Source organism: Idiotropiscis lumnitzeri, unplaced genomic scaffold (assembly GCF_059441095.1).
Source record: "Idiotropiscis lumnitzeri isolate Australia: NSW breed Sydney's pygmy pipehorse unplaced genomic scaffold, RoL_Ilum_1.0 HiC_scaffold_23, whole genome shotgun sequence".
NCBI lineage: Eukaryota > Metazoa > Chordata > Actinopteri > Syngnathiformes > Syngnathidae > Idiotropiscis > Idiotropiscis lumnitzeri.
Window position 1 is genome coordinate 4979430 of NW_028283561.1, and position 72089 is coordinate 5051518.

Genomic DNA, 72089 nt, shown 5'->3' on the forward strand with positions numbered 1-72089 from the left:
CAAATGTGTACAGCGCGAGCTGAAAATGCATTTACAGCACTAAAAAAACAAACTTTTATAACAGCTAAACCAAACGTTTCCAATGTAAATTTCCACCTTTATATAGTGTAGAAAGGCATCCTGAAGCCTGGAAAGTCATTAATTTGATTGTCCAGTATTTCCTTCATGAGATATTGCAACACTTAGAAAAAGTGTACAGCGCCAGCAGACAATGAATTTTCAGCACTAAAAAAACGAAACTTCATTAACAGCTAAACCAAACGTTTCCAATGTAAATTTCCACATTTATATAGTGTAAAAAGACATCCTGAAGCCTGGGCAGCCATTAATTTGATTGTCCAATATTTCCCTTATGAGATAAGGCCTCTCATAGCAAATGTGTACAGCGCGAGCTGAAAATGCATTTACAGCACTAAAAAACCAAACTTTTATAACAGCTAAACCAAACGTTTCCAATGTAAATTTCCACCTTTATATAGTGTAAAAAGACATCCTGAAGCCTGGGCAGTCATTAATTTGATTGTCCAATATTTCCCTTATGAGATAATGCCTCTCATAGCAAATGTGTACAGCGCGAGCTGAAAATGCATTTACAGCACTAAAAAACCAAACTTTTATAACAGCTAAACCAAACGTTTCCAATGTAAATTTCTACCTTTATATAGTGCAGAAAGGCATCCTGAAGCCTGGAAAGTCATTAATTTGATTGTCCAGTATTTCCTTCATGAGATATTGCAACACTTAGAAAAAGTGTACAGCGCCAGCAGACAATGAATTTTCAGCACTAAAAAAACGAAACTTCATTAACAGCTAAACTAAACGTTTCCAATGTAAATTTCCACCTTTATATAGTGTAAAAAGACATCCTGAAGTCTGGGCAGTCATTAATTTGATTGTCCAATATTTCCCTTATGATATAATGCCTCTCATAGCAAATGTGTACAGCGCGAGCTGAAAATGCATTTACAGCACTAAAAAACCAAACTTTTATAACAGCTAAACCAAACGTTTCCAATGTAAATTTCCACCTTTATATAGTGTAGAAAGGCATCCTGAAGCCTGGAAAGTCATTAATTCGATTGTCCAGTATTTCCTTCATGAGATATTGCAACACTTAGAAAAAGTGTACAGCGCCAGCAGACAATGAATTTTCAGCACTAAAAAAACGAAACTTCATTAACAGCTAAACCAAACGTTTCCAATGTAAATTTCCACATTTATAGAGTGTAAAAAGGCATCCTGAAGCCTGGGAAGTCATTAATTTGATTGTCCAGTATTTCCCTTATGAGATAATGCCTCACATAGCAAATGTGTACAGTGCGAGCTGAAAATGCATTTTCAGCACTAAAAAACCAAACTTTTATAACAGCTAAACCAAACGTTTCCAATGTAAATTTCCACCTTTATATAGTGTAAAAAGACATCCTGAAGCCTGGGCAGTCATTAATTTGATTGTCCAGTATTTCCCTTATGAGAATAATGCCTCACATAGCAAATGTGTACAGCGCGAGCTGAAAATGCATTTACAGCACTAAAAAAACAAACTTTTATAACAGCTAAACTAAACGTTTCCAATGTAAATTTCCACCTTTATATAGTGTAAAAAGACATCCTGAAGCCTGGGCAGTCATTAATTTGATTGTCCAATATTTCCCTTATGAGATAATGCCTCTCATAGCAAATGTGTACAGCGCGAGCTGAAAATGCATTTACAGGACTAAAAACCCAAACTTTTATAACAGCTATACCAAACGTTTCCAATGTAAATTTCCACCTTTATATAGTGTAGAAAGGCATCTTGAAGCCTGGAAAGTCATTAATTTGATTGTCCAGTATTTCCTTCATGAGATATTGTAACACTTAGAAAAGGTGTACAGCGCCAGCAGACAATGAATTTTCAGCACTAAAAAAACGAAACTTCATTAACAGCTAAACCAAACGTTTCCAATGTAAATTTCCACATTTATAGAGTGTAAAAAGGCATCCTGAAGCCTGGGAAGTCATTAATTTGATTGTCCAGTATTTCCCTTATGAGATAATGCCTCACATAGCAAATGTGTACAGTGCGAGCTGAAAATGCATTTTCAGCACTAAAAAACCAAACTTTTATAACAGCTAAACCAAACGTTTCCAATGTAAATTTCCACCTTTATATAGTGTAAAAAGACATCCTGAAGCCTGGGCAGTCATTAATTCGATTGTCCAATATTTCCTTTATGAGATAATGCCTCTCATAGCAAATGTGTACAGCGCGAGCTGAAAATGCATTTACAGCACTAAAAAACCAAACTTTTATAACAGCTAAACCAAACGTTTCCAATGTAAATTTCCACCTTTATATAGTGTAAAAAGGCATCCTGAAGCCTGGAAAGTCATTAATTTGATTGTCCAGTATTTCCTTCATGAGATAATGCCTCACATAGCAAATGTGTACAGTGCGAGCTGAAAATGCATTTTCAGCACTAAAAAACCAAACTTTTATAACAGCTAAACCAAACGTTTCCAATGTAAATTCCACCTTTATATAGTGTAAAAAGACATCCTGAAGCCTGGGCAGTCATTAATTTGATTGTCCAATATTTCCCTTATGTGATAATGCCTCTCATAGCAAATGTGTACAGCGCGAGCTGAAAATGCATTTACAGCACTAAAAAACCAAACTTTTATAACAGCTAAACCAAACGTTTCCAATGTAAATTTCCACCTTTATATAGTGTAAAAAGACATCCTGAAGCCTGGGCAGTCATTAATTTGATTGTCCAATATTTCCCTTATGAGATAATGCCTCTCATAGCAAATGTGTACAGCGCGAGCTGAAAATGCATTTACAGCACTAAAAAACCAAACTTTTATAACAGCTAAACCAAACGTTTCCAATGTAAATTTCCACATTTATAGAGTGTAAAAAGGCATCCTGAAGCCTGGGAAGTCATTAATTTGATTGTCCAGTATTTCCCTTATGAGATAATGCCTCACATAGCAAATGTGTACAGTGCGAGCTGAAAATGCATTTTCAGCACTAAAAAAACAAACTTTTATAACAGCTAAACCAAACGTTTCCAATGTAAATTTCCACCTTTATATAGTGTAAAAAGACATCCTGAAGCCTGGGCAGTCATTAATTCGATTGTCCAATATTTCCTTTATGAGATAATGCCTCTCATAGCAAATGTGTACAGCGCGAGCTGAAAATGCATTTACAGCACTAAAAAACCAAACTTTTATAACAGCTAAACCAAACGTTTCCAATGTAAATTTCCACCTTTATATAGTGTAAAAAGGCATCCTGAAGCCTGGAAAGTCATTAATTTGATTGTCCAGTATTTCTTTCATGAGATAATGCCTCACATAGCAAATGTGTACAGTGCGAGCTGAAAATGCATTTTCAGCACTAAAAAACCAAACTTTTATAACAGCTAAACCAAACGTTTCCAATGTAAATTCCACCTTTATATAGTGTAAAAAGACATCCTGAAGCCTGGGCAGTCATTAATTTGATTGTCCAATATTTCCCTTATGAGATAATGCCTCTCATAGCAAATGTGTACAGCGCGAGCTGAAAATGCATTTACAGCACTAAAAAACCAAACTTTTATAACAGCTAAACCAAACGTTTCCAATGTAAATTTCCACCTTTATATAGTGTAGAAAGGCATCCTGAAGCCTGGAAAGTCATTAATTTGATTGTCCAGTATTTCCTTCATGAGATATTGCAACACTTAGAAAAAGTGTACAGCGCCAGGAGACAATGAATTTTCAGCACTAAAAAACCGAAACTTCATTAACAGCTAAACTAAACGTTTCCAATGTAAATTTCCACCTTTATATAGTGTAAAAAGACATCCTGAAGCCTGGGCAGCCATTAATTTGATTGTCCAATATTTCCCTCATGAGATAATGCCTCTCATAGCAAATGTGTACAGCGCGAGCTGAAAATGCATTTACAGCACTAAAAAACCAAACTTTTATAACAGCTAAACCAAACGTTTCCAATGTAAATTTCCACCTTTATATAGTGTAAAAAGACATCCTGAAGCCTGGGCAGTCATTAATTTGATTGTCCAATATTTCCCTTATGAGATAATGCCTCTCATAGCAAATGTGTACAGCGCGAGCTGAAAATGCATTTACAGCACTAAAAAACCAAACTTTTATAACAGCTAAACCAAACGTTTCCAATGTAAATTTCTACCTTTATATAGTGTAGAAAGGCATCCTGAAGCCTGGAAAGTCATTAATTTGATTGTCCAGTATTTCCTTCATGAGATATTGCAACACTTAGAAAAAGTGTACAGCGCCAGCAGACAATGAATTTTCAGCACTAAAAAAACGAAACTTCATTAACAGCTAAACTAAACGTTTCCAATGTAAATTTCCACCTTTATATAGTGTAAAAAGACATCCTGAAGCCTGGGCAGTCATTAATTTGATTGTCCAATATTTCCCTTATGAGATAATGCCTCTCATAGCAAATGTGTACAGCGCGAGCTGAAAATGCATTTACAGCACTAAAAAACCAAACTTTTATAACAGCTAAACCAAACGTTTCCAATGTAAATTTCCACATTTATATAGTGTAGAAAGGCATCCTGAAGCCTGGAAAGTCATTAATTTGATTGTCCAGTATTTCCTTCATGAGATATTGCAACACTTAGAAAAAGTGTACAGCGCCAGCAGACAATGAATATTCAGCACTAAAAAAACGAAACTTCATTAACAGCTAAACCAAACGTTTCCAATGTAAATTTCCACATTTATAGAGTGTAAAAGGGCATCCTGAAGCCTGGGAAGTCATTAATTTGATTGTCCAGTATTTCCCTTATGAGATAATGCCTCACATAGCAAATGTGTACAGTGCGAGCTGAAAATGCATTTTCAGCACTAAAAAACCAAACTTTTATAACAGCTAAACCAAACGTTTCCAATGTAAATTTCCACCTTTAGATAGTGTAAAAAGACATCCTGAAGCCTGGGCAGCCATTAATTTGATTGTCCAATATTTCCCTTATGAGATAATGCCTCTCATTGCAAATGTGTACAGCGCGAGCTGAAAATGCATTTACAGCACGAAAAAAACAAACTTTTATAACAGCTTAACCAAACGTTTCCAATGTAAATTTCCACCTTTATAGAGTGTAAAAAGGCATCCTGAAGCCCGGGAAGTCATTAATTTGATTGTCCAGTATTTCCCTTATGAGATAATGCCTCACATAGCAAATGTGTACAGTGCGAGCTGAAAATGCATTTTAAGCACTAAAAAACCAAACTTTTATAACAGCTAAACCAAACGTTTCCAATGTAAATTTCCACCTTTATATAGTGTAAAAAGACATCCTGAAGCCTGGGCAGTCATTAATTTAATTGTCCAATATTTCCCTTATGAGATAATGCCTCTCATAGCAAATGTGTACAGCGCGAGCTGAAAATGCATTTACAGCACTAAAAAAACAAACTTTTATAACAGCTAAACCAAACGTTTCCAATGTAAATTTCCACCTTTATATAGTGTAGAAAGGCATCCTGAAGCCTGGAAACTCATTAATTTGATTGTCCAGTATTTCCTTCATGAGATATTGCAACACTTAGAAAAAGTGTACAGCGCCAGCAGACAATGAATTTTCAGCACTAAAAAAACGAAACTTCATTAACAGCTAAACCAAACGTTTCCAATGTAAATTTCCACATTTATATAGTGTAAAAAGACATCCTGAAGCCTGGGCAGCCATTAATTTGATTGTCCAATATTTCCCTTATGAGATAATGCCTCTCATAGCAAATGTGTACAGCGCGAGCTGAAAATGCATTTACAGCACTAAAAAACCAAACTTTTATAACAGCTAAACCAAACGTTTCCAATGTAAATTTCCACCTTTATATAGTGTAAAAAGACATCCTGAAGCCTGGGCAGTCATTAATTTGATTGTCCAATATTTCCCTTATGAGATAATGCCTCTCATAGCAAATGTGTACAGCGCGAGCTGAAAATGCATTTACAGCACTAAAAAACCAAACTTTTATAACAGCTAAACCAAACGTTTCCAATGTAAATTTCTACCTTTATATAGTGTAGAAAGGCATCCTGAAGCCTGGAAAGTCATTAATTTGATTGTCCAGTATTTCCTTCATGAGTTATTGCAACACTTAGAAAAAGTGTACAGCGCCAGCAGACAATGAATTTTCAGCACTAAAAAAACGAAACTTCATTACAGCTAAACTAAACGTTTCCAATGTAAATTTCCACCTTTATATAGTGTAAAAAGACATCCTGAAGCCTGGGCAGTCATTAATTTGATTGTCCAATATTTCCCTTATGATATAATGCCTCTCATAGCAAATGTGTAAAGCGCGAGCTGAAAATGCATTTACAGCACTAAAAAAACAAACTTTTATAACAGCTAAACCAAACGTTTCCAATGTAAATTTCCACCTTTATATAGTGTAGAAAGGCATCCTGAAGCCTGGAAAGTCATTAATTTGATTGTCCAGTATTTCCTTCATGAGATATTGCAACACTTAGAAAAAGTGTACAGCGCCAGCAGACAATGAATTTTCAGCACTAAAAAAACGAAACTTCATTAACAGCTAAACCAAACGTTTCCAATGTAAATTTCCACATTTATAGAGTGTAAAAAGGCATCCTGAAGCCTGGGCAGTCATTAATTTGATTGTCCAGTATTTCCCTTATGAGAATAATGCCTCACATAGCAAATGTGTACAGCGCGAGCTGAAAATGCATTTACAGCACTAAAAAAACAAACTTTTATAACAGCTAAACTAAACGTTTCCAATGTAAATTTCCACCTTTATATAGTGTAAAAAGACATCCTGAAGCCTGGGCAGTCATTAATTTGATTGTCCAATATTTCCCTTATGAGATAATGCCTCTCATAGCAAATGTGTACAGCGCGAGCTGAAAATGCATTTACAGGACTAAAAACCCAAACTTTTATAACAGCTAAACCAAACGTTTCCAATGTAAATTTCCACCTTTATATAGTGTAGAAAGGCATCTTGAAGCCTGGAAAGTCATTAATTTGATTGTCCAGTATTTCCTTCATGAGATATTGTAACACTTAGAAAAGGTGTACAGCGCCAGCAGACAATGAATTTTCAGCACTAAAAAAACGAAACTTCATTAACAGCTAAACCAAACGTTTCCAATGTAAATTTCCACATTTATAGAGTGTAAAAAGGCATACTGAAGCCTGGGAAGTCATTAATTTGATTGTCCAGTATTTCCCTTATGAGATAATGCCTCACATAGCAAATGTGTACAGTGCGAGCTGAAAATGCATTTTCAGCACTAAAAAACCAAACTTTTATAACAGCTAAACCAAACGTTTCCAATGTAAATTTCCACCTTTATATAGTGTAAAAAGACATCCTGAAGCCTGGGCAGTCATTAATTCGATTGTCCAATATTTCCTTTATGAGATAATGCCTCTCATAGCAAATGTGTACAGCGCGAGCTGAAAATGCATTTACAGCACTAAAAAAACAAACTTTTATAACAGCTAAACCAAACGTTTCCAATGTAAATTTCCACCTTTATATAGTGTAAAAAGGCATCCTGAAGCCTGGAAAGTCATTAATTTGATTGTCCAGTATTTCCTTCATGAGATAATGCCTCACATAGCAAATGTGTACAGTGCGAGCTGAAAATGCATTTTCAGCACTAAAAAACCAAACTTTTATAACAGCTAAACCAAACGTTTCCAATGTAAATTCCACCTTTATATAGTGTAAAAAGACATCCTGAAGCCTGGGCAGTCATTAATTTGATTGTCCAATATTTCCCTTATGAGATAATGCCTCTCATAGCAAATGTGTACAGCGCGAGCTGAAAATGCATTTACAGCACTAAAAAACCAAACTTTTATAACAGCTAAACCAAACGTTTCCAATGTAAATTTCCACCTTTATATAGTGTAAAAAGACATCCTGAAGCCTGGGCAGTCATTAATTTGATTGTCCAATATTTCCCTTATGAGATAATGCCTCTCATAGCAAATGTGTACAGCGCGAGCTGAAAATGCATTTACAGCACTAAAAAACCAAACTTTTATAACAGCTAAACCAAACGTTTCCAATGTAAATTTCCACATTTGTAGAGTGTAAAAAGGCATCCTGAAGCCTGGGAAGTCATTAATTTGATTGTCCAGTATTTCCCTTATGAGATAATGCCTCACATAGCAAATGTGTACAGTGCGAGCTGAAAATGCATTTTCAGCACTAAAAAAACAAACTTTTATAACAGCTAAACCAAACGTTTCCAATGTAAATTTCCACCTTTATATAGTGTAAAAAGACATCCTGAAGCCTGGGCAGTCATTAATTCGATTGTCCAATATTTCCTTTATGAGATAATGCCTCTCATAGCAAATGTGTACAGCGCGAGCTGAAAATGCATTTACAGCACTAAAAAACCAAACTTTTATAACAGCTAAACCAAACGTTTCCAATGTAAATTTCCACCTTTATATAGTGTAAAAAGGCATCCTAAAGCCTGGAAAGTCATTAATTTGATTGTCCAGTATTTCCTTCATGAGATAATGCCTCACATAGCAAATGTGTACAGTGCGAGCTGAAAATGCATTTTCAGCACTAAAAAACCAAACTTTTATAACAGCTAAACCAAACGTTTCCAATGTAAATTCCACCTTTATATAGTGTAAAAAGACATCCTGAAGCCTGGGCAGTCATTAATTTGATTGTCCAATATTTCCCTTATGAGATAATGCCTCTCATAGCAAATGTGTACAGCGCGAGCTGAAAATGCATTTACAGCACTAAAAAACCAAACTTTTATAACAGCTAAACCAAACGTTTCCAATGTAAATTTCCACCTTTATATAGTGTAGAAAGGCATCCCGAAGCCTGGAAAGTCATTAATTTGATTGTCCAGTATTTCCTTCATGAGATATTGCAACACTTAGAAAAAGTGTACAGCGCCAGGAGACAATGAATTTTCAGCACTAAAAAACCGAAACTTCATTAACAGCTAAACTAAACGTTTCCAATGTAAATTTCCACCTTTATATAGTGTAAAAAGACATCCTGAAGCCTGGGCAGCCATTAATTTGATTGTCCAATATTTCCCTCATGAGATAATGCCTCTCATAGCAAATGTGTACAGCGCGAGCTGAAAATGCATTTACAGCACTAAAAAACCAAACTTTTATAACAGCTAAACCAAACGTTTCCAATGTAAATTTCCACCTTTATATAGTGTAAAAAGACATCCTGAAGCCTGGGCAGTCATTAATTTGATTGTCCAATATTTCCCTTATGAGATAATGCCTCTCATAGCAAATGTGTACAGCGCGAGCTGAAAATGCATTTACAGCACTAAAAAACCAAACTTTTATAACAGCTAAACCAAACGTTTCCAATGTAAATTTCTACCTTTATATAGTGTAGAAAGGCATCCTGAAGCCTGGAAAGTCATTAATTTGATTGTCCAGTATTTCCTTCATGAGATATTGCAACACTTAGAAAAAGTGTACAGCGCCAGCAGACAATGAATTTTCAGCACTAAAAAAACGAAACTTCATTAACAGCTAAACTAAACGTTTCCAATGTAAATTTCCACCTTTATATAGTGTAAAAAGACATCCTGAAGCCTGGGCAGTCATTAATTTGATTGTCCAATATTTCCCTTATGAGATAATGCCTCTCATAGCAAATGTGTACAGCGCGAGCTGAAAATGCATTTACAGCACTAAAAAACCAAACTTTTATAACAGCTAAACCAAACGTTTCCAATGTAAATTTCTACCTTTATATAGTGTAGAAAGGCATCCTGAAGCCTGGAAAGTCATTAATTTGATTGTCCAGTATTTCCTTCATGAGATATTGCAACACTTAGAAAAAGTGTACAGCGCCAGCAGACAATGAATTTTCAGCACTAAAAAAACGAAACTTCATTAACAGCTAAACCAAACGTTTCCAATGTAAATTTCCACATTTATAGAGTGTAAAAGGGCATCCTGAAGCCTGGGAAGTCATTAATTTGATTGTCCAGTATTTCCCTTATGAGATAATGCCTCACATAGCAAATGTGTACAGTGCGAGCTGAAAATGCATTTTCAGCACTAAAAAACCAAACTTTTATAACAGCTAAACCAAACGTTTCCAATGTAAATTTCCACCTTTATATAGTGTAAAAAGACATCCTGAAGCCTGGGCAGTCATTAATTTGATTGTCCAGTATTTCCCTTATGAGATAATGCCTCACATAGCAAATGTGTACAGCGCGAGCTGAAAATGCATTTACAGCACTAAAAAAACAAACTTTTATAACAGCTAAACTAAACGTTTCCAATGTAAATTTCCACCTTTATATAGTGTAAAAAGACATCCTGAAGCCTGGGCAGTCATTAATTTGATTGTCCAATATTTCCCTTATGAGATAATGCCTCTCATAGCAAATGTGTACAGCGCGAGCTGAAAATGCATTTACAGCACTAAAAAAACAAACTTTTATAACAGCTAAACCAAACGTTTCCAATGTAAATTTCCACCTTTATATAGTGTAGAAAGGCATCCTGAAGCCTGGAAACTCATTAATTTGATTGTCCAGTATTTCCTTCATGAGATATTGCAACACTTAGAAAAAGTGTACAGCGCCAGCAGACAATGAATTTTCAGCACTAAAAAAACGAAACTTCATTAACAGCTAAACCAAACGTTTCCAATGTAAATTTCCACATTTATATAGTGTAAAAAGACATCCTGAAGCCTGGGCAGCCATTAATTTGATTGTCCAATATTTCCCTTATGAGATAATGCCTCTCATAGCAAATGTGTACAGCGCGAGCTGAAAATGCATTTACAGCACTAAAAAACCAAACTTTTATAACAGCTAAACCAAACGTTTCCAATGTAAATTTCCACCTTTATATAGTGTAAAAAGACATCCTGAAGCCTGGGCAGTCATTAATTTGATTGTCCAATATTTCCCTTATGAGATAATGCCTCTCATAGCAAATGTGTACAGCGCGAGCTGAAAATGCATTTACAGCACTAAAAAACCAAACTTTTATAACAGCTAAACCAAACGTTTCCAATGTAAATTTCTACCTTTATATAGTGTAGAAAGGCATCCTGAAGCCTGGAAAGTCATTAATTTGATTGTCCAGTATTTCCTTCATGAGATATTGCAACACTTAGAAAAAGTGTACAGCGCCAGCAGACAATGAATTTTCAGCACTAAAAAAACGAAACTTCATTACAGCTAAACTAAACGTTTCCAATGTAAATTTCCACCTTTATATAGTGTAAAAAGACATCCTGAAGCCTGGGCAGTCATTAATTTGATTGTCCAATATTTCCCTTATGATATAATGCCTCTCATAGCAAATGTGTACAGCGCGAGCTGAAAATGCATTTACAGCACTAAAAAAACAAACTTTTATAACAGCTAAACCAAACGTTTCCAATGTAAATTTCCACCTTTATATAGTGTAGAAAGGCATCCTGAAGCCTGGAAAGTCATTAATTTGATTGTCCAGTATTTCCTTCATGAGATATTGCAACACTTAGAAAAAGTGTACAGAGCCAGCAGACAATGAATTTTCAGCACTAAAAAAACGAAACTTCATTAACAGCTAAACCAAACGTTTCCAATGTAAATTTCCACATTTATAGAGTGTAAAAAGGCATCCTGAAGCCTGGGAAGTCATTAATTTGATTGTCCAGTATTTCCCTTATGAGATAATGCCTCACATAGCAAATGTGTACAGTGCGAGCTGAAAATGCATTTTCAGCACTAAAAAAACAAACTTTTATAACAGCTAAACTAAACGTTTCCAATGTAAATTTCCACCTTTATATAGTGTAAAAAGACATCCTGAAGCCTGGGCAGTCAATAATTTGATTGTCCAATATTTCCCTTATGAGATAATGCCTCTCATAGCAAATGTGTACAGCGCGAGCTGAAAATGCATTTACAGGACTAAAAACCCAAACTTTTATAACAGCTAAACCAAACGTTTCCAATGTAAATTTCCACCTTTATATAGTGTAGAAAGGCATCTTGAAGCCTGGAAAGTCATTAATTTGATTGTCCAGTATTTCCTTCATGAGATATTGCAACACTTAGAAAAGGTGTACAGCGCCAGCAGACAATGAATTTTCAGCACTAAAAAAACGAAACTTCATTAACAGCTAAACCAAACGTTTCCAATGTAAATTTCCACATTTATAGAGTGTAAAAAGGCATCCTGAAGCCTGGGAAGTCATTAATTTGATTGTCCAGTATTTCCCTTATGAGATAATGCCTCACATAGCAAATGTGTACAGTGCGAGCTGAAAATGCATTTTCAGCACTAAAAAACCAAACTTTTATAACAGCTAAACCAAACGTTTCCAATGTAAATTTACACCTTTATATAGTGTAAAAAGACATCCTGAAGCCTGGGCAGTCATTAATTCGATTGTCCAATATTTCCTTTATGAGATAATGCCTCTCATAGCAAATGTGTACAGCGCGAGCTGAAAATGCATTTACAGCACTAAAAAACCAAACTTTTATAACAGCTAAACCAAACGTTTCCAATGTAAATTTCCACCTTTATATAGTGTAAAAAGGCATCCTGAAGCCTGGAAAGTCATTAATTTGATTGTCCAGTATTTCCTTCATGAGATAATGCCTCACATAGCAAATGTGTACAGTGCGAGCTGAAAATGCATTTTCAGCACTAAAAAACCAAACTTTTATAACAGCTAAACCAAACGTTTCCAATGTAAATTCCACCTTTATATAGTGTAAAAAGACATCCTGAAGCCTGGGCAGTCATTAATTTGATTGTCCAATATTTCCCTTATGAGATAATGCCTCTCATAGCAAATGTGTACAGCGCGAGCTGAAAATGCATTTACAGCACTAAAAAAACAAACTTTTATAACAGCTAAACCAAACGTTTCCAATGTAAATTTCCACCTTTATATAGTGTAGAAAGGCATCCTGAAGCCTGGAAAGTCATTAATTTGATTGTCCAGTATTTCCTTCATGAGATATTGCAACACTTAGAAAAAGTGTACAGCGCCAGGAGACAATGAATTTTCAGCACTAAAAAACCGAAACTTCATTAACAGCTAAACTAAACGTTTCCAATGTAAATTTCCACCTTTATATAGTGTAAAAAGACATCCTGAAGCCTGGGCAGCCATTAATTTGATTGTCCAATATTTCCCTTATGAGATAATGCCTCTCATAGCAAATGTGTACAGCGCGAGCTGAAAATGCATTTACAGCACTAAAAAACCAAACTTTTATAACAGCTAAACCAAACGTTTCCAATGTAAATTTCCACCTTTATATAGTGTAAAAAGACATCCTGAAGCCTGGGCAGTCATTAATTTTATTGTCCAATATTTCCCTTATGAGATAATGCCTCTCATAGCAAATGTGTACAGCGCGAGCTGAAAATGCATTTACAGCACTAAAAAACCAAACTTTTATAACAGCTAAACCAAACGTTTCCAATGTAAATTTCTACCTTTATATAGTGTAGAAAGGCATCCTGAAGCCCGGAAAGTCATTAATTTGATTGCCCAGTATTTCCTTCATGAGATATTGCAACACTTAGAAAAAGTGTACAGCGCCAGCAGACAATGAATTTTCAGCACTAAAAAAACGAAACTTCATTAACAGCTAAACTAAACGTTTCCAATGTAAATTTCCACCTTTATATAGTGTAAAAAGACATCCTGAAGCCTGGGCAGTCATTAATTTGATTGTCCAATATTTCCCTTATGAGATAATGCCTCTCATAGCAAATGTGTACAGCGCGAGCTGAAAATGCATTTACTACAGCACTAAAAAACCAAACTTTTATAACAGCTAAACCAAACGTTTCCAATGTAGATTTCCACATTTATATAGTGTAGAAAGGCATCTTGAAGCCTGGAAAGTCATTAATTTGATTGTCCAGTATTTCCTTCATGAGATATTGCAACACTTAGAAAAAGTGTACAGCGCCAGCAGACAATGAATTTTCAGCACTAAAAAAACGAAACTTCATTAACAGCTAAACCAAACGTTTCCAATGTAAATTTCCACATTTATAGAGTGTAAAAGGGCATCCTGAAGCCTGGGAAGTCATTAATTTGATTGTCCAGTATTTCCCTTATGAGATAATGCCTCACATAGCAAATGTGTACAGTGCGAGCTGAAAATGCATTTTCAGCACTAAAAAAACAAACTTTTATAACAGCTAAACCAAACGTTTCCAATGTAAATTTCCACCTTTATATAGTGTAAAAAGACATCCTGAAGCCTGGGCAGTCATTAATTTGATTGTCCAGTATTTCCCTTATGAGATAATGCCTCACATAGCAAATGTGGACAGTGCGAGCTAAAAATGCATTTTCAGCACTAAAAAAACCAAACTTTTATAACAGCTAAACCAAACGTTTCCAATGTAAATTTCCACCTTTATATAGTGTAAAAAGACATCCTGAAGCCTGGGCAGTCATTAATTTGATTGTCCAATATTTCCCTTATGAGATAATGCCTCTCATAGCAAATGTGTACAGCGCGAGCTGAAAATGTATTTACAGCACTAAAAAAACTAACTTTTATAACAGCTAAACCAAACGTTTCCAATGTAAATTTCCACCTTTATATAGTGTAGAAAGGCATCCTGAAGCCTGGAAAGTCATAAATTTGATTGTCCAGTATTTCCTTCATGAGATATTGCAACACTTAGAAAAAGTGTACAGCGCCAGCAGACAATGAATTTTCAGCACTAAAAAAACGAAACTTCATTTACAGCTAAACTAAACGTTTCCAATGTAAATTTCCACCCTTATATAGTGTAAAAAGACATCCTGAAGCCTGGGCAGTCATTAATTTGATTGTCCAATATTTCCCTTATGAGATAATGCCTCTCATAGCAAATGTGTACAGCGCGAGCTGAAAATGCATTTACAGCACTAAAAAACCAAACTTTTATAACAGCTAAACCAAACGTTTCCAATGTACATTTCCACCTTTATATAGTGTAGAAAGGCATCCTGAAGCCTGGAAAGTCATTAATTTGATTGTCCAGTATTTCCTTCATGAGATATTGCAACACTTAGAAAAAGTGTACAGCGCCAGCAGACAATGAATTTTCAGCACTAAAAAAACGAAACTTCATTAACAGCTAAACTAAAAGTTTCCAATGTAAATTTCCACCTTTATATAGTGTAAAAAGACATCCTGAAGCCTAGGCAGCCATTAATTTGATTGTCCAATATTTCCCTTATGAGATAATGCCTCTCATAGCAAATGTGTACAGCGCGAGCTGAAAATGCATTTACAGCAATAAAAAACCAAACTTTTATAACAACTAAACCAAACGTTTCCAATGTAAATTTCCACCTTTATATAGTGTAAAAAGACATCCTGAAGCCTGGGCAGTCATTAATTTGATTGTCCAATATTTCCCTTATGAGATAATGCCTCTCATAGCAAATGTGTACAGCGCGAGCTGAAAATGCATTTACAGCACTAAAAAAACAAACTTTTATAACAGCTAAACCAAACGTTTCCAATGTAAATTTCCACCTTTATATAGTGTAGAAAGGCATCCTGAAGCCTGGAAAGTCATTAATTTGATTGTCCAGTATTTCCTTCATGAGATATTGCAACACTTAGAAAAATCGTACAGCGCCAGCAGACAATGAATTTTCAGCACTAAAAAAACGAAACTTTATACAGCTAAACCAAACGTTTCCAATGTAAATTTCCACATTTATAGAGTGTAAAAAGGCATCCTGAAGCCTGGGAAGTCATTAATTTGATTGTCCAGTATTTCCCTTATGAGATAATGCCTCTCATTGCAAATGTGTACAGCGCGAGCTGAAAATGCATTTACAGCACGAAAAAAACAAACTTTTATAACAGCTAAACCAAACGTTTCCAATGTAAATTTCCACCTTTATAGAGTGTAAAAAGGCATCCTGAAGCCTGGGAAGTCATTAATTTGATTGTCCAGTATTTCCCTTATGAGATAATGCCTCACATAGCAAATGTGTACAGTGCGAGCTGAAAATGCATTTTAAGCACTAAAAAACCAAACTTTTATAACAGCTAAACCAAACGTTTCCAATGTAAATTTCCACCTTTATATAGTGTAAAAAGACATCCTGAAGCCTGGGCAGTCATTAATTTGATTGTCCAATATTTCCCTTATGAGATAATGCCTCTCATAGCAAATGTGTACAGCGCGAGCTGAAAATGCATTTACAGCACTAAAAAACCAAACTTTTATAACAGCTAAACCAAACGTTTCAAATGTAAATTTCCACCTTTATATAGTGTAGAAAGGCATCCTGAAGCCTGGAAAGTCATTAATTTGATTGTCCAGTATTTCCTTCATGAGATATTGCAACACTTAGAAAGAGTGTACAGCGCCAGCAGACAATGAATTTTCAGCACTAAAAAAACGAAACTTCATTAACAGCTAAACCAAACGTTTCCAATGTAAATTTCCACATTTATAGAGTGTAAAAAGGCATCCTGAAGCCTGGGAAGTCATTAATTTGATTGTCCAGTATTTCCCTTATGAGATAATGCCTCACATAGCAAATGTGTACAGGGCGAGCTGAAAATGCATTTTCAGCACTAAAAAAACAAACTTTTATAACAGCTAAACCAAACGTTTCCAATGTAAATTTCCACCTTTATATAGTGTAAAAAGACATCCTGAAGCCTGGGCAGTCATTAATTTGATTGTCCAGTATTTCCCTTATGAGATAATGCCTCACATAGCAAATGTGTACAGCGCGAGCTGAAAATGCATTTACAGCACTAAAAAACCAAACTTTTATAACAGCTAAACCAAACGTTTCCAATGTAAATTTCCACCTTTATATAGTGTAAAAAGACATCCTGAAGCCTGGGCAGTCATTAATTTGATTGTCCAATATTTCCGTTATGAGATAATGCCTCTCATAGCAAATGTGTACAGCGCGAGCTGAAAATGCATTTACAGCACTAAAAAACCAAACTTTTATAACAGCTAAACCAAACGTTTCCAATGTAAATTCCCACCTTTATATAGTGTAGAAAGGCATCATGAAGCCTGGAAAGTCATTAATTTGATTGTCCAGTATTTCCTTCATGAGATATTGCAACACTTAGAAAAAGTGTACAGCGCCAGCAGACAATGAATTTTCAGCACTAAAAAAACGAAACTTCATTAACAGCTAAACTAAAAGTTTCCAATGTAAATTTCCACCTTTATATAGTGTAAAAAGACATCCTGAAGCCTAGGCAGCCATTAATTTGATTGTCCAATATTTCCCTTATGAGATAATGCCTCTCATAGCAAATGTGTACAGCGCGAGCTGAAAATGCATTTACAGCACTAAAAAACCAAACTTTTATAACAGCTAAACCAAACGTTTCCAATGTAAATTCCCACCTTTATATAGTGTAGAAAGGCATCATGAAGCCTGGAAAGTCATTAATTTGATTGTCCAGTATTTCCTTCATGAGATATTGCAACACTTAGAAAAAGTGTACAGCGCCAGCAGACAATGAATTTTCAGCACTAAAAAAACGAAACTTCATTAACAGCTAAACCAAACGTTTCCAATGTAAATTTCCACATTTATAGAGTGTAAAAAGGCATCCTGAAGCCTGGGAAGTCATTAATTTGATTGTCCAGTATTTCCCTTATGAGATAATGCCTCACATAGCAAATGTGTACAGTGCGAGCTGAAAATGCATTTTCAGCACTAAAAAAACAAACTTTTATAACAGCTAAACCAAACGTTTCCAATGTAAATTTCCACCTTTATATAGTGTAAAAAGACATCCTGAAGCCTGGGCAGTCATTAATTTGATTGTCCAGTATTTCCCTTATGAGATAATGCCTCACATAGCAAATGTGTACAGCGCGAGCTGAAAATGCATTTACAGCACTAAAAAAACAAACTTTTATAACAGCTAAACTAAACGTTTCCAATGTAAATTTCCACCTTTATATAGTGTAAAAAGACATCCTGAAGCCTGGGCAGTCATTAATTTGATTGTCCAATATTTCCGTTATGAGATAATGCCTCTCATAGCAAATGTGTACAGCGCGAGCTGAAAATGCATTTACAGCACTAAAAAACCAAACTTTTATAACAGCTAAACCAAACGTTTCCAATGTAAATTCCCACCTTTATATAGTGTAGAAAGGCATCATGAAGCCTGGAAAGTCATTAATTTGATTGTCCAGTATTTCCTTCATGAGATATTGCAACACTTAGAAAAAGTGTACAGCGCCAGCAGACAATGAATTTTCAGCACTAAAAAAACGAAACTTCATTAACAGCTAAACCAAACGTTTCCAATGTAAATTTCCACATTTATAGAGTGTAAAAAGGCATCCTGAAGCCTGGGAAGTCATTAATTTGATTGTCCAGTATTTCCCTTATGAGATAATGCCTCACATAGCAAATGTGTACAGTGCGAGCTGAAAATGCATTTTCAGCACTAAAAAAACAAACTTTTATAACAGCTAAACCAAACGTTTCCAATGTAAATTTCCACCTTTATATAGTGTAAAAAGACATCCTGAAGCCTGGGCAGTCATTAATTTGATTGTCCAGTATTTCCCTTATGAGATAATGCCTCACATAGCAAATGTGGACAGTGCGAGCTAAAAATGCATTTTCAGCACTAAAAAAACCAAACTTTTATAACAGCTAAACCAAACGTTTCCAATGTAAATTTCCACCTTTATATAGTGTAAAAAGACATCCTGAAGCCTGGGCAGTCATTAATTTGATTGTCCAATATTTCCCTTATGAGATAATGCCTCTCATAGCAAATGTGTACAGCGCGAGCTGAAAATGTATTTACAGCACTAAAAAAACTAACTTTTATAACAGCTAAACCAAACGTTTCCAATGTAAATTTCCACGTTTATATAGTGTAGAAGGCATCCTGAAGCCTGGAAAGTCATAAATTTGATTGTCCAGTATTTCCTTCATGAGATATTGCAACACTTAGAAAAAGTGTACAGCGCCAGCAGACAATGAATTTTCAGCACTAAAAAAACGAAACTTCATTAACAGCTAAACTAAACGTTTCCAATGTAAATTTCCACCCTTATATAGTGTAAAAAGACATCCTGAAGCCTGGGCAGTCATTAATTTGATTGTCCAATATTTCCCTTATGAGATAATGCCTCTCATAGCAATGTGTACAGCGCGAGCTGAAAATGCATTTACAGCACTAAAAAACCAAACTTTTATAACAGCTAAACCAAACGTTTCCAATGTACATTTCCACCTTTATATAGTGTAGAAAGGCATCCTGAAGCCTGGAAAGTCATTAATTTGATTGTCCAGTATTTCCTTCATGAGATATTGCAACACTTAGAAAAAGTGTACAGCGCCAGCAGACAATGAATTTTCAGCACTAAAAAAACGAAACTTCATTAACAGCTAAACTAAAAGTTTCCAATGTAAATTTCCACCTTTATATAGTGTAAAAAGACATCCTGAAGCCTAGGCAGCCATTAATTTGATTGTCCAATATTTCCCTTATGAGATAATGCCTCTCATAGCAAATGTGTACAGCGCGAGCTGAAAATGCATTTACAGCAATAAAAAACCAAACTTTTATAACAACTAAACCAAACGTTTCCAATGTAAATTTCCACCTTTATATAGTGTAAAAAGACATCCTGAAGCCTGGGCAGTCATTAATTTGATTGTCCAATATTTCCCTTATGAGATAATGCCTCTCATAGCAAATGTGTACAGCGCGAGCTGAAAATGCATTTACAGCACTAAAAAAACAAACTTTTATAACAGCTAAACCAAACGTTTCCAATGTAAATTTCCACCTTTATATAGTGTAGAAAGGCATCCTGAAGCCTGGAAAGTCATTAATTTGATTGTCCAGTATTTCCTTCATGAGATATTGCAACACTTAGAAAAAGTGTACAGCGCCAGCAGACAATGAATTTTCAGCACTAAAAAAACGAAACTTTATACAGCTAAACCAAACGTTTCCAATGTAAATTTCCACATTTATAGAGTGTAAAAAGGCATCCTGAAGCCTGGGAAGTCATTAATTTGATTGTCCAGTATTTCCCTTATGAGATAATGCCTCTCATTGCAAATGTGTACAGCGCGAGCTGAAAATGCATTTACAGCACGAAAAAAACAAACTTTTATAACAGCTAAACCAAACGTTTCCAATGTAAATTTCCACCTTTATAGAGTGTAAAAAGGCATCCTGAAGCCTGGGAAGTCATTAATTTGATTGTCCAGTATTTCCCTTATGAGATAATGCCTCACATAGCAAATGTGTACAGTGCGAGCTGAAAATGCATTTTAAGCACTAAAAAACCAAACTTTTATAACAGCTAAACCAAACGTTTCCAATGTAAATTTCCACCTTTATATAGTGTAAAAAGACATCCTGAAGCCTGGGCAGTCATTAATTTGATTGTCCAATATTTCCCTTATGAGATAATGCCTCTCATAGCAAATGTGTACAGCGCGAGCTGAAAATGCATTTACAGCACTAAAAAACCAAACTTTTATAACAGCTAAACCAAACGTTTCAAATGTAAATTTCCACCTTTATATAGTGTAGAAAGGCATCCTGAAGCCTGGAAAGTCATTAATTTGATTGTCCAGTATTTCCTTCATGAGATATTGCAACACTTAGAAAGAGTGTACAGCGCCAGCAGACAATGAATTTTCAGCACTAAAAAAACGAAACTTCATTAACAGCTAAACCAAACGTTTCCAATGTAAATTTCCACATTTATAGAGTGTAAAAAGGCATCCTGAAGCCTGGGAAGTCATTAATTTGATTGTCCAGTATTTCCCTTATGAGATAATGCCTCACATAGCAAATGTGTACAGTGCGAGCTGAAAATGCATTTTCAGCACTAAAAAAACAAACTTTTATAACAGCTAAACCAAACGTTTCCAATGTAAATTTCCACCTTTATATAGTGTAAAAAGACATCCTGAAGCCTGGGCAGTCATTAATTTGATTGTCCAGTATTTCCCTTATGAGATAATGCCTCACATAGCAAATGTGTACAGCGCGAGCTGAAAATGCATTTACAGCACTAAAAAACCAAACTTTTATAACAGCTAAACCAAACGTTTCCAATGTAAATTTCCACCTTTATATAGTGTAAAAAGACATCCTGAAGCCTGGGCAGTCATTAATTTGATTGTCCAATATTTCCGTTATGAGATAATGCCTCTCATAGCAAATGTGTACAGCGCGAGCTGAAAATGCATTTACAGCACTAAAAAACCAAACTTTTATAACAGCTAAACCAAACGTTTCCAATGTAAATTCCCACCTTTATATAGTGTAGAAAGGCATCATGAAGCCTGGAAAGTCATTAATTTGATTGTCCAGTATTTCCTTCATGAGATATTGCAACACTTAGAAAAAGTGTACAGCGCCAGCAGACAATGAATTTTCAGCACTAAAAAAACGAAACTTCATTAACAGCTAAACTAAAAGTTTCCAATGTAAATTTCCACCTTTATATAGTGTAAAAAGACATCCTGAAGCCTAGGCAGCCATTAATTTGATTGTCCAATATTTCCCTTATGAGATAATGCCTCTCATAGCAAATGTGTACAGCGCGAGCTGAAAATGCATTTACAGCACTAAAAAACCAAACTTTTATAACAGCTAAACCAAACGTTTCCAATGTAAATTCCCACCTTTATATAGTGTAGAAAGGCATCATGAAGCCTGGAAAGTCATTAATTTGATTGTCCAGTATTTCCTTCATGAGATATTGCAACACTTAGAAAAAGTGTACAGCGCCAGCAGACAATGAATTTTCAGCACTAAAAAAACGAAACTTCATTAACAGCTAAACCAAACGTTTCCAATGTAAATTTCCACATTTATAGAGTGTAAAAAGGCATCCTGAAGCCTGGGAAGTCATTAATTTGATTGTCCAGTATTTCCCTTATGAGATAATGCCTCACATAGCAAATGTGTACAGTGCGAGCTGAAAATGCATTTTCAGCACTAAAAAAACAAACTTTTATAACAGCTAAACCAAACGTTTCCAATGTAAATTTCCACCTTTATATAGTGTAAAAAGACATCCTGAAGCCTGGGCAGTCATTAATTTGATTGTCCAGTATTTCCCTTATGAGATAATGCCTCACATAGCAAATGTGTACAGCGCGAGCTGAAAATGCATTTACAGCACTAAAAAAACAAACTTTTATAACAGCTAAACTAAACGTTTCCAATGTAAATTTCCACCTTTATATAGTGTAAAAAGACATCCTGAAGCCTGGGCAGTCATTAATTTGATTGTCCAATATTTCCGTTATGAGATAATGCCTCTCATAGCAAATGTGTACAGCGCGAGCTGAAAATGCATTTACAGCACTAAAAAACCAAACTTTTATAACAGCTAAACCAAACGTTTCCAATGTAAATTCCCACCTTTATATAGTGTAGAAAGGCATCATGAAGCCTGGAAAGTCATTAATTTGATTGTCCAGTATTTCCTTCATGAGATATTGCAACACTTAGAAAAAGTGTACAGCGCCAGCAGACAATGAATTTTCAGCACTAAAAAAACGAAACTTCATTAACAGCTAAACCAAACGTTTCCAATGTAAATTTCCACATTTATAGAGTGTAAAAAGGCATCCTGAAGCCTGGGAAGTCATTAATTTGATTGTCCAGTATTTCCCTTATGAGATAATGCCTCACATAGCAAATGTGTACAGTGCGAGCTGAAAATGCATTTTCAGCACTAAAAAAACAAACTTTTATAACAGCTAAACCAAACGTTTCCAATGTAAATTTCCACCTTTATATAGTGTAAAAAGACATCCTGAAGCCTGGGCAGTCATTAATTTGATTGTCCAGTATTTCCCTTATGAGATAATGCCTCACATAGCAAATGTGGACAGTGCGAGCTAAAAATGCATTTTCAGCACTAAAAAAACCAAACTTTTATAACAGCTAAACCAAACGTTTCCAATGTAAATTTCCACCTTTATATAGTGTAAAAAGACATCCTGAAGCCTGGGCAGTCATTAATTTGATTGTCCAATATTTCCCTTATGAGATAATGCCTCTCATAGCAAATGTGTACAGCGCGAGCTGAAAATGTATTTACAGCACTAAAAAAACTAACTTTTATAACAGCTAAACCAAACGTTTCCAATGTAAATTTCCACGTTTATATAGTGTAGAAAGGCATCCTGAAGCCTGGAAAGTCATAAATTTGATTGTCCAGTATTTCCTTCATGAGATATTGCAACACTTAGAAAAAGTGTACAGCGCCAGCAGACAATGAATTTTCAGCACTAAAAAAACGAAACTTCATTAACAGCTAAACTAAACGTTTCCAATGTAAATTTCCACCCTTATATAGTGTAAAAAGACATCCTGAAGCCTGGGCAGTCATTAATTTGATTGTCCAATATTTCCCTTATGAGATAATGCCTCTCATAGCAAATGTGTACAGCGCGAGCTGAAAATGCATTTACAGCATTAAAAAACCAAACTTTTATAACAGCTAAACCAAACGTTTCCAATGTACATTTCCACCTTTATATAGTGTAGAAAGGCATCCTGAAGCCTGAAAAGTCATTAATTTGATTGTCCAGTATTTCCTTCATGAGATATTGCAACACTTAGAAAAAGTGTACAGCGCCAGCAGACAATGAATTTTCAGCACTAAAAAAACGAAACTTCATTAACAGCTAAACTAAAAGTTTCCAATGTAAATTTCCACCTTTATATAGTGTAAAAAGACATCCTGAAGCCTAGGCAGCCATTAATTTGATTGTCCAATATTTCCCTTATGAGATAATGCCTCTCATAGCAAATGTGTACAGCGCGAGCTGAAAATGCATTTACAGCAATAAAAAACCAAACTTTTATAACAACTAAACCAAACGTTTCCAATGTAAATTTCCACCTTTATATAGTGTAAAAAGACATCCTGAAGCCTGGGCAGTCATTAATTTGATTGTCCAATATTTCCCTTATGAGATAATGCCTCTCATAGCAAATGTGTACAGCGCGAGCTGAAAATGCATTTACAGCACTAAAAAAACAAACTTTTATAACAGCTAAACCAAACGTTTCCAATGTAAATTTCCACCTTTATATAGTGTAGAAAGGCATCCTGAAGCCTGGAAAGTCATTAATTTGATTGTCCAGTATTTCCTTCATGAGATATTGCAACACTTAGAAAAAGTGTACAGCGCCAGCAGACAATGAATTTTCAGCACTAAAAAAACGAAACTTTATACAGCTAAACCAAACGTTTCCAATGTAAATTTCCACATTTATAGAGTGTAAAAAGGCATCCTGAAGCCTGGGAAGTCATTAATTTGATTGTCCAGTATTTCCCTTATGAGATAATGCCTCTCATTGCAAATGTGTACAGCGCGAGCTGAAAATGCATTTACAGCACGAAAAAAACAAACTTTTATAATAGCTAAACCAAACGTTTCCAATGTAAATTTCCACCTTTATAGAGTGTAAAAAGGCATCCTGAAGCCTGGGAAGTCATTAATTTGATTGTCCAGTATTTCCCTTATGAGATAATGCCTCACATAGCAAATGTGTACAGTGCGAGCTGAAAATGCATTTTAAGCACTAAAAAACCAAACTTTTATAACAGCTAAACCAAACGTTTCAAATGTAAATTTCCACCTTTATATAGTGTAGAAAGGCATCCTGAAGCCTGGAAAGTCATTAATTTGATTGTCCAGTATTTCCTTCATGAGATATTGCAACACTTAGAAAGAGTGTACAGCGCCAGCAGACAATGAATTTTCAGCACTAAAAAAACGAAACTTCATTAACAGCTAAACCAAACGTTTCCAATGTAAATTTCCACATTTATAGAGTGTAAAAAGGCATCCTGAAGCCTGGGAAGTCATTAATTTGATTGTCCAGTATTTCCCTTATGAGATAATGCCTCACATAGCAAATGTGTACAGTGCGAGCTGAAAATGCATTTTCAGCACTAAAAAAACAAACTTTTATAACAGCTAAACCAAACGTTTCCAATGTAAATTTCCACCTTTATATAGTGTAAAAAGACATCCTGAAGCCTGGGCAGTCATTAATTTGATTGTCCAGTATTTCCCTTATGAGATAATGCCTCACATAGCAAATGTGTACAGCGCGAGCTGAAAATGCATTTACAGCACTAAAAAACCAAACTTTTATAACAGCTAAACCAAACGTTTCCAATGTAAATTTCCACCTTTATATAGTGTAAAAAGACATCCTGAAGCCTGGGCAGTCATTAATTTGATTGTCCAATATTTCCGTTATGAGATAATGCCTCTCATAGCAAATGTGTACAGCGCGAGCTGAAAATGCATTTACAGCACTAAAAAACCAAACTTTTATAACAGCTAAACCAAACGTTTCCAATGTAAATTCCCACCTTTATATAGTGTAGAAAGGCATCATGAAGCCTGGAAAGTCATTAATTTGATTGTCCAGTATTTCCTTCATGAGATATTGCAACACTTAGAAAAAGTGTACAGCGCCAGCAGACAATGAATTTTCAGCACTAAAAAAACGAAACTTCATTAACAGCTAAACTAAAAGTTTCCAATGTAAAGTTCCACCTTTATATAGTGTAAAAAGACATCCTGAAGCCTAGGCAGCCATTAATTTGATTGTCCAATATTTCCCTTATGAGATAATGCCTCTCATAGCAAATGTGTACAGCGCGAGCTGAAAATGCATTTACAGCACTAAAAAACCAAACTTTTATAACAGCTAAACCAAACGTTTCCAATGTAAATTTCCACCTTTATATAGTGTAAAAAGACATCCTGAAGCCTGGAAAGTCATTAATTTTATTGTCCAGTATTTCCTTCATGAGATATTGCAACACTTAGAAAAAGTGTACAGTGCGAGCTGAAAATGAATTTTAAGCACTAAAAAACACGAAACTTCATTAAAAGCTAAACTAAACGTTTCCAATGTAAATTTCCACCTTTATAGAGTGTAAAAAGGCATCCTGAAGCCTGGGAAGTCATTAATTTGATTGTCCAGTATTTCCCTTATGAGATAATGCCTCACATAGCAAATGTGTACAGTGCGAGCTGAAAATGCATTTTCAGCACTAAAAAAACAAACTTTTATAACAGCTAAACCAAACGTTTCCAATGTAAATTTCCACCTTTATGTAGTGTAAAAAGACATCCTGAAGCCTGGGCAGTCATTAATTTGATTGTCCAGTATTTCCCTTATGAGATAATGCCTCACATAGCAAATGTGGACATTGCGAGCTAAAAATGCATTTTCAGCACTAAAAAAACCAAACTTTTATAACAGCTAAACCAAACGTTTCCAATGTAAATTTCCACCTTTATATAGTGTAAAAAGACATCCTGAAGCCTGGGCAGTCATTAATTTGATTGTCCAATATTTCCCTTATGAGATAATGCCTCTCATAGCAAATGTGTACAGCGCGAGCTGAAAATGCATTTACAGCACTAAAAAAACAAACTTTTATAACAGCTAAACTAAACGTTTCCAATGTAAATTTCCACCTTTATATAGTGTAAAAAGACATCCTGAAGCCTGGGCAGTCATTAATTTGATTGTCCAATATTTCCCTTATGAGATAATGCCTCTCATAGCAAATGTGTACAGCGCGAGCTGAAAATGCATTTACAGGACTAAAAACCCAAACTTTTATAACAGCTAAACCAAACGTTTCCAATGTAAATTTCCACCTTTATATAGTGTAGAAAGGCATCTTGAAGCCTGGAAAGTCATTAATTTGATTGTCCAGTACTTCCTTCATGAGATATTGCAACACTTAGAAAAGGTGTACAGCGCCAGCAGACAATGAATTTTCAGCACTAAAAAAACGAAACTTCATTAACAGCTAAACCAAACGTTTCCAATGTAAATTTCCACATTTATAGAGTGTAAAAAGGCATCCTGAAGCCTGGGAAGTCATTAATTTGATTGTCCAGTATTTCCCTTATGAGATAATGCCTCACATAGCAAATGTGTACAGTGCGAGCTGAAAATGCATTTTCAGCACTAAAAAACCAAACTTTTATAACAGCTAAACCAAACGTTTCCAATGTAAATTTCCACCTTTATATAGTGTAAAAAGACATCCTGAAGCCTGGGCAGTCATTAATTCGATTGTCCAATATTTCCTTTATGAGATAATGCCTCTCATAGCAAATGTGTACAGCGCGAGCTGAAAATGCATTTACAGCACTAAAAAACCAAACTTTTATAACAGCTAAACCAAACGTTTCCAATGTAAATTTCCACCTTTATATAGTGTAAAAAGGCATCCTGAAGCCTGGAAAGTCATTAATTTGATTGTCCAGTATTTCCTTCATGAGATAATGCCTCACATAGCAAATGTGTACAGTGCGAGCTGAAAATGCATTTTCAGCACTAAAAAACCAAACTTTTATAACAGCTAAACCAAACGTTTCCAATGTAAATTCCACCTTTATATAGTGTAAAAAGACATCCTGAAGCCTGGGCAGTCATTAATTTGATTGTCCAATATTTCCCTTATGAGATAATGCCTCTCATAGCAAATGTGTACAGCGCGAGCTGAAAATGCATTTACAGCACTAAAAAAACCAAACTTTTATAACAGCTAAACCAAACGTTTCCAATGTAAATTTCCACCTTTATATAGTGTAAAAAGACATCCTGAAGCCTGGGCAGTCATTAATTTGATTGTCCAATATTTCCCTTATGAGATAATGCCTCTCATAGCAAATGTGTACAGCGCGAGCTGAAAATGCATTTACAGCACTAAAAAAACAAACTTTTATAACAGCTAAACTAAACGTTTCCAATGTAAATTTCCACCTTTATATAGTGTAAAAAGACATCCTGAAGCCTGGGCAGTCATTAATTTGATTGTCCAATATTTCCCTTATGAGATAATGCCTCTCATAGCAAATGTGTACAGCGCGAGCTGAAAATGCATTTACAGGACTAAAAACCCAAACTTTTATAACAGCTAAACCAAACGTTTCCAATGTAAATTTCCACCTTTATATAGTGTAGAAAGGCATCTTGAAGCCTGGAAAGTCATTAATTTGATTGTCCAGTATTTCCTTCATGAGATATTGCAACACTTAGAAAAAGTGTACAGCGCCAGCAGACAATGAATTTTCAGCACTAAAAAAACGAAACTTCATTAACAGCTAAACCAAACGTTTCCAATGTAAATTTCCACATTTATAGAGTGTAAAAAGGCATCCTGAAGCCTGGGAAGTCATTAATTTGATTGTCCAGTATTTCCCTTATGAGATAATGCCTCACATAGCAAATGTGTACAGTGCGAGCTGAAAATGCATTTTCAGCACTAAAAAACCAAACTTTTATAACAGCTAAACCAAACGTTTCCAATGTAAATTTCCACCTTTATATAGTGTAAAAAGACATCCTGAAGCCTGGGCAGTCATTAATTCGATTGTCCAATATTTCCTTTATGAGATAATGCCTCTCATAGCAAATGTGTACAGCGCGAGCTGAAAATGCATTTACAGCACTAAAAAACCAAACTTTTATAACAGCTAAACCAAACGTTTCCAATGTAAATTTCCACCTTTATATAGTGTAAAAAGGCATCCTGAAGCCTGGAAAGTCATTAATTTGATTGTCCAGTATTTCCTTCATGAGATAATGCCTCACATAGCAAATGTGTACAGTGCGAGCTGAAAATGCATTTTCAGCACTAAAAAACCAAACTTTTATAACAGCTAAACCAAACGTTTCCAATGTAAATTCCACCTTTATATAGTGTAAAAAGACATCCTGAAGCCTGGGCAGTCATTAATTTGATTGTCCAATATTTCCCTTATGAGATAATGCCTCTCATAGCAAATGTGTACAGCGCGAGCTGAAAATGCATTTACAGCACTAAAAAAACAAACTTTTATAACAGCTAAACCAAACGTTTCCAATGTAAATTTCCACCTTTATATAGTGTAGAAAGGCATCCTGAAGCCTGGAAAGTCATTAATTTGATTGTCCAGTATTTCCTTCATGAGATATTGCAACACTTAGAAAAAGTGTACAGCGCCAGGAGACAATGAATTTTCAGCACTAAAAAACCGAAACTTCATTAACAGCTAAACTAAACGTTTCCAATGTAAATTTCCACCTTTATATAGTGTAAAAAGACATCCTGAAGCCTGGGCAGCCATTAATTTGATTGTCCAATATTTCCCTTATGAGATAATGCCTCTCATAGCAAATGTGTACAGCGCGAGCTGAAAATGCATTTACAGCACTAAAAAACCAAACTTTTATAACAGCTAAACCAAACGTTTCCAATGTAAATTTCCACCTTTATATAGTGTAAAAAGACATCCTGAAGCCTGGGCAGTCATTAATTTGATTGTCCAATATTTCCCTTATGAGATAATGCCTCTCATAGCAAATGTGTACAGCGCGAGCTGAAAATGCATTTACAGCACTAAAAAACCAAACTTTTATAACAGCTAAACCAAACGTTTCCAATGTAAATTTCTACCTTTATATAGTGTAGAAAGGCATCCTGAAGCCCGGAAAGTCATTAATTTGATTGTCCAGTATTTCCTTCATGAGATATTGCAACACTTAGAAAAAGTGTACAGCGCCAGCAGACAATGAATTTTCAGCACTAAAAAAACGAAACTTCATTAACAGCTAAACTAAACGTTTCCAATGTAAATTTCCACCTTTATATAGTGTAAAAAGACATCCTGAAGCCTGGGCAGTCATTAATTTGATTGTCCAATATTTCCCTTATGAGATAATGCCTCTCATAGCAAATGTGTACAGCGCGAGCTGAAAATGCATTTACTACAGCACTAAAAAACCAAACTTTTATAACAGCTAAACCAAACGTTTCCAATGTAGATTTCCACATTTATATAGTGTAGAAAGGCATCTTGAAGCCTGGAAAGTCATTAATTTGATTGTCCAGTATTTCCTTCATGAGATATTGCAACACTTAGAAAAAGTGTACAGCGCCAGCAGACAATGAATTTTCAGCACTAAAAAAACGAAACTTCATTAACAGCTAAACCAAACGTTTCCAATGTAAATTTCCACATTTATAGAGTGTAAAAGGGCATCCTGAAGCCTGGGAAGTCATTAATTTGATTGTCCAGTATTTCCCTTATGAGATAATGCCTCACATAGCAAATGTGTACAGTGCGAGCTGAAAATGCATTTTCAGCACTAAAAAAACAAACTTTTATAACAGCTAAACCAAACGTTTCCAATGTAAATTTCCACCTTTATATAGTGTAAAAAGACATCCTGAAGCCTGGGCAGTCATTAATTTGATTGTCCAGTATTTCCCTTATGAGATAATGCCTCACATAGCAAATGTGGACAGTGCGAGCTAAAAATGCATTTTCAGCACTAAAAAAACCAAACTTTTATAACAGCTAAACCAAACGTTTCCAATGTAAATTTCCACCTTTATATAGTGTAAAAAGACATCCTGAAGCCTGGGCAGTCATTAATTTGATTGTCCAATATTTCCCTTATGAGATAATGCCTCTCATAGCAAATGTGTACAGCGCGAGCTGAAAATGTATTTACAGCACTAAAAAAACTAACTTTTATAACAGCTAAACCAAACGTTTCCAATGTAAATTTCCACCTTTATATAGTGTAGAAAGGCATCCTGAAGCCTGGAAAGTCATAAATTTGATTGTCCAGTATTTCCTTCATGAGATATTGCAACACTTAGAAAAAGTGTACAGCGCCAGCAGACAATGAATTTTCAGCACTAAAAAAACGAAACTTCATTAACAGCTAAACTAAACGTTTCCAATGTAAATTTCCACCCTTATATAGTGTAAAAAGACATCCTGAAGCCTGGGCAGTCATTAATTTGATTGTCCAATATTTCCCTTATGAGATAATGCCTCTCATAGCAAATGTGTACAGCGCGAGCTGAAAATGCATTTACAGCACTAAAAAACCAAACTTTTATAACAGCTAAACCAAACGTTTCCAATGTACATTTCCACCTTTATATAGTGTAGAAAGGCATCCTGAAGCCTGGAAAGTCATTAATTTGATTGTCCAGTATTTCCTTCATGAGATATTGCAACACTTAGAAAAAGTGTACAGCGCCAGCAGACAATGAATTTTCAGCACTAAAAAAACGAAACTTCATTAACAGCTAAACTAAAAGTTTCCAATGTAAATTTCCACCTTTATATAGTGTAAAAAGACATCCTGAAGCCTAGGCAGCCATTAATTTGATTGTCCAATATTTCCCTTATGAGATAATGCCTCTCATAGCAAATGTGTACAGCGCGAGCTGAAAATGCATTTACAGCAATAAAAAACCAAACTTTTATAACAACTAAACCAAACGTTTCCAATGTAAATTTCCACCTTTATATAGTGTAAAAAGACATCCTGAAGCCTGGGCAGTCATTAATTTGATTGTCCAATATTTCCCTTATGAGATAATGCCTCTCATAGCAAATGTGTACAGCGCGAGCTGAAAATGCATTTACAGCACTAAAAAAACAAACTTTTATAACAGCTAAACCAAACGTTTCCAATGTAAATTTCCACCTTTATATAGTGTAGAAAGGCATCCTGAAGCCTGGAAAGTCATTAATTTGATTGTCCAGTATTTCCTTCATGAGATATTGCAACACTTAGAAAAATCGTACAGCGCCAGCAGACAATGAATTTTCAGCACTAAAAAAACGAAACTTTATACAGCTAAACCAAACGTTTCCAATGTAAATTTCCACATTTATAGAGTGTAAAAAGGCATCCTGAAGCCTGGGAAGTCATTAATTTGATTGTCCAGTATTTCCCTTATGAGATAATGCCTCTCATTGCAAATGTGTACAGCGCGAGCTGAAAATGCATTTACAGCACGAAAAAAACAAACTTTTATAACAGCTAAACCAAACGTTTCCAATGTAAATTTCCACCTTTATAGAGTGTAAAAAGGCATCCTGAAGCCTGGGAAGTCATTAATTTGATTGTCCAGTATTTCCCTTATGAGATAATGCCTCACATAGCAAATGTGTACAGTGCGAGCTGAAAATGCATTTTAAGCACTAAAAAACCAAACTTTTATAACAGCTAAACCAAACGTTTCCAATGTAAATTTCCACCTTTATATAGTGTAAAAAGACATCCTGAAGCCTGGGCAGTCATTAATTTGATTGTCCAATATTTCCCTTATGAGATAATGCCTCTCATAGCAAATGTGTACAGCGCGAGCTGAAAATGCATTTACAGCACTAAAAAACCAAACTTTTATAACAGCTAAACCAAACGTTTCAAATGTAAATTTCCACCTTTATATAGTGTAGAAAGGCATCCTGAAGCCTGGAAAGTCATTAATTTGATTGTCCAGTATTTCCTTCATGAGATATTGCAACACTTAGAAAGAGTGTACAGCGCCAGCAGACAATGAATTTTCAGCACTAAAAAAACGAAACTTCATTAACAGCTAAACCAAACGTTTCCAATGTAAATTTCCACATTTATAGAGTGTAAAAAGGCATCCTGAAGCCTGGGAAGTCATTAATTTGATTGTCCAGTATTTCCCTTATGAGATAATGCCTCACATAGCAAATGTGTACAGTGCGAGCTGAAAATGCATTTTCAGCACTAAAAAAACAAACTTTTATAACAGCTAAACCAAACGTTTCCAATGTAAATTTCCACCTTTATATAGTGTAAAAAGACATCCTGAAGCCTGGGCAGTCATTAATTTGATTGTCCAGTATTTCCCTTATGAGATAATGCCTCACATAGCAAATGTGTACAGCACGAGCTGAAAATGCATTTACAGCACTAAAAAACCAAACTTTTATAACAGCTAAACCAAACGTTTCCAATGTAAATTTCCACCTTTATATAGTGTAAAAAGACATCCTGAAGCCTGGGCAGTCATTAATTTGATTGTCCAATATTTCCGTTATGAGATAATGCCTCTCATAGCAAATGTGTACAGCGCGAGCTGAAAATGCATTTACAGCACTAAAAAACCAAACTTTTATAACAGCTAAACCAAACGTTTCCAATGTAAATTCCCACCTTTATATAGTGTAGAAAGGCATCATGAAGCCTGGAAAGTCATTAATTTGATTGTCCAGTATTTCCTTCATGAGATATTGCAACACTTAGAAAAAGTGTACAGCGCCAGCAGACAATGAATTTTCAGCACTAAAAAAACGAAACTTCATTAACAGCTAAACTAAAAGTTTCCAATGTAAATTTCCACCTTTATATAGTGTAAAAAGACATCCTGAAGCCTAGGCAGCCATTAATTTGATTGTCCAATATTTCCCTTATGAGATAATGCCTCTCATAGCAAATGTGTACAGCGCGAGCTGAAAATGCATTTACAGCACTAAAAAACCAAACTTTTATAACAGCTAAACCAAACGTTTCCAATGTAAATTTCCACCTTTATATAGTGTAAAAAGACATACTGAAGCCTGGAAAGTCATTAATTTGATTGTCCAGTATTTCCTTCATGAGATATTGCAACACTTAGAAAAAGTGTACAGTGCGAGCTGAAAATGAATTTTAAGCACTAAAAAACACGAAACTTCATTAAAAGCTAAACTAAACGTTTCCAATGTAAATTTCCACCTTTATATAGTGTAAAAAGACATCCTGAAGCCTGGGCAGTCATTAATTTGATTGTCCAATATTTCCCTTATGAGATAATGCCTCTCATTGCAAATGTGTACAGCGCGAGCTGAAAATGCATTTACAGCACGAAAAAAACAAACTTTTATAACAGCTAAACCAAACGTTTCCAATGTAAATTTCCACCTTTATATAGTGTAAAAAGACATCCTGAAGCCTGGGCAGTCATTAATTTGATTGTCCAATATTTCCTTTATGAGATAATGCCTCTCATAGCAAATGTGTACAGTGCGAGCTGAAAATGCATTTACAGCACTAAAAAAACAAACTTTTATAACAGCTAAACCGAACGTTTCAAATGTAAATTTCCACCTTTATATAGTGTAGAAAGGCATCCTGAAGCCTGGAAAGTCATTAATTTGATTGACCAGTATTTCCTTCATGAGATATTGCAACACTTAGAAAAAGTGTACAGCGCCAGCAGACAATGAATTTTCAGCACTAAAAAAACGAAACTTCATTAACAGCTAAACCAAACGTTTCCAATGTAAATTTCCACATTTATAGAGTGTAAAAAGGCATCCTGAAGCCTGGGAAGTCATTAATTTGATTGTCCAGTATTTCCCTTATGAGATAATGCCTCACATAGCAAATGTGTACAGTGCGAGCTGAAAATGCATTTTCAGCACTAAAAAAACAAACTTTTATAACAGCTAAACCAAACGTTTCCAATGTAAATTTCCACCTTTATATAGTGTAAAAAGACATCCTGAAGCCTGGGCAGTCATTAATTTGATTGTCCAGTATTTCCCTTATGAGATAATGCCTCACATAGCAAATGTGTACAGCGCGAGCTGAAAATGCATTTACAGCACTAAAAAAACAAACTTTTATAACAGCTAAACTAAACGTTTCCAATGTAAATTTCCACCTTTATATAGTGTAAAAAGACATCCTGAAGCCTGGGCAGTCATTAATTTGATTGTCCAATATTTCCGTTATGAGATAATGCCTCTCATAGCAAATGTGTACAGCGCGAGCTGAAAATGCATTTACAGCACTAAAAAACCAAACTTTTATAACAGCTAAACCAAACGTTTCCAATGTAAATTCCCACCTTTATATAGTGTAGAAAGGCATCATGAAGCCTGGAAAGTCATTAATTTGATTGTCCAGTATTTCCTTCATGAGATATTGCAACACTTAGAAAAAGTGTACAGCGCCAGCAGACAATGAATTTTCAGCACTAAAAAAACGAAACTTCATTAACAGCTAAACCAAACGTTTCCAATGTAAATTTCCACATTTATAGAGTGTAAAAAGGCATCCTGAAGCCTGGGAAGTCATTAATTTGATTGTCCAGTATTTCCCTTATGAGATAATGCCTCACATAGCAAATGTGTACAGTGCGAGCTGAAAATGCATTTTCAGCACTAAAAAAACAAACTTTTATAACAGCTAAACCAAACGTTTCCAATGTAAATTTCCACCTTTATATAGTGTAAAAAGACATCCTGAAGCCTGGGCAGTCATTAATTTGATTGTCCAGTATTTCCCTTATGAGATAATGCCTCACATAGCAAATGTGGACAGTGCGAGCTAAAAATGCATTTTCAGCACTAAAAAAACCAAACTTTTATAACAGCTAAACCAAACGTTTCCAATGTAAATTTCCACCTTTATATAGTGTAAAAAGACATCCTGAAGCCTGTGCAGTCATTAATTTGATTGTCCAATATTTCCCTTATGAGATAATGCCTCTCATAGCAAATGTGTACAGCGCGAGCTGAAAATGTATTTACAGCACTAAAAAAACTAACTTTTATAACAGCTAAACCAAACGTTTCCAATGTAAATTTCCACGTTTATATAGTGTAGAAAGGCATCCTGAAGCCTGGAAAGTCATAAATTTGATTGTCCAGTATTTCCTTCATGAGATATTGCAACACTTAGAAAAAGTGTACAGCGCCAGCAGACAATGAATTTTCAGCACTAAAAAAACGAAACTTCATTAACAGCTAAACTAAACGTTTCCAATGTAAATTTCCACCCTTATATAGTGTAAAAAGACATCCTGAAGCCTGGGCAGTCATTAATTTGATTGTCCAATATTTCCCTTATGAGATAATGCCTCTCATAGCAAATGTGTACAGCGCGAGCTGAAAATGCATTTACAGCACTAAAAAACCAAACTTTTATAACAGCTAAACCAAACGTTTCCAATGTACATTTCCACCTTTATATAGTGTAGAAAGGCATCCTGAAGCCTGGAAAGTCATTAATTTGATTGTCCAGTATTTCCTTCATGAGATATTGCAACACTTAGAAAAAGTGTACAGCGCCAGCAGACAATGAATTTTCAGCACTAAAAAAACGAAACTTCATTAACAGCTAAACTAAAAGTTTCCAATGTAAATTTCCACCTTTATATAGTGTAAAAAGACATCCTGAAGCCTAGGCAGCCATTAATTTGATTGTCCAATATTTCCCTTATGAGATAATGCCTCTCATAGCAAATGTGTACAGCGCGAGCTGAAAATGCATTTACAGCAATAAAAAACCAAACTTTTATAACAACTAAACCAAACGTTTCCAATGTAAATTTCCACCTTTATATAGTGTAAAAAGACATCCTGAAGCCTGGGCAGTCATTAATTTGATTGTCCAATATTTCCCTTATGAGATAATGCCTCTCATAGCAAATGTGTACAGCGCGAGCTGAAAATGCATTTACAGCACTAAAAAAACAAACTTTTATAACAGCTAAACCAAACGTTTCCAATGTAAATTTCCACCTTTATATAGTGTAGAAAGGCATCCTGAAGCCTGGAAAGTCATTAATTTGATTGTCCAGTATTTCCTTCATGAGATATTGCAACACTTAGAAAAAGTGTACAGCGCCAGCAGACAATGAATTTTCAGCACTAAAAAAACGAAACTTTATACAGCTAAACCAAACGTTTCCAATGTAAATTTCCACATTTATAGAGTGTAAAAAGGCATCCTGAAGCCTGGGAAGTCATTAATTTGATTGTCCAGTATTTCCCTTATGAGATAATGCCTCTCATTGCAAATGTGTACAGCGCGAGCTGAAAATGCATTTACAGCACGAAAAAAACAAACTTTTATAACAGCTAAACCAAACGTTTCCAATGTAAATTTCCACCTTTATAGAGTGTAAAAAGGCATCCTGAAGCCTGGGAAGTCATTAATTTGATTGTCCAGTATTTCCCTTATGAGATAATGCCTCACATAGCAAATGTGTACAGTGCGAGCTGAAAATGCATTTTAAGCACTAAAAAACCAAACTTTTATAACAGCTAAACCAAACGTTTCCAATGTAAATTTCCACCTTTATATAGTGTAAAAAGACATCCTGAAGCCTGGGCAGTCATTAATTTGATTGTCCAATATTTCCCTTATGAGATAATGCCTCTCATAGCAAATGTGTACAGCGCGAGCTGAAAATGCATTTACAGCACTAAAAAACCAAACTTTTATAACAGCTAAACCAAACGTTTCAAATGTAAATTTCCACCTTTATATAGTGTAGAAAGGCATCCTGAAGCCTGGAAAGTCATTAATTTGATTGTCCAGTATTTCCTTCATGAGATATTGCAACACTTAGAAAGAGTGTACAGCGCCAGCAGACAATGAATTTTCAGCACTAAAAAAACGAAACTTCATTAACAGCTAAACCAAACGTTTCCAAAGTAAATTTCCACATTTATAGAGTGTAAAAAGGCATCCTGAAGCCTGGGAAGTCATTAATTTGATTGTCCAGTATTTCCCTTATGAGATAATGCCTCACATAGCAAATGTGTACAGTGCGAGCTGAAAATGCATTTTCAGCACTAAAAAAACAAACTTTTATAACAGCTAAACCAAACGTTTCCAATGTAAATTTCCACCTTTATATAGTGTAAAAAGACATCCTGAAGCCTGGGCAGTCATTAATTTGATTGTCCAGTATTTCCCTTATGAGATAATGCCTCACATAGCAAATGTGTACAGCGCGAGCTGAAAATGCATTTACAGCACTAAAAAACCAAACTTTTATAACAGCTAAACCAAACGTTTCCAATGTAAATTTCCACCTTTATATAGTGTAAAAAGACATCCTGAAGCCTGGGCAGTCATTAATTTGATTGTCCAATATTTCCGTTATGAGATAATGCCTCTCATAGCAAATGTGTACAGCGCGAGCTGAAAATGCATTTACAGCACTAAAAAACCAAACTTTTATAACAGCTAAACCAAACGTTTCCAATGTAAATTCCCACCTTTATATAGTGTAGAAAGGCATCATGAAGCCTGGAAAGTCATTAATTTGATTGTCCAGTATTTCCTTCATGAGATATTGCAACACTTAGAAAAAGTGTACAGCGCCAGCAGACAATGAATTTTCAGCACTAAAAAAACGAAACTTCATTAACAGCTAAACTAAAAGTTTCCAATGTAAATTTCCACCTTTATATAGTGTAAAAAGACATCCTGAAGCCTAGGCAGCCATTAATTTGATTGTCCAATATTTCCCTTATGAGATAATGCCTCTCATAGCAAATGTGTACAGCGCGAGCTGAAAATGCATTTACAGCACTAAAAAACCAAACTTTTATAACAGCTAAACCAAACGTTTCCAATGTAAATTTCCACCTTTATATAGTGTAAAAAGACATCCTGAAGCCTGGAAAGTCATTAATTTTATTGTCCAGTATTTCCTTCATGAGATATTGCAACACTTAGAAAAAGTGTACAGTGCGAGCTGAAAATGAATTTTAAGCACTAAAAAACACGAAACTTCATTAAAAGCTAAACTAAACGTTTCCAATGTAAATTTCCACCTTTATAGAGTGTAAAAAGGCATCCTGAAGCCTGGGAAGTCATTAATTTGATTGTCCAGTATTTCCCTTATGAGATAATGCCTCACATAGCAAATGTGTACAGTGCGAGCTGAAAATGCATTTTCAGCACTAAAAAAACAAACTTTTATAACAGCTAAACCAAACGTTTCCAATGTAAATTTCCACCTTTATGTAGTGTAAAAAGACATCCTGAAGCCTGGGCAGTCATTAATTTGATTGTCCAGTATTTCCCTTATGAGATAATGCCTCACATAGCAAATGTGGACATTGCGAGCTAAAAATGCATTTTCAGCACTAAAAAAACCAAACTTTTATAACAGCTAAACCAAACGTTTCCAAAGTAAATTTCCACCTTTATATAGTGTAAAAAGACATCCTGAAGCCTGGGCAGTCATTAATTTGATTGTCCAATATTTCCCTTATGAGATAATGCCTCTCATAGCAAATGTGTACAGCGCGAGCTGAAAATGCATTTACAGCACTAAAAAAACAAACTTTTATAACAGCTAAACCAAACGTTTCCAATGTACATTTCCACCTTTATATCGTGTAGAAAGGCATCCTGAAGCCTGGAAAGTCATTAATTTGATTGTCCAGTATTTCCTTCATGAGATATTGCAACACTTAGAAAAAGTGTACAGCGCCAGCAGACAATGAATTTTCAGCACTAAAAAAACGAAACTTCATTAACAGCTAAACCAAACGTTTCCAATGTAAATTTCCACATTTATAGAGTGTAAAAAGGCATCCTGAAGCCTGGGAAGTCATTAATTTGATTGTCCAGTATTTCCCTTATGAGATAATGCCTCACATAGCAAATGTGTACAGTGCGAGCTGAAAATGCATTTTAAGCACTAAAAAACCAAACTTTTATAACAGCTAAACCAAACGTTTCCAATGTAAATTTCCACCTTTATATAGTGTAAAAAGACATCCTGAAGCCTGGGCAGTCATTAATTTGATTGTCCAATATTTCCCTTATGAGATAATGCCTCTCATAGCAAATGTGTACAGCGCGAGCTGAAAATGCATTTACAGCACTAAAAAAACAAACTTTTATAACAGCTAAACCAAACGTTTCAAATGTAAATTTCCACCTTTATATAGTGTAGAAAGGCATCCTGAAGCCTGGAAAGTCATTAATTTGATTGTCCAGTATTTCCTTCATGAGATATTGCAACACTTAGAAAGAGTGTACAGCGCCAGCAGACAATGAATTTTCAGCACTAAAAAAACGAAACTTCATTAACAGCTAAACCAAACGTTTCCAATGTAAATTTCCACATTTATAGAGTGTAAAAAGGCATCCTGAAGCCTGGGAAGTCATTAATTTGATTGTCCAGTATTTCCCTTATGAGATAATGCCTCACATAGCAAATGTGTACAGTGCGAGCTGAAAATGCATTTTCAGCATTAAAAAACCCAACTTTTATAACAGCTAAACCAAACGTTTCCAATGTAAATTTCCACCTTTATATAGTGTAAAAAGACATCCTGAAGCCTGGGCAGTCATTAATTTGATTGTCCAATATTTCCCTTTTGAGATAATGCCTCTCATAGCAAATGTGTACAGCGCGAGCTGAAAATGCATTTACAGCACTAAAAAACCAAACTTTTATAACAGCTAAACCAAACGTTTCCAATGTACATTTCCACCTTTATATAGTGTAGAAAGGCATCCTGAAGCCTGGAAAGTCATTAATTTGATTGTCCAGTATTTCCTTCATGAGATATTGCAACACTTAGAAAAAGTGTACAGCGCCAGCAGACAATGAATTTTCAGCACTAAAAAAACGACACTTCATTAACAGCTAAACTAAACGTTTCCAATGTAAATTTCCACCCTTATATAGTGTAAAAAGACATCCTGAAGCCTGGGCAGTCATTTAGTTGATTGTCCAATATTTCCCTTATGAGATAATGCCTCTCATAGCAAATGTGTACAGCGCGAGCTGAAAATGCATTTACAGCACTAAAAAACCAAACTTTTATAACAGCTAAACCAAACGTTTCCAATGTACATTTCCACCTTTATATAGTGTAGAAAGGCATCCTGAAGCCTGGAAAGTCATTAATTTGATTGTCCAGTATTTCCTTCATGAGATATTGCAACACTTAGAAAAAGTGTACAGCGCCAGCAGACAATGAATTTTCAGCACTAAAAAAACGAAACTTCATTAACAGCTAAACCAAACGTTTCCAATGTAAATTTCCACATTTATAGAGTGTAAAAAGGCATCCTGAAGCCTGGGAAGTCATTAATTTGATTGTCCAGTATTTCCCTTATGAGATAATGCCTCACATAGCAAATGTGTACAGTGCGAGCTGAAAATGCATTTTCAGCACTAAAAAACCAAACTTTTATAACAGCTAAACCAAACGTTTCCAATGTAAATTTCCACCTTTATATAGTGTAAAAAGACATCCTGAAGCCTGGGCAGTCATTAATTTGATTGTCCAGTATTTCCCTTATGAGATAATGCCTCACATAGCAAATGTGTATAGTGCGAGCTGAAAATGCATTTTCAGCACTAAAAAAACCAAACTTTTATAACAGCTAAACCAAACGTTTCCAATGTAAATTTCCACCTTTATATAGTGTAAAAAGACATCCTGAAGCCTGGGCAGTCATTAATTTGATTGTCCAATATTTCCCTTCTGAGATAATGCCTCACATAGCAAATGTGTACAGCGCGAGCTGAAAATGCATTTACAGCACTAAAAAACCAAACTTTTATAACAGCTAAACCAAACGTTTCCAATGTACATTTCCACCTTTATATAGTGTAGAAAGGCATCCTGAAGCCTGGAAAGTCATTAATTTGATTGTCCAGTATTTCCTTTATGAGATATTGCAACACTTAGAAAAAGTGTACAGCGCCAGCAGACAATGAATTTTCAGCACTAAAAAAACGAAACTTCATTAACAGCTAAACCAAACGTTTCCAATGTAAATTTCCACCTTTATAGAGTGTAAAAAGGCATCCTGAAGCCTGGGAAGTCATTAATTTGATTGTCCAGTATTTCCCTTATGAGATAATGCCTCACATAGCAAATGTGTACAGTGCGAGCTGAAAATGCATTTTAAGCACTAAAAAACCAAACTTTTATAACAGCTAAACCAAACGTTTCCAATGTAAATTTCCACCTTTATATAGTGTAAAAAGACATCCTGAAGCCTGGGCAGTCATTAATTTGATTGTCCAATATTTCCCTTATGAGATAATGCCTCTCATAGCAAATGTGTACAGTGCGAGCTGAAAATGCATTTACAGCACTAAAAAAACAAACTTTTATAACAGCTAAACCAAACGTTTCAAATGTAAATTTCCACCTTTATATAGTGTAGAAAGGCATCCTGAAGCCTGGAAAGTCATTAATTTGATTGTCCAGTATTTCCTTCATGAGATATTGCAACACTTAGAAAAAGTGTACAGCGCCAGCAGACAATGAATTTTCAGCACTAAAAAAACGAAACTTCATTAACAGCTAAACCAAACGTTTCCAATGTAAATTTCCACATTTATAGAGTGTAAAAAGGCATCCTGAAGCCTGGGAAGTCATTAATTTGATTGTCCAGTATTTCCCTTATGAGATAATGCCTCACATAGCAAATGTGTACAGTGCGAGCTGAAAATGCATTTTCAGCACTAAAAAACCAAACTTTTATAACAGCTAAACCAAACGTTTCCAATGTAAATTTCCACCTTTATATAGTGTAAAAAGACATCCTGAAGCCTGGGCAGTCATTAATTTGATTGTCCAGTATTTCCCTTATGAGATAATGCCTCACATAGCAAATGTGTACAGCGCGAGCTGAAAATGCATTTACAGCACTAAAAAAACAAACTTTTATAACAGCTAAACTAAACGTTTCCAATGTAAATTTCCACCTTTATATAGTGTAAAAAGACATCCTGAAGCCTGGGCAGTCATTAATTTGATTGTCCAATATTTCCCTTATGAGATAATGCCTCTCATAGCAAATGTGTACAGCGCGAGCTGAAAATGCATTTACAGCACTAAAAAACCAAACTTTTATAACATCTAAACCAAACGTTTCCAATGTAAATTCCCACCTTTATATAGTGTAGAAAGGCATCATGAAGCCTGGAAAGTCATTAATTTGATTGTCCAGTATTTCCTTCATGAGATATTGCAACACTTAGAAAAAGTGTACAGCGCCAGCAGACAATGAATTTTCAGCACTAAAAAAACGAAACTTCATTAACAGCTAAACCAAACGTTTCCAATGTAAATTTCCACATTTATAGAGTGTAAAAAGGCATCCTGAAGCCTGGGAAGTCATTAATTTGATTGTCCAGTATTTCCCTTATGAGATAATGCCTCACATAGCAAATGTGTACAGTGCGAGCTGAAAATGCATTTTCAGCACTAAAAAAACAAACTTTTATAACAGCTAAACCAAACGTTTCCAATGTAAATTTCCACCTTTATATAGTGTAGAAAGGCATCCTGAAGCCTGGAAAGTCATTAATTTGATTGTCCAGTATTTCCTTCATGAGATATTGCAACACTTAGAAAGAGTGTACAGCGCCAGCAGACAATGAATTTTCAGCACTAAAAAAACGAAACTTCATTAACAGCTAAACCAAACGTTTCCAATGTAAATTTCCACATTTATAGAGTGTAAAAAGGCATCCTGAAGCCTGGGAAGTCATTAATTTGATTGTCCAGTATTTCCCTTATGAGATAATGCCTCACATAGCAAATGTGTACAGTGCGAGCTGAAAATGCATTTTCAGCACTAAAAAAACAAACTTTTATAACAGCTAAACCAAACGTTTCCAATGTAAATTTCCACCTTTATATAGTGTAAAAAGACATCCTGAAGCCTGGGCAGTCATTAATTTGATTGTCCAGTATTTCCCTTATGAGATAATACCTCACATAGCAAATGTGTACAGCGCGAGCTGAAAATGCATTTACAGCACTAAAAAACCAAACTTTTATAACAGCTAAACCAAACGTTTCCAATGTAAATTTCCACCTTTATATAGTGTAAAAAGACATCCTGAAGCCTGGGCAGTCATTAATTTGATTGTCCAATATTTCCGTTATGAGATAATGCCTCTCATAGCAAATGTGTACAGCGCGAGCTGAAAATGCATTTACAGCACTAAAAAACCAAACTTTTATAACAGCTAAACCAAACGTTTCCAATGTAAATTCCCACCTTTATATAGTGTAGAAAGGCATCATGAAGCCTGGAAAGTCATTAATTTGATTGTCCAGTATTTCCTTCATGAGATATTGCAACACTTAGAAAAAGTGTACAGCGCCAGCAGACAATGAATTTTCAGCACTAAAAAAACGAAACTTCATTAACAGCTAAACTAAAAGTTTCCAATGTAAATTTCCACCTTTATATAGTGTAAAAAGACATCCTGAAGCCTAGGCAGCCATTAATTTGATTGTCCAATATTTCCCTTATGAGATAATGCCTCTCATAGCAAATGTGTACAGCGCGAGCTGAAAATGCATTTACAGCACTAAAAAACCAAACTTTTATAACAGCTAAACCAAACGTTTCCAATGTAAATTTCCACCTTTATATAGTGTAAAAAGACATCCTGAAGCCTGGAAAGTCATTAATTTTATTGTCCAGTATTTCCTTCATGAGATATTGCAACACTTAGAAAAAGTGTACAGTGCGAGCTGAAAATGAATTTTAAGCACTAAAAAACACGAAACTTCATTAAAAGCTAAACTAAACGTTTCCAATGTAAATTTGCACCTTTATAGAGTGTAAAAAGGCATCCTGAAGCCTGGGAAGTCATTAATTTGATTGTCCAGTATTTCCCTTATGAGATAATGCCTCACATAGCAAATGTGTACAGTGCGAGCTGAAAATGCATTTTCAGCACTAAAAAAACAAACTTTTATAACAGCTAAACCAAACGTTTCCAATGTAAATTTCCACCTTTATGTAGTGTAAAAAGACATCCTGAAGCCTGGGCAGTCATTAATTTGATTGTCCAGTATTTCCCTTATGAGATAATGCCTCACATAGCAAATGTGGACATTGCGAGCTAAAAATGCATTTTCAGCACTAAAAAAACCAAACTTTTATAACAGCTAAACCAAACGTTTCCAATGTAAATTTCCACCTTTATATAGTGTAAAAAGACATCCTGAAGCCTGGGCAGTCATTAATTTGATTGTCCAATATTTCCCTTATGAGATAATGCCTCTCATAGCAAATGTGTACAGCGCGAGCTGAAAATGCATTTACAGCACTAAAAAAACAAACTTTTATAACAGCTAAACCAAACGTTTCCAATGTACATTTCCACCTTTATATCGTGTAGAAAGGCATCCTGAAGCCTGGAAAGTCATTAATTTGATTGTCCAGTATTTCCTTCATGAGATATTGCAACACTTAGAAAAAGTGTACAGCGCCAGCAGACAATGAATTTTCAGCACTAAAAAAACGAAACTTCATTAACAGCTAAACCAAACGTTTCCAATGTAAATTTCCACATTTATAGAGTGTAAAAAGGCATCCTGAAGCCTGGGAAGTCATTAATTTGATTGTCCAGTATTTCCCTTATGAGATAATGCCTCACATAGCAAATGTGTACAGTGCGAGCTGAAAATGCATTTTAAGCACTAAAAAACCAAACTTTTATAACAGCTAAACCAAACGTTTCCAATGTAAATTTCCACCTTTATATAGTGTAAAAAGACATCCTGAAGCCTGGGCAGTCATTAATTTGATTGTCCAATATTTCCCTTATGAGATAATGCCTCTCATAGCAAATGTGTACAGCGCGAGCTGAAAATGCATTTACAGCACTAAAAAACCAAACTTTTATAACAGCTAAACCAAACGTTTCAAATGTAAATTTCCACCTTTATATAGTGTAGAAAGGCATCCTGAAGCCTGGAAAGTCATTAATTTGATTGTCCAGTATTTCCTTCATGAGATATTGCAACACTTAGAAAGAGTGTACAGCGCCAGCAGACAATGAATTTTCAGCACTAAAAAAACGAAACTTCATTAACAGCTAAACCAAACGTTTCCAATGTAAATTTCCACATTTATAGAGTGTAAAAAGGCATCCTGAAGCCTGGGAAGTCATTAATTTGATTGTCCAGTATTTCCCTTATGAGATAATGCCTCACATAGCAAATGTGTACAGTGCGAGCTGAAAATGCATTTTCAGCATTAAAAAACCCAACTTTTATAACAGCTAAACCAAACGTTTCCAATGTAAATTTCCACCTTTATATAGTGTAAAAAGACATCCTGAAGCCTGGGCAGTCATTAATTTGATTGTCCAATATTTCCCTTTTGAGATAATGCCTCTCATAGCAAATGTGTACAGCGCGAGCTGAAAATGCATTTACAGCACTAAAAAACCAAACTTTTATAACAGCTAAACCAAACGTTTCCAATGTACATTTCCACCTTTATATAGTGTAGAAAGGCATCCTGAAGCCTGGAAAGTCATTAATTTGATTGTCCAGTATTTCCTTCATGAGATATTGCAACACTTAGAAAAAGTGTACAGCGCCAGCAGACAATGAATTTTCAGCACTAAAAAAACGACACTTCATTAACAGCTAAACTAAACGTTTCCAATGTAAATTTCCACCCTTATATAGTGTAAAAAGACATCCTGAAGCCTGGGCAGTCATTTAGTTGATTGTCCAATATTTCCCTTATGAGATAATGCCTCTCATAGCAAATGTGTACAGCGCGAGCTGAAAATGCATTTACAGCACTAAAAAACCAAACTTTTATAACAGCTAAACCAAACGTTTCCAATGTACATTTCCACCTTTATATAGTGTAGAAAGGCATCCTGAAGCCTGGAAAGTCATTAATTTGATTGTCCAGTATTTCCTTCATGAGATATTGCAACACTTAGAAAAAGTGTACAGCGCCAGCAGACAATGAATTTTCAGCACTAAAAAAACGAAACTTCATTAACAGCTAAACCAAACGTTTCCAATGTAAATTTCCACATTTATAGAGTGTAAAAAGGCATCCTGAAGCCTGGGAAGTCATTAATTTGATTGTCCAGTATTTCCCTTATGAGATAATGCCTCACATAGCAAATGTGTACAGTGCGAGCTGAAAATGCATTTTCAGCACTAAAAAACCAAACTTTTATAACAGCTAAACCAAACGTTTCCAATGTAAATTTCCACCTTTATATAGTGTAAAAAGACATCCTGAAGCCTGGGCAGTCATTAATTTGATTGTCCAGTATTTCCCTTATGAGATAATGCCTCACATAGCAAATGTGTATAGTGCGAGCTGAAAATGCATTTTCAGCACTAAAAAAACAAACTTTTATAACAGCTAAACCAAACGTTTCCAATGTAAATTTCCACCTTTATATAGTGTAAAAAGACATCCTGAAGCCTGGGCAGTCATTAATTTGATTGTCCAATATTTCCCTTCTGAGATAATGCCTCACATAGCAAATGTGTACAGCGCGAGCTGAAAATGCATTTACAGCACTAAAAAACCAAACTTTTATAACAGCTAAACCAAACGTTTCCAATGTACATTTCCACCTTTATATAGTGTAGAAAGGCATCCTGAAGCCTGGAAAGTCATTAATTTGATTGTCCAGTATTTCCTTTATGAGATATTGCAACACTTAGAAAAAGTGTACAGCGCCAGCAGACAATGAATTTTCAGCACTAAAAAAACGAAACTTCATTAACAGCTAAACTAAAAGTTTCCAATGTAAATTTCCACCTTTATATAGTGTAAAAAGACATCCTGAAGCCTGGGCAGCCATTAATTTGATTGTCCAATATTTCCCTTATGAGATAATGCCTCTCATAGCAAATGTGTACAGTGCGAGCTGAAAATGCATTTACAGCACTAAAAAACCAAACTTTTATAACAGCTAAACCAAACGTTTCAAATGTAAATTTCCACCTTTATATAGTGTAGAAAGGCATCCTGAAGCCTGGAAAGTCATTAATTTGATTGTCCAGTATTTCCTTCATGAGATATTGCAACACTTAGAAAAAGTGTACAGCGCCAGCAGACAATGAATTTTCAGCACTAAAAAAACGAAACTTCATTAACAGCTAAACCAAACGTTTCCAATGTAAATTTCCACCTTTATAGAGTGTAAAAAGGCATCCTGAAGCCTGGGAAGTCATTAATTTGATTGTCCAGTATTTCCCTTATGAGATAATGCCTCACATAGCAAATGTGTACAGTGCGAGCTGAAAATGCATTTTAAGCACTAAAAAACCAAACTTTTATAACAGCTAAACCAAACGTTTCCAATGTAAATTTCCACCTTTATATAGTGTAAAAAGACATCCTGAAGCCTGGGCAGTCATTAATTTGATTGTCCAATATTTCCCTTATGAGATAATGCCTCTCATAGCAAATGTGTACAGTGCGAGCTGAAAATGCATTTACAGCACTAAAAAAACAAACTTTTAAAACAGCTAAACCAAACGTTTCAAATGTAAATTTCCACCTTTATATAGTGTAGAAAGGCATCCTGAAGCCTGGAAAGTCATTAATTTGATTGTCCAGTATTTCCTTCATGAGATATTGCAACACTTAGAAAAAGTGTACAGCGCCAGCAGACAATGAATTTTCAGCACTAAAAAAACGAAACTTCATTAACAGCTAAACCAAACGTTTCCAATGTAAATTTCCACATTTATAGAGTGTAAAAAGGCATCCTGAAGCCTGGGAAGTCATTAATTTGATTGTCCAGTATTTCCCTTATGAGATAATGCCTCACATAGCAAATGTGTACAGTGCGAGCTGAAAATGCATTTTCAGCACTAAAAAACCAAACTTTTATAACAGCTAAACCAAACGTTTCCAATGTAAATTTCCACCTTTATATAGTGTAAAAAGACATCCTGAAGCCTGGGCAGTCATTAATTTGATTGTCCAGTATTTCCCTTATGAGATAATGCCTCACATAGCAAATGTGTACAGCGCGAGCTGAAAATGCATTTACAGCACTAAAAAAACAAACTTTTATAACAGCTAAACTAAACGTTTCCAATGTAAATTTCCACCTTTATATAGTGTAAAAAGACATCCTGAAGCCTGGGCAGTCATTAATTTGATTGTCCAATATTTCCCTTATGAGATAATGCCTCTCATAGCAAATGTGTACAGCGCGAGCTGAAAATGCATTTACAGCACTAAAAAACCAAACTTTTATAACATCTAAACCAAACGTTTCCAATGTAAATTCCCACCTTTATATAGTGTAGAAAGGCATCATGAAGCCTGGAAAGTCATTAATTTGATTGTCCAGTATTTCCTTCATGAGATATTGCAACACTTAGAAAAAGTGTACAGCGCCAGCAGACAATGAATTTTCAGCACTAAAAAAACGAAACTTCATTAACAGCTAAACCAAACGTTTCCAATGTAAATTTCCACATTTATAGAGTGTAAAAAGGCATCCTGAAGCCTGGGAAGTCATTAATCTGATTGTCCAGTATTTCCCTTATGAGATAATGCCTCACATAGCAAATGTGTACAGTGCGAGCTGAAAATGCATTTACAGCACTAAAAAACCAAACTTTTATAACAGCTAAACCAAACGTTCCCAATGTAAATTTCCACCTTTATATAGTGTAGAAAGGCATCCTGAAGCCTGGAAAGTCATTGATTTGATTGTCCAGTATTTCCTTCATGAGATATTGCAACACTTAGAAAAAGTGTACAGCGCCAGCAGACAATGAATTTTCAGCACTAAAAAAACGAAACTTCATTAACAGCTAAACTAAACGTTTCCAATGTAAATTTCCACCTTTATATAGAGTAAAAAGACATCCTGAAGCCTGGGCAGCCATTAATTTGATTGTCCAATATTTCCCTTATGAGATAATGCCTCTCATAGCAAATGTGTACAGCGCGAGCTGAAAATGCATTTACAGCACTAAAAAACCAAACTTTTATAACAGCTAAACCAAACGTTTCCAATGTAAATTTCCACCTTTATATAGTGTAAAAAGACATCCTGAAGCCTGGGCAGTCATTAATTTGATTGTCCAATATTTCCCTTATGAGATAATGCCTCTCATAGCAAATGTGTACAGCGCGAGCTGAAAATGCATTTACAGCACTAAAAAAACAAACTTTTATAACAGCTAAACCAAACGTTTCCAATGTAAATTTCCACCTTTATATAGTGTAGAAAGGCATCCTGAAGCCTGGAAAGTCATTAATTTGATTGTCCAGTATTTCCTTCATGAGATATTGCAACACTTAGAAAAAGTGTACAGCGCCAGCAGACAATGAATTTTCAGCACTAAAAAAACGAAACTTCATTAACAGCTAAACCAAACGTTTCCAATGTAAATTTCCACATTTATAGAGTGTAAAAAGGCATCCTGAAGCCTGGGAAGTCATTAATTTGATTGTCCAGTATTTCCCTTATGAGATAATGCCTCACATAGCAAATGTGTACAGTGCGAGCTGAAAATGCATTTTCAGCACTAAAAAAACAAACTTTTATAACAACTAAACCAAACGTTTCCAATGTAAATTTCCACCTTTATATAGTGTAAAAAGACATCCTGAAGCCTGGGCAGTCATTAATTTGATTGTCCAGTATTTCCCTTATGAGATAATGCCTCACATAGCAAATGTGTACAGTGCGAGCTGAAAATGCATTTTAAGCACTAAAAAACCAAACTTTTATAACAGCTAAACCAAACGTTTCCAATGTAAATTTCCACCTTTATATAGTGTAAAAAGACATCCTGAAGCCTGGGCAGTCATTAATTTGATTGTCCAATATTTCCCTTATGAGATAATGCCTCTCATAGCAAATGTGTACAGCGCGAGCTGAAAATGCATTTACAGCACTAAAAAACCAAACTTTTATAACAGCTAAACCAAACGTTTCCAATGTAAATTTCCACCTTTATATAGTGTAGAAAGGCATCCTGAAGCCTGGAAAGTCATTAATTTGATTGTCCAGTATTTCCTTCATGAGATATTGCAACACTTAGAAAAAGTGTACAGCGCCAGCAGACAATGAATTTTCAGCACTAAAAAAACGAAACTTCATTAACAGCTAAACTAAACGTTTCCAATGTAAATTTCCACCTTTATATAGAGTAAAAAGACATCCTGAAGCCTGGGCAGCCATTAATTTGATTGTCCAATATTTCCCTTATGAGATAATGCCTCTCATAGCAAATGTGTACAGCGCGAGCTGAAAATGCATTTACAGCACTAAAAAACCAAACTTTTATAACAGCTAAACCAAACGTTTCCAATGTAAATTTCCACCTTTATATAGTGTAAAAAGACATCCTGAAGCCTGGGCAGTCATTAATTTGATTGTCCAATATTTCCCTTATGAGATAATGCCTCTCATAGCAAATGTGTACAGCGCGAGCTGAAAATGCATTTACAGCACTAAAAAACCAAACTTTTATAACAGCTAAACCAAACGTTTCCAATGTAAATTTCCACCTTTATATAGTGTAGAAAGGCATCCTGAAGCCTGGAAAGTCATTAATTTGATTGTCCAATATTTCCCTTATGAGATAATGCCTCTCATAGCAAATGTGTACAGCGCGAGCTGAAAATGCATTTACAGCACTAAAAAACCAAACTTTTATAACAGCTAAACCAAACGTTTCCAATGTAAATTTCCACCTTTATAGAGTGTAAAAAGGCATCCTGAAGCCTGGGAAGTCATTAATTTGATTGTCCAGTATTTCCCTTATGAGATAATGCCTCACATAGCAAATGTGTACAGTGCGAGCTGAAAATGCATTTTAAGCACTAAAAAACCAAACTTTTATAACAGCTAAACCAAACGTTTCCAATGTAAATTTCCACCTTTATATAGTGTAAAAAGACATCCTGAAGCCTGGGCAGTCATTAATTTGATTGTCCAATATTTCCCTTATGAGATAATGCCTCTCATAGCAAATGTGTACAGCGCGAGCTGAAAATGCATTTACAGCACTAAAAAACCAAACTTTTATAACAGCTAAACCAAACGTTTCCAATGTAAATTTCCACCTTTATAGAGTGTAAAAAGGCATCCTGAAGCCTGGGAAGTCATTAATTTGATTGTCCAGTATTTCCCTTATGAGATAATGCCTCACATAGCAAATGTGTACAGTGCGAGCTGAAAATGCATTTTAAGCACTAAAAAACCAAACTTTTATAACAGCTAAACCAAACGTTTCCAATGTAAATTTCCACCTTTATATAGTGTAAAAAGACATCCTGAAGCCTGGGCAGTCATTAATTTGATTGTCCAATATTTCCCTTATGAGATAATGCCTCTCATAGCAAATGTGTACAGCGCGAGCTGAAAATGCATTTACAGCACTAAAAAACCAAACTTTTATAACAGCTAAACCAAACGTTTCAAATGTAAATTTCCACCTTTATATAGTGTAGAAAGGCATCCTGAAGCCTGGAAAGTCATTAATTTGATTGTCCAGTATTTCCTTCATGAGATATTGCAACACTTAGAAAGAGTGTACAGCGCCAGCAGACAATGAATTTTCAGCACTAAAAAAACGAAACTTCATTAACAGCTAAACCAAACGTTTCCAAAGTAAATTTCCACATTTATAGAGTGTAAAAAGGCATCCTGAAGCCTGGGAAGTCATTAATTTGATTGTCCAGTATTTCCCTTATGAGATAATGCCTCACATAGCAAATGTGTACAGTGCGAGCTGAAAATGCATTTTCAGCACTAAAAAAACAAACTTTTATAACAGCTAAACCAAACGTTTCCAATGTAAATTTCCACCTTTATATAGTGTAAAAAGACATCCTGAAGCCTGGGCAGTCATTAATTTGATTGTCCAGTATTTCCCTTATGAGATAATGCCTCACATAGCAAATGTGTACAGCGCGAGCTGAAAATGCATTTACAGCACTAAAAAACCAAACTTTTATAACAGCTAAACCAAACGTTTCCAATGTAAATTTCCACCTTTATATAGTGTAAAAAGACATCCTGAAGCCTGGGCAGTCATTAATTTGATTGTCCAATATTTCCGTTATGAGATAATGCCTCTCATAGCAAATGTGTACAGCGCGAGCTGAAAATGCATTTACAGCACTAAAAAACCAAACTTTTATAACAGCTAAACCAAACGTTTCCAATGTAAATTCCCACCTTTATATAGTGTAGAAAGGCATCATGAAGCCTGGAAAGTCATTAATTTGATTGTCCAGTATTTCCTTCATGAGATATTGCAACACTTAGAAAAAGTGTACAGCGCCAGCAGACAATGAATTTTCAGCACTAAAAAAACGAAACTTCATTAACAGCTAAACTAAAAGTTTCCAATGTAAATTTCCACCTTTATATAGTGTAAAAAGACATCCTGAAGCCTAGGCAGCCATTAATTTGATTGTCCAATATTTCCCTTATGAGATAATGCCTCTCATAGCAAATGTGTACAGCGCGAGCTGAAAATGCATTTACAGCACTAAAAAACCAAACTTTTATAACAGCTAAACCAAACGTTTCCAATGTAAATTTCCACCTTTATATAGTGTAAAAAGACATCCTGAAGCCTGGAAAGTCATTAATTTTATTGTCCAGTATTTCCTTCATGAGATATTGCAACACTTAGAAAAAGTGTACAGTGCGAGCTGAAAATGAATTTTAAGCACTAAAAAACACGAAACTTCATTAAAAGCTAAACTAAACGTTTCCAATGTAAATTTCCACCTTTATAGAGTGTAAAAAGGCATCCTGAAGCCTGGGAAGTCATTAATTTGATTGTCCAGTATTTCCCTTATGAGATAATGCCTCACATAGCAAATGTGTACAGTGCGAGCTGAAAATGCATTTTCAGCACTAAAAAAACAAACTTTTATAACAGCTAAACCAAACGTTTCCAATGTAAATTTCCACCTTTATGTAGTGTAAAAAGACATCCTGAAGCCTGGGCAGTCATTAATTTGATTGTCCAGTATTTCCCTTATGAGATAATGCCTCACATAGCAAATGTGGACATTGCGAGCTAAAAATGCATTTTCAGCACTAAAAAAACCAAACTTTTATAACAGCTAAACCAAACGTTTCCAAAGTAAATTTCCACCTTTATATAGTGTAAAAAGACATCCTGAAGCCTGGGCAGTCATTAATTTGATTGTCCAATATTTCCCTTATGAGATAATGCCTCTCATAGCAAATGTGTACAGCGCGAGCTGAAAATGCATTTACAGCACTAAAAAAACAAACTTTTATAACAGCTAAACCAAACGTTTCCAATGTACATTTCCACCTTTATATCGTGTAGAAAGGCATCCTGAAGCCTGGAAAGTCATTAATTTGATTGTCCAGTATTTCCTTCATGAGATATTGCAACACTTAGAAAAAGTGTACAGCGCCAGCAGACAATGAATTTTCAGCACTAAAAAAACGAAACTTCATTAACAGCTAAACCAAACGTTTCCAATGTAAATTTCCACATTTATAGAGTGTAAAAAGGCATCCTGAAGCCTGGGAAGTCATTAATTTGATTGTCCAGTATTTCCCTTATGAGATAATGCCTCACATAGCAAATGTGTACAGTGCGAGCTGAAAATGCATTTTAAGCACTAAAAAACCAAACTTTTATAACAGCTAAACCAAACGTTTCCAATGTAAATTTCCACCTTTATATAGTGTAAAAAGACATCCTGAAGCCTGGGCAGTCATTAATTTGATTGTCCAATATTTCCCTTATGAGATAATGCCTCTCATAGCAAATGTGTACAGCGCGAGCTGAAAATGCATTTACAGCACTAAAAAAACAAACTTTTATAACAGCTAAACCAAACGTTTCAAATGTAAATTTCCACCTTTATATAGTGTAGAAAGGCATCCTGAAGCCTGGAAAGTCATTAATTTGATTGTCCAGTATTTCCTTCATGAGATATTGCAACACTTAGAAAGAGTGTACAGCGCCAGCAGACAATGAATTTTCAGCACTAAAAAAACGAAACTTCATTAACAGCTAAACCAAACGTTTCCAATGTAAATTTCCACATTTATAGAGTGTAAAAAGGCATCCTGAAGCCTGGGAAGTCATTAATTTGATTGTCCAGTATTTCCCTTATGAGATAATGCCTCACATAGCAAATGTGTACAGTGCGAGCTGAAAATGCATTTTCAGCATTAAAAAACCCAACTTTTATAACAGCTAAACCAAACGTTTCCAATGTAAATTTCCACCTTTATATAGTGTAAAAAGACATCCTGAAGCCTGGGCAGTCATTAATTTGATTGTCCAATATTTCCCTTTTGAGATAATGCCTCTCATAGCAAATGTGTACAGCGCGAGCTGAAAATGCATTTACAGCACTAAAAAACCAAACTTTTATAACAGCTAAACCAAACGTTTCCAATGTACATTTCCACCTTTATATAGTGTAGAAAGGCATCCTGAAGCCTGGAAAGTCATTAATTTGATTGTCCAGTATTTCCTTCATGAGATATTGCAACACTTAGAAAAAGTGTACAGCGCCAGCAGACAATGAATTTTCAGCACTAAAAAAACGACACTTCATTAACAGCTAAACTAAACGTTTCCAATGTAAATTTCCACCCTTATATAGTGTAAAAAGACATCCTGAAGCCTGGGCAGTCATTTAGTTGATTGTCCAATATTTCCCTTATGAGATAATGCCTCTCATAGCAAATGTGTACAGCGCGAGCTGAAAATGCATTTACAGCACTAAAAAACCAAACTTTTATAACAGCTAAACCAAACGTTTCCAATGTACATTTCCACCTTTATATAGTGTAGAAAGGCATCCTGAAGCCTGGAAAGTCATTAATTTGATTGTCCAGTATTTCCTTCATGAGATATTGCAACACTTAGAAAAAGTGTACAGCGCCAGCAGACAATGAATTTTCAGCACTAAAAAAACGAAACTTCATTAACAGCTAAACCAAACGTTTCCAATGTAAATTTCCACATTTATAGAGTGTAAAAAGGCATCCTGAAGCCTGGGAAGTCATTAATTTGATTGTCCAGTATTTCCCTTATGAGATAATGCCTCACATAGCAAATGTGTACAGTGCGAGCTGAAAATGCATTTTCAGCACTAAAAAACCAAACTTTTATAACAGCTAAACCAAACGTTTCCAATGTAAATTTCCACCTTTATATAGTGTAAAAAGACATCCTGAAGCCTGGGCAGTCATTAATTTGATTGTCCAGTATTTCCCTTATGAGATAATGCCTCACATAGCAAATGTGTATAGTGCGAGCTGAAAATGCATTTTCAGCACTAAAAAAACCAAACTTTTATAACAGCTAAACCAAACGTTTCCAATGTAAATTTCCACCTTTATATAGTGTAAAAAGACATCCTGAAGCCTGGGCAGTCATTAATTTGATTGTCCAATATTTCCCTTCTGAGATAATGCCTCACATAGCAAATGTGTACAGCGCGAGCTGAAAATGCATTTACAGCACTAAAAAACCAAACTTTTATAACAGCTAAACCAAACGTTTCCAATGTACATTTCCACCTTTATATAGTGTAGAAAGGCATCCTGAAGCCTGGAAAGTCATTAATTTGATTGTCCAGTATTTCCTTTATGAGATATTGCAACACTTAGAAAAAGTGTACAGCGCCAGCAGACAATGAATTTTCAGCACTAAAAAAACGAAACTTCATTAACAGCTAAACCAAACGTTTCCAATGTAAATTTCCACCTTTATAGAGTGTAAAAAGGCATCCTGAAGCCTGGGAAGTCATTAATTTGATTGTCCAGTATTTCCCTTATGAGATAATGCCTCACATAGCAAATGTGTACAGTGCGAGCTGAAAATGCATTTTAAGCACTAAAAAACCAAACTTTTATAACAGCTAAACCAAACGTTTCCAATGTAAATTTCCACCTTTATATAGTGTAAAAAGACATCCTGAAGCCTGGGCAGTCATTAATTTGATTGTCCAATATTTCCCTTATGAGATAATGCCTCTCATAGCAAATGTGTACAGTGCGAGCTGAAAATGCATTTACAGCACTAAAAAAACAAACTTTTATAACAGCTAAACCAAACGTTTCAAATGTAAATTTCCACCTTTATATAGTGTAGAAAGGCATCCTGAAGCCTGGAAAGTCATTAATTTGATTGTCCAGTATTTCCTTCATGAGATATTGCAACACTTAGAAAAAGTGTACAGCGCCAGCAGACAATGAATTTTCAGCACTAAAAAAACGAAACTTCATTAACAGCTAAACCAAACGTTTCCAATGTAAATTTCCACATTTATAGAGTGTAAAAAGGCATCCTGAAGCCTGGGAAGTCATTAATTTGATTGTCCAGTATTTCCCTTATGAGATAATGCCTCACATAGCAAATGTGTACAGTGCGAGCTGAAAATGCATTTTCAGCACTAAAAAACCAAACTTTTATAACAGCTAAACCAAACGTTTCCAATGTAAATTTCCACCTTTATATAGTGTAAAAAGACATCCTGAAGCCTGGGCAGTCATTAATTTGATTGTCCAGTATTTCCCTTATGAGATAATGCCTCACATAGCAAATGTGTACAGCGCGAGCTGAAAATGCATTTACAGCACTAAAAAAACAAACTTTTATAACAGCTAAACTAAACGTTTCCAATGTAAATTTCCACCTTTATATAGTGTAAAAAGACATCCTGAAGCCTGGGCAGTCATTAATTTGATTGTCCAATATTTCCCTTATGAGATAATGCCTCTCATAGCAAATGTGTACAGCGCGAGCTGAAAATGCATTTACAGCACTAAAAAACCAAACTTTTATAACATCTAAACCAAACGTTTCCAATGTAAATTCCCACCTTTATATAGTGTAGAAAGGCATCATGAAGCCTGGAAAGTCATTAATTTGATTGTCCAGTATTTCCTTCATGAGATATTGCAACACTTAGAAAAAGTGTACAGCGCCAGCAGACAATGAATTTTCAGCACTAAAAAAACGAAACTTCATTAACAGCTAAACCAAACGTTTCCAATGTAAATTTCCACATTTATAGAGTGTAAAAAGGCATCCTGAAGCCTGGGAAGTCATTAATTTGATTGTCCAGTATTTCCCTTATGAGATAATGCCTCACATAGCAAATGTGTACAGTGCGAGCTGAAAATGCATTTTCAGCACTAAAAAAACAAACTTTTATAACAGCTAAACCAAACGTTTCCAATGTAAATTTCCACCTTTATATAGTGTAGAAAGGCATCCTGAAGCCTGGAAAGTCATTAATTTGATTGTCCAGTATTTCCTTCATGAGATATTGCAACACTTAGAAAGAGTGTACAGCGCCAGCAGACAATGAATTTTCAGCACTAAAAAAACGAAACTTCATTAACAGCTAAACCAAACGTTTCCAATGTAAATTTCCACATTTATAGAGTGTAAAAAGGCATCCTGAAGCCTGGGAAGTCATTAATTTGATTGTCCAGTATTTCCCTTATGAGATAATGCCTCACATAGCAAATGTGTACAGTGCGAGCTGAAAATGCATTTTCAGCACTAAAAAAACAAACTTTTATAACAGCTAAACCAAACGTTTCCAATGTAAATTTCCACCTTTATATAGTGTAAAAAGACATCCTGAAGCCTGGGCAGTCATTAATTTGATTGTCCAGTATTTCCCTTATGAGATAATACCTCACATAGCAAATGTGTACAGCGCGAGCTGAAAATGCATTTACAGCACTAAAAAACCAAACTTTTATAACAGCTAAACCAAACGTTTCCAATGTAAATTTCCACCTTTATATAGTGTAAAAAGACATCCTGAAGCCTGGGCAGTCATTAATTTGATTGTCCAATATTTCCGTTATGAGATAATGCCTCTCATAGCAAATGTGTACAGCGCGAGCTGAAAATGCATTTACAGCACTAAAAAACCAAACTTTTATAACAGCTAAACCAAACGTTTCCAATGTAAATTCCCACCTTTATATAGTGTAGAAAGGCATCATGAAGCCTGGAAAGTCATTAATTTGATTGTCCAGTATTTCCTTCATGAGATATTGCAACACTTAGAAAAAGTGTACAGCGCCAGCAGACAATGAATTTTCAGCACTAAAAAAACGAAACTTCATTAACAGCTAAACTAAAAGTTTCCAATGTAAATTTCCACCTTTATATAGTGTAAAAAGACATCCTGAAGCCTAGGCAGCCATTAATTTGATTGTCCAATATTTCCCTTATGAGATAATGCCTCTCATAGCAAATGTGTACAGCGCGAGCTGAAAATGCATTTACAGCACTAAAAAACCAAACTTTTATAACAGCTAAACCAAACGTTTCCAATGTAAATTTCCACCTTTATATAGTGTAAAAAGACATCCTGAAGCCTGGAAAGTCATTAATTTTATTGTCCAGTATTTCCTTCATGAGATATTGCAACACTTAGAAAAAGTGTACAGTGCGAGCTGAAAATGAATTTTAAGCACTAAAAAACACGAAACTTCATTAAAAGCTAAACTAAACGTTTCCAATGTAAATTTGCACCTTTATAGAGTGTAAAAAGGCATCCTGAAGCCTGGGAAGTCATTAATTTGATTGTCCAGTATTTCCCTTATGAGATAATGCCTCACATAGCAAATGTGTACAGTGCGAGCTGAAAATGCATTTTCAGCACTAAAAAAACAAACTTTTATAACAGCTAAACCAAACGTTTCCAATGTAAATTTCCACCTTTATGTAGTGTAAAAAGACATCCTGAAGCCTGGGCAGTCATTAATTTGATTGTCCAGTATTTCCCTTATGAGATAATGCCTCACATAGCAAATGTGGACATTGCGAGCTAAAAATGCATTTTCAGCACTAAAAAAACCAAACTTTTATAACAGCTAAACCAAACGTTTCCAATGTAAATTTCCACCTTTATATAGTGTAAAAAGACATCCTGAAGCCTGGGCAGTCATTAATTTGATTGTCCAATATTTCCCTTATGAGATAATGCCTCTCATAGCAAATGTGTACAGCGCGAGCTGAAAATGCATTTACAGCACTAAAAAAACAAACTTTTATAACAGCTAAACCAAACGTTTCCAATGTACATTTCCACCTTTATATCGTGTAGAAAGGCATCCTGAAGCCTGGAAAGTCATTAATTTGATTGTCCAGTATTTCCTTCATGAGATATTGCAACACTTAGAAAAAGTGTACAGCGCCAGCAGACAATGAATTTTCAGCACTAAAAAAACGAAACTTCATTAACAGCTAAACCAAACGTTTCCAATGTAAATTTCCACATTTATAGAGTGTAAAAAGGCATCCTGAAGCCTGGGAAGTCATTAATTTGATTGTCCAGTATTTCCCTTATGAGATAATGCCTCACATAGCAAATGTGTACAGTGCGAGCTGAAAATGCATTTTAAGCACTAAAAAACCAAACTTTTATAACAGCTAAACCAAACGTTTCCAATGTAAATTTCCACCTTTATATAGTGTAAAAAGACATCCTGAAGCCTGGGCAGTCATTAATTTGATTGTCCAATATTTCCCTTATGAGATAATGCCTCTCATAGCAAATGTGTACAGCGCGAGCTGAAAATGCATTTACAGCACTAAAAAACCAAACTTTTATAACAGCTAAACCAAACGTTTCAAATGTAAATTTCCACCTTTATATAGTGTAGAAAGGCATCCTGAAGCCTGGAAAGTCATTAATTTGATTGTCCAGTATTTCCTTCATGAGATATTGCAACACTTAGAAAGAGTGTACAGCGCCAGCAGACAATGAATTTTCAGCACTAAAAAAACGAAACTTCATTAACAGCTAAACCAAACGTTTCCAATGTAAATTTCCACATTTATAGAGTGTAAAAAGGCATCCTGAAGCCTGGGAAGTCATTAATTTGATTGTCCAGTATTTCCCTTATGAGATAATGCCTCACATAGCAAATGTGTACAGTGCGAGCTGAAAATGCATTTTCAGCATTAAAAAACCCAACTTTTATAACAGCTAAACCAAACGTTTCCAATGTAAATTTCCACCTTTATATAGTGTAAAAAGACATCCTGAAGCCTGGGCAGTCATTAATTTGATTGTCCAATATTTCCCTTTTGAGATAATGCCTCTCATAGCAAATGTGTACAGCGCGAGCTGAAAATGCATTTACAGCACTAAAAAACCAAACTTTTATAACAGCTAAACCAAACGTTTCCAATGTACATTTCCACCTTTATATAGTGTAGAAAGGCATCCTGAAGCCTGGAAAGTCATTAATTTGATTGTCCAGTATTTCCTTCATGAGATATTGCAACACTTAGAAAAAGTGTACAGCGCCAGCAGACAATGAATTTTCAGCACTAAAAAAACGACACTTCATTAACAGCTAAACTAAACGTTTCCAATGTAAATTTCCACCCTTATATAGTGTAAAAAGACATCCTGAAGCCTGGGCAGTCATTTAGTTGATTGTCCAATATTTCCCTTATGAGATAATGCCTCTCATAGCAAATGTGTACAGCGCGAGCTGAAAATGCATTTACAGCACTAAAAAACCAAACTTTTATAACAGCTAAACCAAACGTTTCCAATGTACATTTCCACCTTTATATAGTGTAGAAAGGCATCCTGAAGCCTGGAAAGTCATTAATTTGATTGTCCAGTATTTCCTTCATGAGATATTGCAACACTTAGAAAAAGTGTACAGCGCCAGCAGACAATGAATTTTCAGCACTAAAAAAACGAAACTTCATTAACAGCTAAACCAAACGTTTCCAATGTAAATTTCCACATTTATAGAGTGTAAAAAGGCATCCTGAAGCCTGGGAAGTCATTAATTTGATTGTCCAGTATTTCCCTTATGAGATAATGCCTCACATAGCAAATGTGTACAGTGCGAGCTGAAAATGCATTTTCAGCACTAAAAAACCAAACTTTTATAACAGCTAAACCAAACGTTTCCAATGTAAATTTCCACCTTTATATAGTGTAAAAAGACATCCTGAAGCCTGGGCAGTCATTAATTTGATTGTCCAGTATTTCCCTTATGAGATAATGCCTCACATAGCAAATGTGTATAGTGCGAGCTGAAAATGCATTTTCAGCACTAAAAAAACAAACTTTTATAACAGCTAAACCAAACGTTTCCAATGTAAATTTCCACCTTTATATAGTGTAAAAAGACATCCTGAAGCCTGGGCAGTCATTAATTTGATTGTCCAATATTTCCCTTCTGAGATAATGCCTCACATAGCAAATGTGTACAGCGCGAGCTGAAAATGCATTTACAGCACTAAAAAACCAAACTTTTATAACAGCTAAACCAAACGTTTCCAATGTACATTTCCACCTTTATATAGTGTAGAAAGGCATCCTGAAGCCTGGAAAGTCATTAATTTGATTGTCCAGTATTTCCTTTATGAGATATTGCAACACTTAGAAAAAGTGTACAGCGCCAGCAGACAATGAATTTTCAGCACTAAAAAAACGAAACTTCATTAACAGCTAAACTAAAAGTTTCCAATGTAAATTTCCACCTTTATATAGTGTAAAAAGACATCCTGAAGCCTGGGCAGCCATTAATTTGATTGTCCAATATTTCCCTTATGAGATAATGCCTCTCATAGCAAATGTGTACAGTGCGAGCTGAAAATGCATTTACAGCACTAAAAAACCAAACTTTTATAACAGCTAAACCAAACGTTTCAAATGTAAATTTCCACCTTTATATAGTGTAGAAAGGCATCCTGAAGCCTGGAAAGTCATTAATTTGATTGTCCAGTATTTCCTTCATGAGATATTGCAACACTTAGAAAAAGTGTACAGCGCCAGCAGACAATGAATTTTCAGCACTAAAAAAACGAAACTTCATTAACAGCTAAACCAAACGTTTCCAATGTAAATTTCCACCTTTATAGAGTGTAAAAAGGCATCCTGAAGCCTGGGAAGTCATTAATTTGATTGTCCAGTATTTCCCTTATGAGATAATGCCTCACATAGCAAATGTGTACAGTGCGAGCTGAAAATGCATTTTAAGCACTAAAAAACCAAACTTTTATAACAGCTAAACCAAACGTTTCCAATGTAAATTTCCACCTTTATATAGTGTAAAAAGACATCCTGAAGCCTGGGCAGTCATTAATTTGATTGTCCAATATTTCCCTTATGAGATAATGCCTCTCATAGCAAATGTGTACAGTGCGAGCTGAAAATGCATTTACAGCACTAAAAAAACAAACTTTTAAAACAGCTAAACCAAACGTTTCAAATGTAAATTTCCACCTTTATATAGTGTAGAAAGGCATCCTGAAGCCTGGAAAGTCATTAATTTGATTGTCCAGTATTTCCTTCATGAGATATTGCAACACTTAGAAAAAGTGTACAGCGCCAGCAGACAATGAATTTTCAGCACTAAAAAAACGAAACTTCATTAACAGCTAAACCAAACGTTTCCAATGTAAATTTCCACATTTATAGAGTGTAAAAAGGCATCCTGAAGCCTGGGAAGTCATTAATTTGATTGTCCAGTATTTCCCTTATGAGATAATGCCTCACATAGCAAATGTGTACAGTGCGAGCTGAAAATGCATTTTCAGCACTAAAAAACCAAACTTTTATAACAGCTAAACCAAACGTTTCCAATGTAAATTTCCACCTTTATATAGTGTAAAAAGACATCCTGAAGCCTGGGCAGTCATTAATTTGATTGTCCAGTATTTCCCTTATGAGATAATGCCTCACATAGCAAATGTGTACAGCGCGAGCTGAAAATGCATTTACAGCACTAAAAAAACAAACTTTTATAACAGCTAAACTAAACGTTTCCAATGTAAATTTCCACCTTTATATAGTGTAAAAAGACATCCTGAAGCCTGGGCAGTCATTAATTTGATTGTCCAATATTTCCCTTATGAGATAATGCCTCTCATAGCAAATGTGTACAGCGCGAGCTGAAAATGCATTTACAGCACTAAAAAACCAAACTTTTATAACATCTAAACCAAACGTTTCCAATGTAAATTCCCACCTTTATATAGTGTAGAAAGGCATCATGAAGCCTGGAAAGTCATTAATTTGATTGTCCAGTATTTCCTTCATGAGATATTGCAACACTTAGAAAAAGTGTACAGCGCCAGCAGACAATGAATTTTCAGCACTAAAAAAACGAAACTTCATTAACAGCTAAACCAAACGTTTCCAATGTAAATTTCCACATTTATAGAGTGTAAAAAGGCATCCTGAAGCCTGGGAAGTCATTAATCTGATTGTCCAGTATTTCCCTTATGAGATAATGCCTCACATAGCAAATGTGTACAGTGCGAGCTGAAAATGCATTTACAGCACTAAAAAACCAAACTTTTATAACAGCTAAACCAAACGTTCCCAATGTAAATTTCCACCTTTATATAGTGTAGAAAGGCATCCTGAAGCCTGGAAAGTCATTGATTTGATTGTCCAGTATTTCCTTCATGAGATATTGCAACACTTAGAAAAAGTGTACAGCGCCAGCAGACAATGAATTTTCAGCACTAAAAAAACGAAACTTCATTAACAGCTAAACTAAACGTTTCCAATGTAAATTTCCACCTTTATATAGAGTAAAAAGACATCCTGAAGCCTGGGCAGCCATTAATTTGATTGTCCAATATTTCCCTTATGAGATAATGCCTCTCATAGCAAATGTGTACAGCGCGAGCTGAAAATGCATTTACAGCACTAAAAAACCAAACTTTTATAACAGCTAAACCAAACGTTTCCAATGTAAATTTCCACCTTTATATAGTGTAAAAAGACATCCTGAAGCCTGGGCAGTCATTAATTTGATTGTCCAATATTTCCCTTATGAGATAATGCCTCTCATAGCAAATGTGTACAGCGCGAGCTGAAAATGCATTTACAGCACTAAAAAAACAAACTTTTATAACAGCTAAACCAAACGTTTCCAATGTAAATTTCCACCTTTATATAGTGTAGAAAGGCATCCTGAAGCCTGGAAAGTCATTAATTTGATTGTCCAGTATTTCCTTCATGAGATATTGCAACACTTAGAAAAAGTGTACAGCGCCAGCAGACAATGAATTTTCAGCACTAAAAAAACGAAACTTCATTAACAGCTAAACCAAACGTTTCCAATGTAAATTTCCACATTTATAGAGTGTAAAAAGGCATCCTGAAGCCTGGGAAGTCATTAATTTGATTGTCCAGTATTTCCCTTATGAGATAATGCCTCACATAGCAAATGTGTACAGTGCGAGCTGAAAATGCATTTTCAGCACTAAAAAAACAAACTTTTATAACAACTAAACCAAACGTTTCCAATGTAAATTTCCACCTTTATATAGTGTAAAAAGACATCCTGAAGCCTGGGCAGTCATTAATTTGATTGTCCAGTATTTCCCTTATGAGATAATGCCTCACATAGCAAATGTGTACAGTGCGAGCTGAAAATGCATTTTAAGCACTAAAAAACCAAACTTTTATAACAGCTAAACCAAACGTTTCCAATGTAAATTTCCACCTTTATATAGTGTAAAAAGACATCCTGAAGCCTGGGCAGTCATTAATTTGATTGTCCAATATTTCCCTTATGAGATAATGCCTCTCATAGCAAATGTGTACAGCGCGAGCTGAAAATGCATTTACAGCACTAAAAAACCAAACTTTTATAACAGCTAAACCAAACGTTTCCAATGTAAATTTCCACCTTTATATAGTGTAGAAAGGCATCCTGAAGCCTGGAAAGTCATTAATTTGATTGTCCAGTATTTCCTTCATGAGATATTGCAACACTTAGAAAAAGTGTACAGCGCCAGCAGACAATGAATTTTCAGCACTAAAAAAACGAAACTTCATTAACAGCTAAACTAAACGTTTCCAATGTAAATTTCCACCTTTATATAGAGTAAAAAGACATCCTGAAGCCTGGGCAGCCATTAATTTGATTGTCCAATATTTCCCTTATGAGATAATGCCTCTCATAGCAAATGTGTACAGCGCGAGCTGAAAATGCATTTACAGCACTAAAAAACCAAACTTTTATAACAGCTAAACCAAACGTTTCCAATGTAAATTTCCACCTTTATATAGTGTAAAAAGACATCCTGAAGCCTGGGCAGTCATTAATTTGATTGTCCAATATTTCCCTTATGAGATAATGCCTCTCATAGCAAATGTGTACAGCGCGAGCTGAAAATGCATTTACAGCACTAAAAAACCAAACTTTTATAACAGCTAAACCAAACGTTTCCAATGTAAATTTCCACCTTTATATAGTGTAGAAAGGCATCCTGAAGCCTGGAAAGTCATTAATTTGATTGTCCAGTATTTCCTTCATGAGATATTGCAACACTTAGAAAAAGTGTACAGCGCCAGCAGACAATGAATTTTCAGCACTAAAAAAACGAAACTTCATTAACAGCTAAACCAAACGTTTCCAATGTAAATTTCCACATTTATAGAGTGTAAAAAGGCATCCTGAAGCCTGGGAAGTCATTAATTTGATTGTCCAGTATTTCCCTTATGAGATAATGCCTCACATAGCAAATGTGTACAGTGCGAGCTGAAAATGCATTTTCAGCACTAAAAAAACAAACTTTTATAACAGCTAAACCAAACGTTTCCAATGTAAATTTCCACCTTTATATAGTGTAAAAAGACATCCTGAAGCCTGGGCAGTCATTAATTTGATTGTCCAATATTTCCCTTATGAGATAATGCCTCTCATAGCAAATGTGTACAGCGCGAGCTGAAAATGCATTTACAGCACTAAAAAACCAAACTTTTATAACAGCTAAACCAAACGTTTCCAATGTAAATTTCCACCTTTATATAGTGTAAAAAGACATCCTGAAGCCTGGGCAGTCATTAATTTGATTGTCCAGTATTTCCCTTATGAGATAATGCCTCACATAGCAAATGTGTACAGTGCGAGCTGAAAATGCATTTTAAGCACTAAAAAACCAAACTTTTATAACAGCTAAACCAAACGTTTCCAATGTAAATTTCCACCTTTATATAGTGTAAAAAGACATCCTGAAGCCTGGGCAGTCATTAATTTGATTGTCCAATATTTCCCTTATGAGATAATGCCTCTCATAGCAAATGTGTACAGCGCGAGCTGAAAATGCATTTACAGCACTAAAAAACCAAACTTTTATAACAGCTAAACCAAACGTTTCCAATGTAAATTTCCACCTTTATATAGTGTAGAAAGGCATCCTGAAGCCTGGAAAGTCATTAATTTGATTGTCCAGTATTTCCTTCATGAGATATTGCAACACTTAGAAAAAGTGTACAGCGCCAGCAGACAATGAATTTTCAGCACTAAAAAAACGAAACTTCATTAACAGCTAAACTAAACGTTTCCAATGTAAATTTCCACCTTTATATAGAGTAAAAAGACATCCTGAAGCCTGGGCAGCCATTAATTTGATTGTCCAATATTTCCCTTATGAGATAATGCCTCTCATAGCAAATGTGTACAGCGCGAGCTGAAAATGCATTTACAGCACTAAAAAACCAAACTTTTATAACAGCTAAACCAAACGTTTCCAATGTAAATTTCCACCTTTATATAGTGTAAAAAGACATCCTGAAGCCTGGGCAGTCATTAATTTGATTGTCCAATATTTCCCTTATGAGATAATGCCTCTCATAGCAAATGTGTACAGCGCGAGCTGAAAATGCATTTACAGCACTAAAAAACCAAACTTTTATAACAGCTAAACCAAACGTTTCCAATGTAAATTTCCACCTTTATATAGTGTAGAAAGGCATCCTGAAGCCTGGAAAGTCATTAATTTGATTGTCCAGTATTTCCTTCATGAGATATTGCAACACTTAGAAAAAGTGTACAGCGCCAGCAGACAATGAATTTTCAGCACTAAAAAAACGAAACTTCATTAACAGCTAAACCAAACGTTTCCAATGTAAATTTCCACATTTATAGAGTGTAAAAAGGCATCCTGAAGCCTGGGAAGTCATTAATTTGATTGTCCAGTATTTCCCTTATGAGATAATGCCTCACATAGCAAATGTGTACAGTGCGAGCTGAAAATGCATTTTCAGCACTAAAAAAACAAACTTTTATAACAGCTAAACCAAACGTTTCCAATGTAAATTTCCACCTTTATATAGTGTAAAAAGACATCCTGAAGCCTGGGCAGTCATTAATTTGATTGTCCAATATTTCCCTTATGAGATAATGCCTCTCATAGCAAATGTGTACAGCGCGAGCTGAAAATGCATTTACAGCACTAAAAAACCAAACTTTTATAACAGCTAAACCAAACGTTTCCAATGTAAATTTCCACCTTTATATAGTGTAGAAAGGCATCCTGAAGCCTGGAAAGTCATTAATTTGATTGTCCAGTATTTCCTTCATGAGATATTGCAACACTTAGAAAAAGTGTACAGCGCCAGCAGACAATGAATTTTCAGCACTAAAAAAACGAAACTTCATTAACAGCTAAACCAAACGTTTCCAATGTAAATTTCCACATTTATAGAGTGTAAAAAGGCATCCTGAAGCCTGGGAAGTCATTAATTTGATTGTCCAGTATTTCCCTTTATGAGATAATGCCTCACATAGCAAATGTGTACAGTGCGAGCTGAAAATGCATTTTCAGCACTAAAAAAACCAAACTTTTATAACAGCTAAACCAAACGTTTCCAATGTAAATTTCCACCTTTATATAGTGTAAAAAGACATCCTGAAGCCTGGGCAGTCATTAATTTGATTGTCCAATATTTCCCTTCTGAGATAATGCCTCTCATAGCAAATGTGTACAGCGCGAGCTGAAAATGCATTTACAGCACTAAAAAACCAAACTTTTATAACAGCTAAACCAAACGTTTCCAATGTACATTTCCACCTTTATATAGTGTAGAAAGGCATCCTGAAGCCTGGAAAGTCATTAATTTGATTGTCCAGTATTTCCTTCATGAGATATTGCAACACATAGAAAAAGTGTACAGCGCCAGCAGACAATGAATTTTCAGCACTAAAAAAACGAAACTTCATTAACAGCTGAACTAAAAGTTTCCAATGTAAATTTCCACCTTTATATAGTGTAAAAAGACATCCTGAAGCCTGGGCAGCCATTAATTTGATTGTCCAATATTTCCCTTATGAGATAATGCCTCTCATAGCAAATGTGTACAGCGCGAGCTGAAAATGCATTTACAGCACTAAAAAACCAAACTTTTATAACAGCTAAACCAAACGTTTCCAATGTAAATTTCCACCTTTATATAGTGTAAAAAGACATCCTGAAGCCTGGGCAGTCATTAATTTGATTGTCCAATATTTCCCTTATGAGATAATGCCTCTCATAGCAAATGTGTACAGCGTGAGCTGAAAATGCATTTACAGCACTAAAAAACCAAACTTTTATAACAGCTAAACCAAACGTTTCCAATGTAAATTTCCACCTTTATATAGTGTAGAAAGGCATCCTGAAGCCTGGAAATTCATTAATTTGATTGTCCAGTATTTCCTTTCATGAGATATTGCAACACTTAGAAAAAGTGTACAGCGCCAGCAGACAATGAATTTTCAGCACTAAAAAAAACGAAACTTCATTAACAGCTAAACTAAACGTTTCCAATGTAAATTTCCACCTTTATATAGTGTAAAAAGACATCCTGAAGCCTGGGCAGTCATTAATTTGATTGTCCAATATTTCCCTTATGAGATAATGAATCTCATTGCAAATGTGTACAGCGCGAGCTGAAAATGGATTTACAGCACGAAAAAAACAAACTTTTATAACAGCTAAACCAAACGTTTCCAATGTAAATTTCCACCTTTATAGAGTGTAAAAAGGCATCCTGAAGCCTGGGAAGTCATTAATTTGATTGTCCAGTATTTCCCTTATGAGATAATGCCTCACATAGCAAATGTGTACAGTGCGAGCTGAAAATGCATTTTAAGCACTAAAAAACCAAACTTTTATAACAGCTAAACCAAACGTTTCCAATGTAAATTTCCACCTTTATATAGTGTAAAAAGACATCCTGAAGCCTGGGCAGTCATTAATTTGATTGTCCAATATTTCCCTTATGAGATAATGCCTCTCATAGCAAATGTGTACAGCGCGAGCTGAAAATGCATTTACAGCACTAAAAAAACAAACTTTTATAACAGCTAAACCAAACGTTTCAAATGTAAATTTCCACCTTTATATAGTGTAGAAAGGCATCCTGAAGCCTGGAAAGTCATTAATTTGATTGTCCAGTATTTCCTTCATGAGATATTGCAACACTTAGAAAGAGTGTACAGCGCCAGCAGACAATGAATTTTCAGCACTAAAAAAACGAAACTTCATTAACAGCTAAACCAAACGTTTCCAATGTAAATTTCCACATTTATAGAGTGTAAAAAGGCATCCTGAAGCCTGGGAAGTCATTAATTTGATTGTCCAGTATTTCCCTTATGAGATAATGCCTCACATAGCAAATGTGTACAGTGCGAGCTGAAAATGCATTTTCAGCATTAAAAAACCCAACTTTTATAACAGCTAAACCAAACGTTTCCAATGTAAATTTCCACCTTTATATAGTGTAAAAAGACATCCTGAAGCCTGGGCAGTCATTAATTTGATTGTCCAATATTTCCCATTTGAGATAATGCCTCTCATAGCAAATGTGTACAGCGCGAGCTGAAAATGCATTTACAGCACTAAAAAACCAAACTTTTATAACAGCTAAACCAAACGTTTCCAATGTACATTTCCACCTTTATATAGTGTAGAAAGGCATCCTGAAGCCTGGAAAGTCATTAATTTGATTGTCCAGTATTTCCTTCATGAGATATTGCAACACTTAGAAAAAGTGTACAGCGCCAGCAGACAATGAATTTTCAGCACTAAAAAAAACGAAACTTCATTAACAGCTAAACCAAACGTTTCCAATGTAAATTTCCACATTTATAGAGTGTAAAAAGGCATCCTGAAGCCTGGGAAGTCATTAATTTGATTGTCCAGTATTTCCCTTATGAGATAATGCCTCACATAGCAAATGTGTACAGTGCGAGCTGAAAATGCATTTTCAGCACTAAAAAAACCAAACTTTTATAACAGCTAAACCAAACGTTTCCAATGTAAATTTCCACCTTTATATAGTGTAAAAAGACATCCTGAAGCCTGGGCAGTCATTAATTTGATTGTCCAATATTTCCCTTCTGAGATAATGCCTCTCATAGCAAATGTGTACAGCGCGAGCTGAAAATGCATTTACAGCACTAAAAAACCAAACTTTTATAACAGCTAAACCAAACGTTTCCAATGTACATTTCCACCTTTATATAGTGTAGAAAGGCATCCTGAAGCCTGGAAAGTCATTAATTTGATTGTCCAGTATTTCCTTCATGAGATATTGCAACACATAGAAAAAGTGTACAGCGCCAGCAGACAATGAATTTTCAGCACTAAAAAAACGAAACTTCATTAACAGCTGAACTAAAAGTTTCCAATGTAAATTTCCACCTTTATATAGTGTAAAAAGACATCCTGAAGCCTGGGCAGCCATTAATTTGATTGTCCAATATTTCCCTTATGAGATAATGCCTCTCATAGCAAATGTGTACAGCGCGAGCTGAAAATGCATTTACAGCACTAAAAAACCAAACTTTTATAACAGCTAAACCAAACGTTTCCAATGTAAATTTCCACCTTTATATAGTGTAAAAAGACATCCTGAAGCCTGGGCAGTCATTAATTTGATTGTCCAATATTTCCCTTATGAGATAATGCCTCTCATAGCAAATGTGTACAGCGCGAGCTGAAAATGCATTTACAGCACTAAAAAACCAAACTTTTATAACAGCTAAACCAAACGTTTCCAATGTAAATTTCCACCTTTATATAGTGTAGAAAGGCATCCTGAAGCCTGGAAAGTCATTAATTTGATTGTCCAGTATTTCCTTCATGAGATATTGCAACACTTAGAAAAAGTGTACAGCGCCAGCAGACAATGAATTTTCAGCACTAAAAAAAACGAAACTTCATTAACAGCTAAACTAAACGTTTCCAATGTAAATTTCCACCTTTATATAGTGTAAAAAGACATCCTGAAGCCTGGGCAGTCATTAATTTGATTGTCCAATATTTCCCTTATGAGATAATGCTTCTCATTGCAAATGTGTACAGCGCGAGCTGAAAATGGATTTACAGCACGAAAAAAACAAACTTTTATAACAGCTAAACCAAACGTTTCCAATGTAAATTTCCACCTTTATAGAGTGTAAAAAGGCATCCTGAAGCCTGGGAAGTCATTAATTTGATTGTCCAGTATTTCCCTTATGAGATAATGCCTCACATAGCAAATGTGTACAGTGCGAGCTGAAAATGCATTTTAAGCACTAAAAAACCAAACTTTTATAACAGCTAAACCAAACGTTTCCAATGTAAATTTCCACCTTTATATAGTGTAAAAAGACATCCTGAAGCCTGGGCAGTCATTAATTTGATTGTCCAATATTTCCCTTATGAGATAATGCCTCTCATAGCAAATGTGTACAGCGCGAGCTGAAAATGCATTTACAGCACTAAAAAAACAAACTTTTATAACAGCTAAACCAAACGTTTCAAATGTAAATTTCCACCTTTATATAGTGTAGAAAGGCATCCTGAAGCCTGGAAAGTCATTAATTTGATTGTCCAGTATTTCCTTC